This window comes from Pseudorca crassidens, chromosome 19 (genome assembly GCF_039906515.1).
Source record: "Pseudorca crassidens isolate mPseCra1 chromosome 19, mPseCra1.hap1, whole genome shotgun sequence".
Classification (NCBI taxonomy): Eukaryota; Metazoa; Chordata; class Mammalia; order Artiodactyla; family Delphinidae; genus Pseudorca; species Pseudorca crassidens.
Window position 1 is genome coordinate 20,206,578 of NC_090314.1, and position 63,493 is coordinate 20,270,070.

Sequence of the window (63,493 nt, forward strand, 5' to 3'; positions counted from 1 at the left end):
TTTTTTCAGAAATGCATGGAACGTTTAAGAAATTTAATTATATTCAGGTCTTAACAAATTTCAAAAGTTTGATATCCTGTAGACCACTTTTTCTGACAACAGTACAATTAAATTTGAACTCAATTACAAACAGAAAACTAGGGGGAATAAACGTGTTTGGAAATTAAGAGGCGTATTTTTTAAAGTCATGGGTTAAATAATAAATCAGTGGAAATTTTAAAAATACTTAGAATTCTACAATAACAACAGTACTACATGTTAAAACTTACAGAGTTTACCTAAAGCATTACTGTGCTAGTAGGAAATGTATACTTTTATGTTTCTATTACATAATGAGTTTTTAAAAATAGACAGAAAAACTAATAGTAGAACAAACCCAAAGAAAGTTGGAAGAAAGGGAATTATATAAATAAGATCAGAGAATAATGAAATATAAAATAAACATACACAGAAGGATCAACAAAACCAAAAGTATGGGTTGTTTTTTTCCTTTTTTCTTGGTCACACTGTGTGGCATATTGGATCCGGGATCTTAGTTGCGTGGCATGTGGGATCTTAGGTCCCCAGCCAGGGATTGAACCTGCTCCCCTTGCATTGGAAGCACAAAGTCTTAAGCACTGGACCACCAGGGAAGTCCCAAAATTATGTTATTTTAAAAGATTAATAACACTAACAAACCTCTGTCAAAATTGATCAAGAAAAAAATAACAGAAGGCATAATATTAGGAATGAAAAATGGTATATAACTGCAGGTGCCACATAGATTGAAAAGATGGAGAATATTATATACAATTTTATGCCAATAAGTTTGAAAACAGAAACATATGGACAAATTCCTAGAAAAATAAGCTGACACAAGAAGAAATTTAAAATCTGAATAATCCTATAACCATTAAAGAAATTGAATCAGGGACTTCCCTGGTGGCCCAGTGGTAAGATTCCGTGCTCCCAATGCAGGGGGCCTGGGTTCGATCCCTGGTCAGGGAACTAGATCCTGCATGCATGCTGCAACTAAGAAGCATGCATGCCGCAACTAAGAAGTCTGCATGCTGCAACTAAAAGATCCCGCATGCCGCAACTAAGACCCGGCACAGCTAAAATAAATAAATAATAAATATTTTTAAAAAAGAAGAAAGAAATTGAATCAGTAGTTTAAAATCTCACCACAAAGAAAACGCCAGGTCCAGACGGTTTTATTAGTAACTTCTATCATTCAAGGAACAAATAACTCCAAATTTTTTTTTTTTTTTTTTTTTTGGTGGTACGCGGGCCTCTCACTGTTGTGGCCTCTCCCGTTGCGGAGCACAGGCTCCGGACGCACGGGCTCAGCGGCCATGGCTCACAGGCCTAGCCACTCTGCGGCATATGGGATCTTCCTGGACCGGGGCACGAACCCGTGTCCACTGCATCGGCAGGCGGACTCTCAACCACTGCGCCACCAGGGAAGCCCAATAACTCCAATATTTAACTCCAATTTTAACTCTTTAAAATTATAGTAAAGGAAGAAACACTCCCTAATTTATTTTATACTAAAATTAATACCAAAACTGATATGAACAGTGCACGAAAGAAAAATTATGAGACAATTTCACTGACGAACATAGACACAAAACTCTTCTTAAAAAATCAGCAAACAATTCCAGCAACGTATAAAACAATCTTGACCAAGTTCAGCTTATTGCAGGAATCCAAGACTGTTTTAATGTTCGAAGACCAATTCATATAATTCAAAGATTTAAGGAGAAAAATGACATGATCATCTCAGTAAATGGAAAATTTTTGATAAATTTAAATATTCATTCATGAAAAAAATAAATATTAAAAAAATCCTTAGAAATCTAGTAGAATTTCCTCAACCCCTAAAGAGTATCTACAGAAAACTGGCAACAAAAATCCTATTTAATGTGAAACATTGAATGTTTTCCCTTTGAGGCCAAAAAAAGAATGTCTGCTAACATTTTCATTCAGCACTGTATTCGACAAAGAGAACTAAAGGTATAAGGATTGGAAAACAATAAATCAAACATTCAATATTCATATATATTATCGCTACATGAAAAACATAAAAATCTATAGAGAAATTATTAGTTTTAATAAGTCTGCAAGGTGGCTGAATAAGAAATTAATACACAAAAGTCAATGACTTTCTACAATCAGTAACAAATAAAAAAGTAATTATTAAAAAGATAATCATGCAAAAATATAAACTGAAATGAATAAATCTAACAAAAACTATGTAAGTGCTTTATGGAGAAAATTATAAAACTCTTTTGAAAAACATTAAAGATCTAAATAAATGGGGAGGGAGGTTCATGGGTACTTTTTAATTTTAACATACTTTTCTTCTAAAATGCTCAAAATTAACTCTTTGGAAACATATAAAAACTATTTTAATTTTTAAATATTTTATTATATTCATTCAAACATCGCTGGCCCATCTACAGGGTATCCAGAAACAATTATGATTAAATTCGGTCATATTTACTACATTGCCAATTTCAGTAACAGGAATTACATAGCTGTACACATAGTTTTATACACATTTACACATATGTATTTTTTGATCTTGCCATTAAAAAGGTGCGTTTGTCAAGGTAGAAGGATGGAATGCATATAGCACTTTGTTGGCCTGATTCACAACTTTTAAATATTTGGACAGATGGCATGTGAGCCTCCTTTTGCCTTCTTGTCATGGGATCCTCTGACATTAGGAGCAGGCCTGATGAGAGGCACTGCGGTGGTCCTGGCTGTGGGCAAGGAACCCATTTATGGTTTCCGCAGACTGTCTCAGCGGGCGCCAGCCCAGGTGAGTCAGGATATCTGTCCTGTTTGGAAACGTCAATCAAACTCCATGAAGCTTGTTCCTGGGAGGAAGCTAGTGGACATTCAGGTCAAACCTACTCAAGCTGCAAAAGGGAAACAAGCATTCAAAGCCTCTCACTCTGGGGCTATGTTGAGTCAGGGCTGGAAGATGGGCGTTGGTTGCAGGAGGTTCTAGAGACGAGGCTGGGGATCACAGAAAGGAGACGGAAAAGCCATTTCTCCTTTCTGTCTGTTCATAGCAAAGCTGAAATTCATTCAACAAATATTTCCAGAGTGCTAATCGTGGTCATCATCATCAAAATAGCTAAGATTTATGAAGCACTTATGTCCCAGGACCTGGTGAGGTGACTTTTACATATAACCATGTACAATACATGTTATACACAACAGTCAGATGAATGGGGTACTAGTATTTTCCCAATTTTACAGATGAGGAAACGGAGGCTTGATGTTAAGTGACTTATCCAGGGTCATAAAATTTGTACATGACAGAGCTAGGATATGAATCTGGAGAAACTTGGGTGAATCTGGAGAAACTTGGGTCTACACATTGGGCCATAAGCCAGTGCCAAAGTTGTAGAAGTGAGTCATGGTCTACTGGGAAAGTCAAATATGCACATAGATGTGTCTTGATAACTCAAGTTGGATAAAACTAGATGATCAAGAAGGACATCTAAATGAAGCAAAGTTAATGACCTGGGAGTGATGGGGCATGTTGGAAGTATAGTGAGGGGCCTATCAGACTCTAGAAAAGAAACACACAGAAACAGCATGGGTGAGTAGTAACCAAGTTAGCTTAATATTGGAATGTGGAGGACTTCTAAGGCCTAGTTAAAGGAGTTTGCACTTTCTCTTCCAGTTAATGGTAAGGTAGATGAGTGACAGCCTTAAGATTCATTTGTCTCCTCTGTGTTGGGTGAATGCAGTAGACACAACCAATGACAAGATGACCAGTGGACCAGTGAGGAAGCCCATGGCACACAATGACGTGGCCTTATGGTGGGTGTTGGCCATCAGATAGGGAGAAAGGAATGGTTACAATGAGCTTGGCAAAGAAAGGATGGAGAGGGCTTGCAGCCGTTTAGCCGGCCAAGGGAAACTAGTTAGGATTAAGACCAGGAATAATACTAGGGTACTACCAGGAATGCAATGTAGCCTCTAAAAATGATAGTTATGAACAATACATAGCAATTCAAGGAAATGCTTAAAAGGATAAGTGAAAGGACCAGAATTTTTACATTCACACGTATCTATTGATTACAAATCTCTTTTTAAAGCCCCAGAAAAAACACACCCAAACAAATTAAGTGAATCATCCTATCCCAAAATCTTATTTCTACTCAGTTAGTGTTATGGAGTGAACTGTGTTCCCCCGCCTAAAATTTGTATGTTGAAGCCCTAACCCCCAGTGTAACTGTATTGGAGATAGGGCCTTTAAAGAGGTAATTAAGGTTAGATGAGGTCATGAGGGTGGGGCCCTGATCCTATAGGACTGCTGACCTTATAAGAAGGGTTAGAACACCAGAGTTCTCCCTGTGCACACAAACAAAGAAAAGGCCATGAGAGCACAGAGCAGGAAGGCACCATGTACAAGCTGGGGAGAGAGGCCTCACCAGAAACTAATACCACCTACACCTTGATCTTGGACTCCCAGCCTCCAGGGCTATAAGGAGATACATTTCTGTTGTTTAAGCTACCGAGTCTGTGGTATTTTGTTACGACAGCACGAGCAGACTACTGTAATACAGTTAGCCAGCCAGTCACTAAATCCTGTCAATTCTTATCTTTGCAATTCTTGCTTTCTTCCTCACCATGTCCACTGCCAGCGTAGCTCAAGATCATCTTGTGCCCAGATGGATGCAATCGACTCTCTTATCTTTGACTTTGTACTTCCTGACTCGCTTCTTTTTTTTTTTCACATTCATTCTTTGGTCCTAGTTTAATCCACTTTTTCCTCAGAAATTGACAAGCATCCCTATTGTACATCACAGTTACTAAAGAACTTTTCAAACAGTTGTAATTGCTTTCTTGATCTTTCCTAAATAGCTCCAATCATATCAGTTATTTTACATGTAAAGCATTTTGAATCTCTTTAATGATCCAACCTGTTCTCCTTTTATGTGCTTTGGATTGGCAAACACCCTCTTCAATTACAGCACTTATAAATGAATATGATTCTCAGAGTTTTACCAGTATGGAGTTTGCATAAGACTTTGCTCCATCTATATTATGTTAAAAAATATGAGTACATCCTTGTTCCCAGTCCAAAACAGTTAGACTCTAATACTCTTCTGCATCCATTTTTATTTATTTTAATGGCCTTTTCCTCATCTATGGTTCTTTTTTTTTTTTTTTTTTTTTGCGGTACGCGGGCCTCTCACTGTTGCGGCCTCTCTCGTTGCGGAGCACAGGCTCCGGACGTGCAGGCCCAGCGGCCATGGCTCACGGGCCCAGCCTCTCCGCGGCATGTGGGATCCTCCCGGACCGGGGCACGAACCCGCGTCCCCTGCATCGGCAGGCGGACTCTCAACCACTGCACCACCAGGGAAGCCCATCTATGGTTCTTTTTACTTTTTCTTTTTTACAGTAGGTTCTTGTTGGTTATCTACTTTAAATATAGCAGTATGTACATGTCAATCCCAAACATCCAATAAATCCCTCCCCCGCACCCTTCCCTCCTGGTAACCGTAAGTTTGTTCTCTAAGTCTGTGAGTCTGTTTCTGCTTTGTAAATAAGTTCATTTGTATCTTTTTTTTAGATTCTGCATAAAAGCAATATCATATGATATTTGTCTTTCTCTGTCTGACTTATTTCACTTAGTATGACAATCTCCAGGGTTATCCATGTTGCTGCAAATGGCATTATTTCACTCTTTTTAACGGCTGAGTAATATTCATTGTATATATGGACCACATCTATACAATGACTTGCTTCTCATATTCCCAGCCACCAACCCCTACCTTGCCCCCTCCTGACTATCATCTCACACATCTGAAATGTTTGAATCTGATGCCTGGTATTTTCCTCTAGTACCAACCCTTGACTCCCTCTTTCCAGAACTCCCTGCACTCACCTCAAAGGTGCAAGTTCTCTGACCACTCCAGGTGAACTAGACTTTTGCATTGTAAGTGCCCTTCATGCACATGTGTCAGTAATATCGGTAGGATCTATTCCTAGCAGTGAAATTTTGCTAGGGCCGCTGACGTGTTTTAAAATGTACACTTTAAATTTTGATAGACACCATCAGATGGTCTTCTATAGGACTTGTACCAGATTAAACTCTACCCAATAACATATAAAAGAACCTGTTTCCCCATACCACCATCAGCACAGTCTTAACCATGTCTTTGAACTTTGACAGACTGAAAGGTAAAAATAGTATTCCACTTTTGTTTGAATATAAATCTTTCTGATGACAAGGGCTGAGTCATCCATTTCAGACAAGCACTCAAATAGCCGGCATGAAGACAGTCTCTTTCCACGTTTCCTGCCTCATCTCTGTGGGTCTTTCCTTAGCTCCACATTCCCAGACTTCTATTGCAGACAGAATTTTCCACATGGAGGGGAAGAGGACCACCACAGCCTTAAGCCTAAATCATCCCAGCTTACCAAACAAACTTCGTTCTCCCAGCACCCATAGGTCAAATTCCAGGAAGGACTGTGACTGGTCATTCTTGGGTCAAGTGTTTGCCCATGAGTCGGTCACTCTGGCCAAGAGGAAAGGAGATTCCACTAGGCCAGGGCTAGGTCATGATACAGCAGTTTGCAATAGCAAGAGAAGCCCCTATTATCAGAAGAGGAAAGAGGTACTGAGCAGATAAAAACAAATGTCTACTCTTCCAGGTAACATCTGCGCTGATGGAACCCAGCACACAGGGCACCTTCCCCAGTGTCACATTCACTGACTTTGCCACATCCCAGCAGGAATGAATCGGATGACACCGCCCCCCAAGAAAGAGCCCGGCATCCTGTGCTGCCCTACATCTCCGGGGCCATAGGTAACCTATTCTGTTTGGTAATCCAGGAGAGGAGCATTTGAGCTCTTCTTGGAACAATGGGAATGTTTTTCTACTACAGTGATCTGTACAAACTTGGCAGTGGGGTTTTACAGAGAGAGGAAAATAGACACTGAAATCTCTGATGCGAAACTGTGAGTCCTCCCAGAACAAAGCTGAGCCTCAGTTGGACAGGAAGTACTGGGGTTTGTGATGCAAAGAAGGAAAGTCTGCTGGCTTTAAAGGTTAGGCTGACACTGGTTTAGAGTACAAAGTAAGTCTGCAGAAGCTGCGTCCTGGGGGATCTTTAAATACGACAAGCCAATGCTGGCAATGGAAAAGTGAATTGGGCACACGTGTACATTGTTGGTGGGACTGTAAACTAGTATTAGCCTTTCCAAGAGCAATTTGGCAATCCTGTCTCTAAAATGCCAATACCCTTTGACCCACAAATTTCATTTTCAAGAATCCACTCCAAGTAAACAATACAAAGTGCTAAAGACGCTTTATACAAAAAAGATGTTCACTATGCTTATTATTTATAACAGTTAAAGTTTAGAAACAATATAAAGGAACAGTTAGATACATTATGGTAAATCCTCCCCATGGGATATTTCTCAGTCATTAAAAATGAAGTCGGTTCACAGAAAACAAAATATAAGTGGCTTTGAAAGATTATTCAGGGCTTCCCTGGTGGCACAGTGGTTAAGAATCCACCTGCCAATGCAGGGGACACAGGTTCAATCCCTAGTCCAGGAGGATCGCGCATGCCATGGAGCAACTGAGCCCGTGCACCAGAACTACTGAGCCTGCATTCTAGAGCCCGCGAGCCACAACTACTGAGCCCACACGCCACAACTACTGAAGCCCACGAGCCTAGAGACCGTGCTCCGTAACAAGAGAAGCCATGGCAATGAGAAGCCCACGCACCACAACAAAGAGTAGCCCCCGTTGGCCGCAACTAGAGAAAGCCTGCGCGCAGCAACAAAGACCCAACGCAGCCAAAAATAAAAATAAATAAAATAAATAAATTTATAAAAAAAGATTATTCAGCCTTTCTCATGAAAAAAAAATTATGTTAAAAGTGTAATTTTTACCTTTCAGTTTGTCAACACTCTGTGCTGGTGATGGTATGGAGAAACAGGAACTTTTTTTTTTTTAACTTATTTGTTTAATTTATTTTTTTGGCTGCGTTGGGTCTTTGTTGCTGTGCATACAGGCTTTCTCTAGTTGTGGCGAGTGGGGGCTACTCTTCGTTGCGGTGCGAGGGCTTCTCATCGCGGTGGCCTCTCTTGTTGTGGAGCACAGGCTCTGGTGCACGGGCTTCAGTAGTTGTGGCACACGGGCTTCAGTAGTTGTGGCTCGTGGGCTCCAGAGCACAGGCTCAGTAGTTGTGGTTCACGGGCTTAGTTGCTCCGTGGCATGTGGGATCTTCCCAGACCAGGGCTCGAACCCGTGTTCCCTGCATTGACAGGCAGATTCTTAACCACTGCGCCACCAGGGAAGCCCTTTTTTTTTTTTTTCATTTTTTTTTTTGCTGCATTGGGTGTTCATTGTTGCGCACAGGCTTTCTCTAGTTGTGGCCAGCGAGGGCTACTCTTCATTGTGGTGGGTGGGCTTCTCATTACTGTGGCTTCTCTTGTTGCGGAGCATGGGCTCTAGGCACACGGGCTTTAGTAGTTATGGCACATGGGCTCAGTAGTTGTGGCTCACGGGCTCTAGAGCACAGGCTCAGTAGTTGCGGCGCACGGGCTTAGTTGCTCTGCGGCATGTGGGATCTTCCCGGGCAAGGGCTCAAACCCATGTCCCCTGCATTGGCAGGCGGACTCTTAATCACTGCGCCACCAGGGAAGCCCGGAAACAGGAACTTTTTTTTTTTTTAATTTATTTTTGGCTGTGTTGGGTCTTCCTTGCTGCGTGCAGGCTTTCTCTAGTTGTGGAGAGTGGGGGCTACTCCTAGTTGCGGTGCACGGACCTCTCATTGCAGTGGCTTCTCTTGTTGCGGAGCATAGGCTCTAGGCGTGCACACTTCACTAGTTGTGGCACGAAGGCTCAGTAGTTGTGGCTCACAGACTCTAGAGCGCAGGCTCAGTAGTTGTGCTGCACGAGCTTAGCTGCTTCGCAGCATGTGGGATCTTCCCAGACCAGGGCTCAAACCCGTGTCCCCTGCATTGGCAGGAGGATTCTTAATCACTGCGCCACCAGGGAAGCCCCGAAACGGGAACTTTTATATGTTATTGGGTAGAGTTTAATTGGGTACAAGTCCTATAGAAGGCAATCTGATGGTGTCTATCAAAATTTAACGGGTGTACATTTTAAAATGCATCAGCTGCCCTAGGAAAATTTCACTGCTACAAATTTATCCTACAGATGTTACTGACACGTGCATGAAGGGCAGCACTGTTGCCTGAAACATTGTCTATAGGAACTAAAGAAAAGAATAGGCTTCAGTAGGAGACTGGATAATATATTATGGTACTTCCATGAAATATATTTTATCAGCCATTAAAAAGACCATGTCAAGATCATATGTGCTTTTGTGGGATGACTTCCAAGATACATTAAGTGAAACAGAAAGAAAGCAAGGTGCAAACTAGTATGTCTGACACTCTATTATTTGTGTAGAAAGCCCATTTATGTTTGAATATGCATAGAATTTCTCTGGATACACAAGAAAATTATGACAATGGTTCCTCTGGAGAGGATGACTGAGGTCAAGGGTGGGAAAGAGACTTTTTATTGTACACACTGCCCTATTTGAATTTTTTAAAATCATGAGTATGTATTTCCTTTTCAAAAAAAAAAGACAATAAAAATAATACAATACATAGGCTAAAAAAGGATGTCTATATATGTTTACAGTTATATAAATAAATATCTATATTATAACAAGCAAAAAAAGAAATGAAAATTATTCATAGAGTATATTCAGTTATGTGAAAAGAGAAACATGTTTAGAAGAAAATAAGGAAATGTACTAAAATGTTACCCTTGAAACTAAGAGCGATTTATCTTTCAACTTTTTCTGTCGTGTCCAAAATGTGTTTAATAATCACCTTTTACTCTTATAACAGAAAAAAATAAACTTTAAAAAATTGTGTTAAATTAAAATATAGTATCCATCCATCTTTATAGTCTAAATGCAGAAGGTAAAATCAGGTGAGACAAGAGGTATTAACTTTTCCACTCCATGATTCTGCATTAATGAAGTTTGCTGTGGTTTACTGACTCCTTTTCACTTTTTTGGGCTTGGCCACTGCTGCTGATAAAGACAAGACCTAGTTCATAAATCAGTCTCAAGAAAACTGTATTTATAATATCCAGTACCAATGGACATGCGGTTGGATGAGCTTTTTCAGACATTACTGCATTCAAATTGATACCACCTTTTTGGAAAGCAACTTGGCTACATGAATCTGAAGCTATACAGAGTGTTTATGCCCCGTGACCCAGTAATTTGACTTCCAGAATCTTAAGGAAAAAACCTGAAATACCGGAGACGTTTACACATAAAGGTCTTAATTAAGAATGGTATGCAATCATAAAAAATTACAATTACGAATAACGTGTAGCAACATGGGGAAATGTTTATGATACAGCGTTAAGTGAAGGAAAAAGAATACAGAAAAGTGTATATCCTACTATTACAACTGCTTCATAAAATACGTGTGAAAAAATCCCAGAAGAGTTTTACACCAACATGGTCACGGTGCTTATGTTCAGGTGGTGGGACCTTGGAGGAATTCTTGATATTTTTCTCCTTTTCTCTTTTCCAAAATGTTTATAATGTATTTTTAATAATATATTTTCAAATATGTAAAAATTTGAAGTCTGGGCTGTTCCACAGGAAATAATGTCTCTCTATGTTATCATGTCTCTAATTCCCTTAACTGAAAATAAAACTCCTTCCTCTCATGTAATAATAATGGTCACTGATATTTATTAAGCAACTACTTTCTGCCAAGCTCTTTACACATTTTAGTTCAATGACTTCAGTGAAGTAGAAATTTTTATTATATACCATTTTGCAGATGGGGAAAACTGAGGCTCAGACTGGCTAAATGACACAAGCAAGAGGTGACAGCATCAGGATTCAAACCCACATCCTTCTAGCTTTAAACTCAGTTCTTTCCATCATTATATTGTCACAATAACTACCCAAAACAGTTCTCAGGGTCCAGGGTATGCCAGGGACAGTACTAATGCTTTACACACATTCTCTCATTTAATAACACTGTAGATGTAGTTGGTATCCTCATTTGTGGCTGAGGGAGGTTAAGTCACCAGTACAGCTGGTAAGAGGTAGAATCATTTTTTTTAAAATATATTTTTTGGCAGCGCTGCAGGGCATATGGGATCTTAGTACCCCAACCAAGGATCGAACGCCCCCTGCAGTGGAAGCGCAAAGTCTTAACCACTGGACCACCAGGGAGGTCCCAGAACCGGGATTCTAACCCAAGTTGGCCCGTGTTGGGAACCATGACACTGTCGTGCCTTCCCACAACAAGGAAAAACCCAAACCCTCCGAGCCCAGGACGCAGGGCACCAGCCCTGGTGCAGCCACTGTCGAAAAGGAAGCACCTGGCAGGAATGTGAATGCAACAGGAGGAGGTAGGCTCCCGGGGCTCCCCCGCTGGGCAGGGCCGCCTCTGACACACACTGCACACCTGAGGACCCCGGCTGCATGAGTTGGCGCTGTGCACAGACATCCGTGTGGCCTGGGCTGCAGCCAGCACACATGTCACGTCCTCCTGCCAGCGCTGACAAGGCTGGTGCTAATCTGCCCAAGGGCCTCAAGAAAAGCCCTTGAAGCTGTCTTTAAGGTTTCCTGGTTCTGGGAGGTGTGGGGAGACAACACCACCTCCTCCACGGTGGAAAATTCCAGGGCCACCTGGCTTGGCAAGAGAAAGTGATGTCTAGCCTCCTTGACCCCCAGGAGCCAGAGGGCCCTAGGCCTGGACCCAGAGGCTGAGCCAACAATATGAGCCAGGGCTCCAACTCTCTGGGAAACAGGAAGTTCAGGTCAGCCTGGGGGTGGGGGGAGGGGGGACCAAACCAGAGGGACTCAGGCCAGAGGCCAAGTGAGACCAAGGGGCCTCTGAGATGTGGACACAGCTGAGTGGACAGACCAGCACTGAGGAGAGCTCTGAGGATACAGAGTGTTAGGAACACTGATAGACTGCTGGGAGGAGTAGTGGACCCAAGTATTTGGAAGATAGGTTGGCATTACCCAGTACACACACACTCTACGACCAGGTAGTTCTACTTGTCATAATGCATCTGGAGAATCTCTTCCACCACATGGGCCCCCAGGATGTTCATAGCAGCACTGCTCATAAGAAACAAAAGCTGCAAACAGCCCAAACACCCGTGGACATGAGAATGGGTTAATATACATACATTCTCTATTCAAGAACAGACTTGTGGTTGCTAAGGGGGAGGTGGGTGGGGGAGGGATGAACTGGGAGTTGCGGTTAGTAGATGCAAACTATTACATATAAGATGGATACACAACAAGGTCCTACTGTATAGCACAGGGAACTATATTCAATATCCTGGGATAAACCATAACGGAAAAGAACATAAAAAAGAATGTATATATGTGCATAACTGAGTCACTTTGCTGTACAGCAGAAAGTAACACTTTGTAAATCAACTAAACTTTAATTAAAAAATAAAAATAGGGCTTCCCTGGTGGCGCGGTGGTTGAGAGTCCGCCTGCCGATGCAGGGGACACGGGTTCATGCCCTGGTCCGGGAGGATCCCACATGCCGCGGAGCAGCTGGGCCTGTGAGCCATGGCTGCTGAGCCTGCGTGCCCGGAGCCTGTGCTCTGCAACGGGAGAGGCCACAGCAGTGGGGGGCCCACGTACCGCAAAAATAAATAAATAAATAAAATAAAAATTAAAAAATATATATTATTCTCTATTCATACAAGGGAATACTACATGGCCATAAAAATAAATATGCTATAACTTCATGAGTGAATCCCATAAACACAATGTTAAACAAATAAGGGAAATCACAATATAATATATACGGTGTGGTTTCATTTAATAGAAGTCCAAAAAACTCTCCAGACTAAACAATGTATTGATTGGGAAGGAGGAAAGGGGAAGGGGGGGTGTTGGCCAAGCCCTAAGCCTCTGTCTTCAGGACCTTCTTTTGGGGACCCAAGTTACCAGCACAAGGGCAGATCCTCACCCACAGACTCACCATGTCCATACTCTTGTCTCCACTACCCACCCAGCATCCGTGGCCCTTTTCCCGTGTGCGATGTCAGTCTCTTCCCTCCTCCATGCCCCTCCCCCAGTCTCTGGGGAATTGATAAATTGCCCTTCATTTCATATTTCTTACCACTGGCATTCCACATTTGTCATCTCCTCTCCCAAACCAGACCCAGGGCCTGGCAGATCATTGAGAGCACACAGAAAGGCCACCTGAACGGGGAGCTTTCTCCCCTCTCAGTCATGAGCTCCATCAAAACAGAGATGGTCTGTCAGTTAATGTGGAAGCACAGAATCTTTGAGGCCACCCGTCCCTAAGCCCTTATTTTATCAGGTGAGAAGCTGAGGCCCAGGGGTCCGTGTGATGTGACTGGTCTAAAATCACAGCTAGTTTGAAGGCAGGGCTAGGACTGGGACCAAGGATTCCTGAACCCCAGTCTTTTCTCCTACAATGTGCTGTCTCCCTAAAGCTGACGTTGAACGGACTTCTGATTCTGGCCACAGAGCCGACTAGACACCCCAAACTACTTCCTGCTGAAACAGTCAAAAGGCTGGACAAAACATTTTCAGTCCTTTAAAGGCACCAACTGAGCTGGCATAAAGGGTTAAGAATAGTCAGAGGCCAAAGAGGAAGGGAAAGCAGGAAACCGGAGAGAATGTAGAAGCTGGCTTTCTCCCTGAGGACCTGTGGCAAACCCACGTGATCTTGAGCACTGGTTTTCAAGGCCTCATAGAGTGCGTGCAACAAGGAGACAAACCCCGGCCCGGTCAAGGTGAAGAATTAAATGGAGAGCTTCCCATAAGGCTGGGCCCCATCTTCAGTACAAGAGTGGGCGAGAAATAAACTCCTTTTCCCCCCAGAGGAGCAAGGAAAATTGCCCATGTTAAACATTGGAAGCAGGTGGGAAGGAAAACAAACAAACAAAAAACCTTTACCGTGAGAATTCTTTAACCACAAGCCAGCTCTTATATATATATATATATATATATATATATATATATATATATATATATATATATTTTTTTTTTTTTTTTTTTTTTTTTTTTTTTTTTAAATAACTCCTTTTTTTTTTCGGCTGCACCGCACAGCACGTGGGATCTTAGTTCCCCGACCAGGGATTGAACCCGTGCCCCCTGCACTGGAAGCGCAGAGTCTTAACCACTGGACCGCCAGGGAAGTCCCAGCTCTTATATGTAAATTCAGAGATAGTGGGCAAAAATCCTCAAGCTGATTGAGCAAGATCCTGGGGGGTGGCGGGGGTGGGGCGGTGAGGGAGGCAAGAGAGTCAGCCGTAGACTCTCTGGGACAGAGCATTCCGGGCAGGCAGAGGTGATCGCCAACTCAAAGGCCCTAAGGCAGAGTCATGCCAGGCTTGTTCCAGGAACACGAGAAGGCCCAAGGGGCTGGGGTAGAGAGAGCCAAGGAGAAGTAGAAGGAGATGAAATCACAGGAATAACAGGAGACCAGGTTGGCCAAGGCCTGGCTGGCATGCTGTTGTAAGACCTTGGACTCTTCCTCCAGAGTATGGGTCCATTGAAGGAGTTTCAGCAGAGGATTAAAATGGTCTACCTCATGCACTACAGGGATCACCCTGTGGTGATGGCAGCACCACAACGTGAACGTACTTAACGCCACTGAACCATACACGTTAAAATGGTAACTTTTATGGTATGTATATTTTACCACAATTTTTTTTAAAGAGATCACCCTGGCAGTTGCTGTGCTCATACGTGGAATGGAAGCTGGAACACCACACAGGAAGACATTCCAGGAATCTAGGTGAGAAATGATGGCTCCAGCAAGGATGGCAGCAGGATAAAGGATGAGGTCATATTTTGGATGTGTTGGATGTAAGGTATCAAAAAAGGGAAGATCGTGGTGACTCCAAGGTTTCTGGCCTGAGCAACTGGAAGGACAAAGTTGCCATCGACTAAAGAGGGAAACAGGTTTATAGGAGAACGTAAGAGTTAAGTTTGGGACTTACTGGGTTTGAGATACCTATTAAACATTGGGTGGAAATGTCACGTGTTAGTGAAGCTGTGGAGCAAGTAAAACTTTCACACACTTGTGGGGGAGTGAAAATTGCAACAACCTTGGAAAACCCTTTGGCAGCATCTATGACCCAGTGATTCCATTCCCAGGTATATGTCCAATAGCAAATCTCTACATGTGTTCACCAAAAGACATGAACGAGAACGTTCCTAACAGCATTCTTTGCAACAACCCAGAACTGGACATGACCCATCAACAATAGATTAGATAAAAGTGATATATTCACATAATGACATTTTATCGAGCAATGCGAATGAGCGAGCTACTGCTATGCAGTAATTGAAGCCGGAAGTAAAGAACAGAAGGGAAGGGAAAGCAGGAAACCGGAGAGAATGTGGATGAATCTCTCATTAGAGAATATAATCTCCACAAAGTACAAAGTCAGACAGAAAAAGAAGATGAATCTGACCCAGCAAACCCACTCCTGGGCATATATCTGGAAAAAACGAAAACTCTAATTTGAAAAGATACATGCGTCCCAATATTCATAGCAGCACTATTTACAATAGCCAAGACGTGGAAGCAACCTAAATGCCCATCAACAGACGAATGGATAAAGAAAATGTGGGGGCTTCCTTGGTGGCACAGTGGTTGAGAGTCTGCCTGCCGATGCAGGGGACACGGGTTCGTGCCCCGGTCTGGGAAGATCCCACATGCCACGGAGTGGCTGGGCCCATGAGCCATGGCTGCTGAGCCTGCGCGTCCGGAGCCTGTGCTCTGCAACGGGAGAGGCCACAGCAGTGAGAGGCCCGCGTACAGCAAAAAAAAAAAAAAAAAAAGAAAATGTGGTATACATGTACAATGGAATACTACTCAGCCATAAAAAGAGAATGAAATAATGCCATTTGCAGCTAAGTGAAGTAAGGTAGATAGAGAAAGACAAATATCATATGATATCACTTATATGTGGAATCTAAAAAAAATGATACAAATGAACTTATTTATAAAACAGAAATAGATTCACAGGCATAGAAAACAAACAAATGGTTACCAAAGAGGAAAAGGGGGGGAAGGGACAAAGTAGGAGTTTGGGATTAACAGATACACACTACAATATAAAATAGATGAACAACAAGGACCTACTGTATAGCACAGGGAACTATATTCAGTATCCTGTAATAACCTATAATGGAAAAGAATCTGAAAAAGAATACATCCATATAGCTGGGTCACTTTGCTATACACCTGAAACATTGTAAATAAACTATACTTCAATTTAAAATAATTAATTCATTAATTTAAAAAAAAAGAATATGAATCATGTGGCCAATTTTAAAGTTTGAAAACAGAAAATTGGTGTTCAAACAAAAATCTGTACACGAATGTTCATAGCAGCACTATTCATGATCGCCAAAAGGTGGAAACAACCCAAATGTCCATCAGCTGATGAATGGATACAGAAATGTGTTGTAGAAATACAATGGAATGTTATTCAGCCGTAAAGAAGGAATGAAGTACTGACACATGCTACAACATGGATGAACCTTGAAAACATTTTGCTAAGTGAGAGACACCAGACACAGAAGGCCATATATCGTGTGATTCCATTTATATGAAATGTCCAGAATTGGCAGGTCCATAGAGACATAAAGCAGATTCGTGGTTGCCAGGGGCTGAGGAGAAGGGGGGATGGGGAGTGACTGCTAATAGGTGTGGGGTTTCCTTTTGAAGTGAGTGAAAATGTTCTGAAACTAGGTCCTGGTGATGGTTGCACAACACTGTGAGTGTACTAAATGCCACTGAATTGTATGCTTTGAAATGTTTAAGATGATAAATTTAAGTATTTTACTGCAATAAGATAAGAAAGATAAAACTCGGGCTTCCCTGGTGGCGCAGTGGTTGAGAGTCCGCCTGCCGATGCAGGGGACGCGGGTTCGTGCCCCGGTCCGGAGGATCCCACGTGCTGCAGAGTGGCTGGGCCCGTGAGCCATGGCCGCTGAGCCTGCACGTCCAGAGCCTGTGCTCTGCAACGGGAGAGGCCACAACAGTGAGAGGCCCGCGTACCGCAAAAAAAAAAAAAAAGATAAAACTCATCTCTGGTGTTATAAATCGGGATAGTTGTTATTTTGGGGTGCACAGAGGGGTAAGTGATTGGGAGGAGGACAGGGCTTCTGAGGTACTGACAATATTCCTTTTTTTTCGAAAACCTAGATGGTAGTTACATGAGTGTGTTCATTTCGTAAAGATTCATTGAGCAAAAGAGACAAGTACAGACAATTCTTGCAAGGTGTTTTGCTGCAAAGTAGGGCTAAGAAAGTGGGCAGGAGCTAGAGAAAGAAGTGGGATTGCGGGAGGGTTGTTTTCAGATGGGAGAAATGAGAGTGGTAAGGAGGGCGAAATAGATGATGTAGGAAAGGTAGAAGAGAATTGCTTACGTGGTTCGGAGTTAGGGAGAGGAGAGAAGATCTCATGCATGCACGGGGGTTCTGCAGTGAGCCCATGATAGAAACTGGTAACAAGCAGGAAGCTGATCTCAGGGGTGTCGACGCTGGGGGTTGGGGAGAGCAGTGGTGAGTCTGTAGAAGTTCACTCCTGGCTTATTGCCAGGTTTATTGCCCCTCAATTTACCAGCGAGCACTCTGAGACTCAGGGAGAAAGGAGGATTGCTCCCCATCACACCACTGGGGCCAGGAGTGGAACCCAGGTCTCCCTGATACCGCGTGCAGGACACCGCGCTGCCCACATGCCTCCAGTTCACCTTCCCACCGTTGAAAAGAGCGCTTCCTATCATTTGCCCTGAAACAACTCCTCAGAGTTTCAGGAGTACCCCCCCAGACTTCTAAGGACTCTGGGATTTGAGGAACAAGTGTGTTCTGCCTTGTGGACATGCCTTGTCATACAAAGGACTTTAGTTCTGTCCCCTCCTCAGCCTCCATCTTTCCCGGCTGGAGAATTCTCACTGTGGAGCTTGCCCTGATGGTAAAAAGCCCTTCATCACTCCATTGTTTGGCCCCTTTCCAGTTCTATTACGTCTTTCTTGGAATGCAGAGGCCATAACAACAGAAACCACAGTGGCTTCCATTTTGAAGAGCCTTTCGCAGGGACAAGGGCCCCATTTATGCATTCAAACCGATGGTCAGGGAGCCTGCGGTCTGCCCAAGGTCACACAGAGTGTCAACAATAGAGCCCAGCAGAGGAGAATTCCAATTGCTGTGATCCCTCCCCACACCCAACTGCCTGCATGCAGGACTCCAATGGGCACATATATCCGTCAGGAGGCATTCAGCAGCAGGAGACGGGGGAAAGTCACGTCAAAGCAATAAGGAGGATTTATTGAATGACATAACTGCAAGTCCTGGAGCAGGCAGGCTTCCGGGGTTGGCCCATAGGGGCTCAATGATGTCATCATGGTCCCAATTTCATTGTCTTGCCAACCACAGAGGCTGTAGTGGGTTGAATGGCAGCCCCCCAAAAGATATGTCTCTCTCCTGATCCCTGGACCTGTGAAGGTGACCTTATTTGGAAAAATGGTGTTTGTAGATGCAATTAAGTTAAGGATCTTGTGATGAGATCATCCTGGATAACCCAGGTAGGCCCTACATCCGATGACAAGTATCCTTACAAGAGACAGAGGAGAATAGGAGAGGCTTGTGAAGGCGAGGCAGCGCCTGGGCTGAGCAGCTACAAGTCAAGGATTCCGGCAGCCACCGGAAGCTGAAGGGCTTAAGGAACAGAATCTCCCCTCGAGCCTCTGGAGGGGGCACAGCCCTGCCGATAACCTGATTTTGAACTTCTGGACTCCAGAACTGCGAGAAGATAAGTTTCTGTGGTCTTAAGCCACCGAGTCCTGGTTATTTGTTAAGCAGGCCTAGGAGACTCATACAGAAGATGAGATATACAGGTCAACTTTGACCTGACCCCCACGCCCCACCCCCACATCTGGGGGTGGGGTTAGCTTTCCCCAAGGTCCATGAGAGACACGAGAAAGGGGTGATCATCAAGAGGAGGGCAACGGGTGTCAGGGAGGCAATCGGAGTGTCCACCCCACACACCATGTGCGAGAAGGTTTCATCTCCTGAGCATCTGCTCTCCGAGCATAGGAAAGACAGAGGGTGCCCTGGACGTGTGAGCTTCACAGGTGAAGTGCAAGGTGGAGGGCTACACAGCCCTGGGGAGTCCTCCAAACCCTGAGAGCAAAGCTGAACGTCCGGAACAGGGAGCACCTTCCTCTTACAGTACTGGCTGTGAAAGGTCTTATGAATCTAAAGATCATTCTCTCGTAAGAGACTGTTTCATCCACCTGGTTGCCCAAGCCAGGACAGACCTCAAGCTCCTCCCAGACTCTTTCCTGTCTCTTGCTCTACCCTTACAGCCAATCTGTCCCCACTTCTATAAAGAGTCCCAATCTGTTCGTTCCCCTCCATCTCCATAGCTGTCACCCTAGTTTAGGTCCCCATCCTCTCTTACTAGATTACAGCCCCCAGACTGACCTCCCTGGCTTGAGTCTCGGCCTCCTCCCACCGGTCTCCGCCAGGAACTGGAAAGTTCTTCCGAAAGTGAAAATCTGCCCAGGACACGTTCCTGCTAAGAACCCTGAAATCCCCTTGGCATAGCTTCCAAGGACTCTTGCTTACCTGACCATCCCTCACCATGTCCCCAAACACACAAGACCTCTCACACCCGGGGGCCTTTGCACACACAGCTCCCTCTGCCTGGGCGATCCCCCATCCCACTTCCTGGCCAATTCCTCCAGGACTCAGCTTCTAGGCTGTCTGCTTTGAGGGGTCCCTTCTTCTGGGTTCCCACCATACCCTGGGCTTTTGTAGCTCTCCTGTGCTAATGTAAGGGTCCATTTATGTGTCATCAACTTCCCCCTAGACTCTGAGCTCCCTGAAAGCAGGAACCAGGTCCATCCTGAGTACATAGTATATAGCAGGTGTTCAGAAATAAACTGATGACTAAAGATCAAATCTACACAGCAAGTGTATATTAAGCACTTACTATATGCCAGACTCTGGGGTAGGTGCTGGGGGAGGGGAGAGGGGGATAATGAGGACTCTTACCCTAAATTTCACAGTAACTTTCTGAGAAAACCCATCTATAAAATCAGGAGTAAATCCTGCCATGAATTCACAGGTGAGCTTGCCAACCAGTAGGAAGCCCACTGACAGGAAGGTAACCCTGAGCAAGCTCAGCATCTCCTCCAGGGCCCCTCACTCTTCCCTCCCCGTGGGTCATGCAGGAGACAGAGCGGCGATGGGTCTTTACTGCCACCTGCTGGACGAATGGAATAACGCTACAGGCGGCAGCCAGGAGAAATTCAGGCGCCTGCCCTTGAGTTGCCAAACACGTGGCTCTGACTTATATCTGCCACATTTGTTCAACAGCTAATGAGAAGCTGTCAGAGGAAATGGCTTTTGAAATCAAAATCACCTCACCAGAAAACGGGGTGGGGGGAAAGAAAAAGAAAAAAAGGAAAGCCAAACTGTACCTTGCAATGGTCAGAAAATGGGAGCATGCCTCCTGGGGAAATTTCTCTCTCTGACTCAAATGGGAGGACCAGAGAATCCTGTAAGATGGAGAGAAATATCTCCTTCTGAAACTGTGGCTGTTTGTTTTTTTTGTTTTGGTGTGTTTTTTTTTTTGCGGTACGTGGGCCTCTCACTGCTGTGGCCTCTCCCACTGCAGAGCACAGGCTCCGGATGCACAGGCTCAGCGGCCATGGCTCACGGGCCCAGCCACTCCGCAGCATGTGGGATCCTCCCGGACCGGGGCACGAACCCGCGTCCCCTGCATCGGCAGGCGGACCCTCATCCACTGTGCCACCAGGGAAGCCCTGTGGCTGTGTTTTATTCCCCAGGCCCGCAGCAAGCACAAATCCTGGTGGAACTCTCCAAACCTTGGTGCCCTGGAACCCAACTGAACTCTCCTCCTGCCCATCAGCACCTGCAGGATCTAGCTCAGTCCTGGAACCAGCACAACAGAAACTGCCGGAAGCTGGGAGGCCGTTCTTTCCAAAGGCCTTGGCTTTGCAGCCAGACTCGCTAAGTCAACAAAGTGGAAGCCAGCCGTGCTGCTTGCCCTCCTGTTACACCCTCCAACTTCTCCTGGGCCTGCCACACTCACACACACACGTCTGCACGCTCACACAGAATGCTCCAGATCCAGTGTTCTGCTATTTGGGTGGGGAATCTGCTCTGGGAGAACTGGGAGGCAGAATCCAGATGGGCTGCAGCCAGAGTATTGAGTTGTTTTTTGTGTTTTTTCCTCTTTCTCCATATTCCAACCATCCTGTGAAAAGCTGGGCCCAAGAATGCAAACTCCGGAAAACCAAGGGCAGTGCAGCGCCAAGATATTTACTTAGCCAGTGAGTGTGCTTCCGTCTCCCTGGTAGACAGTCTCAGATTTCCTCAGGGCACTGGAGCCTTGCAGAGTCCAGCCAGCTGCTTCTTTATATAAAGAGAATGGTCCCTGCAGCCTTCACAGTCAACCCACCCAGCCACCCAGGCATCTGAGAGAAAGCTAGGGGAAGCACCATCTACCATCCCCGCCCTGGGGTCTCAGGATGACCAAACCGTCCCCACTATAAACAGCACGAAACTAATTTAGGGGTGGGGTGAAAGGGTACATTCCCCCAGACCTTCCCAAAGGGAAGAAAGCTATAACAGACAGAAACACGCCAGAGCCATCAAAAATACACAAAACTGGGACTTCCCTGGTGGCGCAGTTGTTAAGAATCCGCCTGCCAATGCTGGGGACACGGGTTTGAGCCCTGGTCCGGGAAGGTCCCACATGCCGGGGAGCAAGTAAGCCCATGCGCCACAGCTACTGAGCCCACGTGCCACAACTACTGAAGTCCATGCGCCTAGAGCCCGTGCTCCACAACGAGAAGCCACCGCAATGAGAAGCCTGCACACCGCAACGAAGAGTAGCCCCCACTCACCGCAGCTAAAGCCCGTGCGCAGCAACAAAGACCCAACGCAGCCAAAAATAAAAATAAATAAAATTTTTAAAAAAAGAGTACCCAGGGGGCTTCCCTGGTGGCGCAGTGGTTGAGAGTCTGCCTGCCGATGCAGGGGACACGGGTTCGTGCCCCGGTCTGGGAAGATCCCGCGTGCCGCGGAGCGGCTGGGCCCGTGAGTCATGGTCGCTGAGTCTGCGCGTCCAGAGCCTGTGCTCCGCAACGGGAGATGCCACAACAGTGAGAGGCCCGCCAAAAAAAAAAAAAAAAAAAGAGTACCCAGGAAATTTCCAATGCATTTGTAACTTAAAAAAAATAATAATACACAAAACCACTTATACAAATTGTGAATGGCACAATTCTGTTTGTTCTGCCACAGTACAAAAATTGCAAGTTTTTCATCCAGATAGAAAATAAAAACGAAGAAAAAATTATCAGCACTCTGATATGAATCAACCCATGATGATACTTTCAATACGCCATTCTCTACCTACCTGATGGCCTGGTCCCCTGCCCCCAGCAGTAAGTCGTTCTCATCTAGGCTTCTGTTAACTCTGCATCTCCTGCATCTTGGGGGTTCAAGAAGCAAAACTGTTGTCTCTCTGACCATCCCAATTTCCGACCCCGAGCTTCCATCTGGGCCTTCTGGGGTTCTCACTTCCTCAAGCAGTGCATGACGTCATCCAATATCCATCTTCACGGGTCCTCCTTGTCCCACGGCCCCTCTGGGTCCATCAGGTTCTCTGCATGATCAAGGCCTGGGCACCTTTTGCCAGATGGTCCTGACCGCCTAGAAGAACCAACATCTATCAGTCTCTGGGGACCTAACTCCCCAGTGACACACCAAGAAGCAGAGCTCATCATTCCATCTGCTCTTAGCGTCTCCAGATCTCTCTCTCTCTTCTCTCCATCTTCCTTCTCATAGCCCAGGGATTTTTTTTTTTTTTGGCCTGGGGAAAATTCTTTCTTCCCAAATGTCTACAAGATTCATAGTCTGTTGGCCCCAAACTCCCTTGCCTCCTTACCAAAAAAAATTTTTTTTTTTAATTTAAAAATCCCTTTTTGTAAAACCAAAACTAAAAACATTTCTTGGCTGTTTTCGACTCTGTCACATGCCTCCACTAAGGCAATGAGCCTGCTTGCATGGAGAGAGGGCAGGAGAGAAATGAGGGTATACCTGAAATGTCATCCAGCCACACGGTAAACACGTTTTTCCTCTCTTTTCCATCACCCAAGATTTTTAAAGTGGTCGGCTGTGGTTTCTTTCCTGGTAAATGATATTGTCTGAAAGAAACACCAGAATAAGAGTTTCTCTTCTGTCCCTCCGAACAGTCCCTTTGTGCCTCTATTTCTCCAGCAGCCTCTGCCCACTTCTGTCCCTTTCCCTGGTCCCTCCTTTTCTGTCCCATGGCTGCCTCTTCCAGCCTGGCTTGTGCATTCTGAGAGAAGCTGGCCGGAAGTCACCATTGCCCCCGAGCCAAGAGAAACACTAGCACCAAAGGCTCAGGTGCATCCCCCAAAATGTGTTAGCCTGCAATGCCCTGTCCGCATCCCTGCACCTGCCCCAGGTCAATACATTCTCTGAGCACTTTCTGATTCCCACATCCCAAAATACCTTTTCAGCCTGCATCTTACTTTGCGTCTCTCTAGAAGAGATGGCCACTCCCTCTTCCTTAAAACTCTCTTCTCCTTAGATTTGGCTTGAGTGGTGCCTACACTCACCTGGTTTTCCTCCTCCTCTGCCACAGCCTGCCCTTGGGATCCGATTCTTCTGTTTACCCTGTAAATCGCTAACTCTCCCCAGGGCGCTGTCCTTGGCCCTCTTCTATTCCACAAGCCCTCGCTGAACAAGTTCAACCTCTCTCAACGCTGCAACGCCTGCCAAAACCTCAAAAATCCCCCAAACAGTCCCCTCTCCCTTCCCCTTCCCCCTCCTTCCCCCTCCCCCCGCCCCCTGATTCCAGACACATGTTTACAACGGCCTAGAAAAGGAAAAGCCAGAGAGAGGATAAGAGTGCTCATTTCCTACACTGGAAAGAGTGTCAGGACCACAGAGCAGACCACGACCACCAAATGGGTAGACTCCAACTCCATACAAGAGAGACTCTTCCAACAAGTAGCACTAGCCAGCAATGAATGGGCTCCTTCTGAGGTAATTATTTTATTTTTTGGCCATGCCGTGCGGCACGCGGGATCTTAGTTCCCCAACCAGGGATCAAAACTGTGCCCCCTGCAATGGAAGCACGGAGTCATAACCACTGGACCTCCAGGGAAGTCCCTACCTTGTTCTTTCATCACCAGCTTGGGATGTTGTCAGTCAACCCTAAACACAGCCTGGGCAAATACTGCATCATGGCTGAAGAAGACTGACTTTGTGCCAGTATTTACTGAATGTTTTCATGCTGGGCTCCAATGAAACAGGGGTGCTGAGGAGTAAGATGTGGTCCCGCCTTCAAGGAGCACTCACCCTAAGGAGGGAGGTGGACCCGTAAGCCGGTGATTGCAGCAAAGGGAGGCAAGTGTTGGGTATTTGTCAGAGAGAATGGGGAAGACTAGGCAGAGGAGGCAACTCTGTTTTAGGATAACAGCTTGTCTTTAAATACCTCATTGCAAAATCTATATTAAAATAACAAAAATATACAAGCAAACTGCCAACACCTCCACCGTCTCATCAAATTCTTTCCATTTGTCCATATTAATCCGTATCACTTACATATGCCATTTTTTCATGTTTCCAATATTATCAGAGTGGTTTTATAGTCTATATTTTCACTTATTATATCATTAGTATTTTTCCACATCTCTACTTTCTTTTTCTTACTTGCACTTCACCCCACTTAACTCCCCAGGCTGTGAACCAGTGTTCACAGCCTGGGGAGTTACCCATCTCCATCCTTCTCTGTTTGATCCATCCTAGGAGGGGCACCAGAACGATACCTAAATCAGAACAATTGACTAGCCCCTCCCCACTTTTCTTGTTCTCCTGACACACACAACTTTTGGCTGTGAAAGCCATTCTGATGTCTTTAACTCTAACAGAATATTGCTGGAAAGAACCGGGAGGAACTGCACAGAGTAACTTTTGAAAAGCAGGAGAGTCTAAATTCACCACCATTCCATGGATCCCAGCAGCGGCAGCTTGTAAATTTTCTTTGCTCAGATACTCATGCACGTGTACTTTCCTTACTCTTTCTTCCGTCCCTCCCTCTGACCTAGGTGTAATCTCCCCACCTCGTGACTTCTTTTACTCGGTTTCAGCTGCCTCATAATTGCACATGGGCCCACGTAGCCTGTCCATAACACCACCTTTCTATTTGGCAGCCCTGCCACGCTCCTCAAGCCCTCAGTGTTTCTTAGCTCAATTTCTCAAGTTCCCCTTTTCGCGTCCGACACACTCGTGGTCTAATCAGCCATGGCACCGGGAGGAGTAAAGCAAGAGTGGTGTGGGGATGTGGTCTACGACTGTCTCTCCAGCAAGGACAGCGGAAGGGACCATGTTTTTCTCCCTAGGACAACCTTGGCCATGAGGGCTCCTCACGGCCAAAGCTACTGCCCTCCCTCATAAGGTGCTGCCTTATTCACACATTGTATGGGGTCTCTGAAAAATAGCTTAAATTGTTAGTTGTTCATCCAACTGCCGTGGATTTCAGGTCTGAAACTTTTTCCTGATTCAGCTTCAATACGGAGGCAGGGAGGTAAGAAGCAATGCCCAACCTGCCCAAGAGGCAACGGTGACATGGTCTGGTGTGTCACACACCTGCCGAGGTGTGGCCCCCAGGTCCCACGTCCAGGCTCACACACACACACACACACACACACACACACACACACGGGCAACCATGGGAACAGACTTCAGAGTCATGTGAGGGTTCAGGTCACATTTCTGCTGTTTCCTGGCTGTGTGATCTGGGTGAGGTCAAAACATTTTGAGCCTTATTTTCCTCATCTCCCAAATGAGGTTAAAAAAAAATTTAAGTGACACGTAAGTAATTGTAAGGATTAAAAGGAAAGTAGAGTGTAAAATCCTGTCATGCCAATTGAGGGCTGTACAACTGCTGGTTTAATTAATTTGCCATTTCATTTTCCAGCCTACAGAAAGTCCTTGTTAACTAAGTAAATGGTCAATTTTCCATCACCAGGAATAGCAGTCAGCCGCAAAGTCACCAGTGTCTCTTGGGTTCCAATCTCTGGTCAATAGGGCCAGATCTACAGAGGCAAAAACTAAAGTATCGTTTTCTTTCACAGAGTAGTTTCATCTCAGACAACATCAATCCTGAAAATGTAAGTGAGGGGCTTTAAATGAAGGAGTGAGGCTTTGCTCAGAAGTTTCTAATGAAAAAGGGGGGAAAAAAAGTAGGCAAAAGCAGGCTGGTTTTTTTTTCTACTTTTATTTATAAAGAACACCATTCCTTCCCGACACAGACATAAACACTCACACATTCCAAGGAGGAGCTCATTAAAAACAACAACAACAACAGAACTGGGGGACAGAGGGCCTTATTTAACACCAGTCTGTGTGCCCGACTCGGGATTCACTGGGAATGTTTCCTCAGATATGACATCTCACCTCAAAGAAAGGAGACGTTGACCTGGAGGGCCCACCCACTCACCAGGCAAAAGCTATGCCCTCAGTCTTCGGCATCATCAAACTGTCCCGTTTCAAAGACCATCTTGGAATAATGGGGTATCAGTGGAGGTGGATGGTGCCAACTGGGGTCATAGATCATGTCTCCTTGCGGGGCACAGCACACCCAGGGTCTGACCTCTTGAGAAAGGCAGCCCTGGATGTCGTCAGCATCTGCAGGCAGTTTTAAAAGACAGATTAAAGGAAGGAGGGAGAGTGAAAAGAGAGAGCCAAAAATGTCTACGGGACAGACACTTGCACTGTCTTTGCTTAAACACATGCACGTACACGCACACAGACACAGACAGACAGACAGACAGAGACAGAGACACACACACACACACACACACACAGTCCTCCTTTCGTGGAGAATCCCAAGCACCTTCATTCTGATGCCACCCACAGTCCTGCTTCTCAGACACCGGTTCCTAGCAGCGCAGAGGAAGCAACTGGTGAACAGAGCACTTCTGTCTACAGCCGCTCGATTCACACAAAGATATTTGGAGATAGTAACACTGTTTCAATGTTACAACTGACCAATACATTATATAATAAAATGCAAAACTGGCACTTTTTCCCCCCCATATGAAAGAGGAGCTGTCACAGAAATTTCAGACCTATGAGAGCTATCAGGCTAAGCTCATGGATGTGGGTCCCTCTTCCAAACTGTTTCGGGGTTCATGTGTAGGAGGGTCTCAGAAGCCTGGCCTAGGACCCCCAAAACCCCACACCTACCATATGGATTCCCTAGATCTTCTTTCAACTCCAAGTCCCAGTCCTCGTTAAAAAGATCAGCAGCCTGTTCCCTGGGTGGACAGCCGGACACCCCTTCTGACAGCTCCCAGGGGTTCGGTTCCCCATCGGAATCCTCGTCATCCACAGCAAAGCCTTCCTCTTCACAATGGCTGCCCTCACCGTGGGCAGGACTATCATGAGGGATGCTCTGTGCTCCGCTGGCTAAGAAATCGACAAAAGGAAGGAGGTCTTAAAATAACTGGCAGACCAGAGAGGGCCAGTCGTGCACCCGGGAGATTTTTGGCAGACTTACTAAGAGGGCAGCAGTAACAAGTGTGCAGAGTTCCTCAGCCGCCGGAGCACTTATTAAAAACTGTTGTTCTGTTTCCAGTTTTAGAAGTAGGGTTGATCATTTACTTTCAATAAGATGTTTTGCCTTAAATAAGGCCATTAATTACCAGCTCTTTTCATTCACATGAGAAGGCAGGCACAGTTTATGTTTGCAGGTAGTTTAAATGCCACTGAGGCAAAGGGCCTCTGGGAGATGACAAGCTTTCACAATACAGACCTCCTTGGTCTCTCCCAACACCCACCCCAGGCTCTGCTGCCTACTCGCCTAGTCGATCCGCAGCCTTCTCGGTCTCTCTCTCCTGACCGGAGCGGCCAGCTGGGGCAAAGGCAGCCTGCGGGAAGAAGAAACAATTACCCAGGACTTGGACATCTCCGGTACGGCCAGTATTTCAGCCCCACACCCACCCTTCCATACCCTCCTTTGTGAGGCTGGGGCAGGGACTCTGCCACCCACATTTCTGCTGTGCCCTGTTCGACTGGGCCTTGCTGCTTCCTCTTCCTGTCAGCATCACCCCTGCCAGCAGGATCGCCTGTCTTCCTAGAGTGGCCACTGAATCCAGTGCACAGTTTGCCAGCACGTGCAGAGCCAGCCTCCTCTCGAGCCCTGTCTTGAGCAGTCTCAGTCTCGGGCCTCAGGACCCCTCCTCCAAGCTCGGAGACTCTAGCACTAGCCGGGACAGTGCCCCCTCCTCAGAGGTTGGAATTTCAGCTCCCTGCAAAGCCTCTCCTCTGAGCTTGTACATTTCAGTCATTCCAAACTCACCCCTTTGTTCCGCTGTTTCCCCGCAGTGGCTACCTCCCTGTTTTTAGCTTTTCAGTTACTTAACTTTTTGTCTAGTTAACAGCTGCTTTATCAAATTCTCTGTCTCCTGACTGACACATGGGGACAACAGAGCTTTAGTTGTTGAAGGGAAATCGTCTTCTCCCATAGCCACCCATATGCTTCTCTGCTCCCATCACTCAAAAGTTCCTGAAATCCTATCACCTGTTAAGACCTCTTTCTAAGTGGGATGAGAAATGTTCACAGCCTGCATGAGAAGACCTGATTTCAATCCCATTCATTCAGTGTGTACCCTGGACACATCACTTCAGCCACCACACCTGGGTTTCCTTCTCTGGAAATTGGGGATGACTGTTCTGACCTTGCAGGAGGTTTATAATGAGATAATATTTATGAAAACACAGCAGGAATATAACATCTGTTGAATTGAAATCCACCTTCTTTGCCCCTACATCTAAACTGCGTTTGGCATCTGCCCCAATTAGTTCATGATCTAGTCCTACCTGGATTTAATGAGTCAATTCCATCTCCTGTAGTCAGTGACAACTCCTGGTCACTCCTGCTGACCAGTAGTGGGACCTCTCATCTCTTCCACCGCAAGAGCTCCCTAACTGACTTCCCACTCACCCATCTTGCACAGCCTTACACGCTTAATGACTCCTCTGATGAAAAACTCAACAGGCCTCCACTGCTGGAGCACAAAATTCGCCGTGGCATCCACACCTCCACCTCACGCTCCATCAACCTGTGCAGCATAGTTCTCTCTCCCAGCTCAGGGACCCAAGCTCTCAGCCATTTGCCCCGCATTTCCTCATCTCCACACCTTTGCCAGGACCACCATCGTCTCATCTTGGAGAGAAAGTGCACAAACCTTCCTGCTGTGCTCTGACAAAATTAGTTTTATCCTACCCGCACCCCAAAGTAATTTTCCTTATAAGCTTATCACTACATTTTTCATATTATGGTTAAGATATGATATCTTTGATGCTTAGACAAGCATTCCATTCCTCCATCAAATTAATATGTGCGTCTACGGTGCCAGGCACTATGCTAGGCGCCGGGTTTACAGCAGTAAACAGAGGGTTCCTATCCTCACGTAGCTCACCCTCTAACACGGATTGCTGACTGTAAACAAGGGCAGATGACTGTAATAACGGTCTCTGAAAAGCCAGGAGCTGTCTGGCGCGCAAATGAAAACACGTTTCTGGAACCCTGCGTCAAACGCGGCCTTTTGGTTTCAGTGAAGAGAAAAGGCGAGAGCGCATGAGACATCATCTGGTGCGCAGGCTTAGCTGAGCATCCCCACCAAGGGACACGGACCCTTCAGGGAAAGTCGCTCTCCTCGCTGCCCTCACCTGGCCCCAGCCCAGGCCCCCCAGTAGCGTCTCCAGCTCTGGGTCAGCAGCATCACCTCCCATTTAGCAAGGACGCACAGGCGCCCTGCGGCCGACAGCCAGCCCTCCCGGCCCGGCGCGCCCACCCACGTCCTCGGGGTGCCGCGCCCCACAGCCCGGCCGTTTCCAGCTCGGGCGCGCTCCCAAACGTCGGGGCTGCAGAAGGCGGGTCCGAGGCGCTTCCCCGGCTCCCCGCGGCCCCCGCCCAGCCCGCCCCGCGAGCCCCGCAACTTCCCGCCCCGGGCCGCAGGTGGTAGCCGCGCCCAGGACCCGCGCCGCGCTCACCCCCAAGCGGGGAGGCGCCTCCCGCGTGCTCAGCACCGGCAGACCCGGCGGCGGCTCCGCCGCCCCCAGCGCCGGGGCCCCGGCGATCTGAGAGTCCATGCCCAACGGCCCGCAGCTCCGCGCCCCGGACGCCGCTCGGCCACGTGACACGCCGGCCTGGCTGCCAGCCGGAGGATACGCCGCGGAGGGCCAATCAGCCGGGTGTGCTCCCGACCGGGGGGCGGGGCGCGGGGGTCACGAGGAAGCCGGGGCCGGGGCAAGGGGCGGGACGGAGCGCGGGGCGGAGCGCGCCCGACTGCGAAAGCCCCGCTCCCTACCTACCGGTCCCGGAATCTGATTTTTGTAGCTTCTGACGATGCAGATCCCAGGGCTAGACGACTAGCTGGGTCTGGAATGCCAAGTGTTATCCCTACGCCACCACACTGCGCATGCTTCCGCTTCATAAACTGTTAGAATAGTTGATTACCCGCGTCTACCTGATAGTGTATAAAACTCAGCTCTCAAAACTTTTCATGCAACTGTAGCTCTAACCCCATTTCACTCTTTAAACAGGTTTCTCTAGAACTCGGTCTGGAATTAAGACTATAACTCACCCGCAAATGGATGAGACAACTCAGGAGCCCAGGATTCCCCACCTTGAGTTAATGTCAGTTCTTAAAGTTAACCCATTAGTAACCAGGTTGGATGATCAAAACAAACTCTTCCAACGTTCCAGACACCCTATAGGCTACGACAATGGGTCATAGTAACCCTAAACATTCTGTGCTGGGCCGGTACAGTCTCACCTGGGCGCCAATACCAGCAGAGGTTAGGCAGTGCCCGGGCTGGGGATAAACCAAACTCTAAAGACAGCTTTCCCTGCCCTTCCCTGCACTGTCTGAACTCCAATAACAAATCTGCTCAAGGTGTGATAATGGTAACCTTTAAATAGCAGAAAAGCTGGAAGCTGGGAGTCCTTGCTCACCAGGCCACCTTATGACAATCTGAGACATTAGCCTATCCGTTCATCTCCCTCAAAGAGTGTGTTTATACGTACACATTTGAAAAAATTTAGCCTAACAGTTCATACATTTTTTTCTCTATGTAGACTTTCCTACAAGGAAGAGAATGTGACCAATCAATGTGTGTTCTGTTCGGACCCATGAGTTAGTTTCCCCAAATCTAACTGGACCTAGGTCGTGTCCAACAGAACCTTATTTGATGGTGGAAATAAAAGTTCTGTTATCTGTGATGTTCAGTATGGTAACCATGCAGCTGGTTGTAAACAAGAAACTGAATTATCTAATTTCAATACATTTAAGTTCCCACACGTGGCTGGAAGCCACCCCAACAGTGCAGCTCTGGGTCAACTGGCTACATGCATTTTCATTACCTGCAGTGGTTAGAACCGGGTACAGGGCGTGATGACCCAAGGGTGACCCACCTTCATAGCCTTGCTTTAAGGCAGAGGTCCCCAACCCCCGGGCCACGGACCAGTTATCAGTCCGTGGCCTGTTAGGAACCGGGCCACACAGCAGGAGGTGAGCAGCGGGCCAGTGAGTGGAGCTTCACCTGTGTTTACAGCCGCTCCCCATCGCTCGCATTACCACCTGAGCTCCACCTCCTGTCAGAGCAGCAGCGGCATTAGATCCTCATAGGAACCTACTGTGCACTGCGCATGCGAGGGATATAGGTTGTGCGCTCCTTATGAGAATCCAATGCCTGATGATCTGAGGTGGAGCGGAGGTGGTGATGCTAGCGCTGGGCAGCGGCTGCAAATACGATTATCATTAGCAGAGAGGTTTGACGGCACAGAGACCATAATAAATCAGTTGCTTGCAGGCTCATATCAAAACCCCATCAGTGAGTGGCAAATGACAAGCTGCATCTTACGGAGTAGACTGCACATAAGCCACACACTTCGCGTGTCACTGTCTCCCATCACCCCGATGGGACCATCTAGTTGTAGGAAAACAAGCTCAGGGATCCCACTGATTCGGCATTATGGTGAGTTGCATAATTATTTCATTATATATTACAATGTAATAATAATAAAGTGCACCATAAATGTAATGCACTTGAATCATCCCCAAACCACCCTCCCGCCCCCGTCCATGGAAGAACTGTCTTCCACAAAACCGGTCCCTGGTGCCAAAGAGGCTGGGGACTGCTGCTTTAAGGAATCACCCACCACCCTCTTTACTCTCATCTCTTATGTGCAACATGTATCTCTTTCCTAAAATAAAAAAGCCCTTTAAGGATTTAAATGTTGAACTTCCGGGACTTAACGGAGAGGAGAAAGAGGAGATTTTTCTTATTTTAAAACAAATGACACACACACACCATTTTGGGTAAAAAAGCTCCTAATAAAGATGCCCTAAAATAGACTCTAATAGTCATAGGAATTTAATATATAATAAAGGTAGTATTACAAATCAGCAGAGACCAAAATGGCTACAAACGGTGTTGTGGAAAATTTAATTAACTGCATGGGGGAAAAAATACTGAGTTGTCCTCAGCAAGAGGTAGGGTTTTCAACAATAGAAATCATACATACAAAACCTCTGGACCTCAAAAAACACCACAAAAAAAAAAGCTGGGGGCAAATTATTTGCAAAAAAGAAGAGAAGAACTAAAGATTACTATTGTTAGTACATAAAAAACTCTTATAAATTAGTTAAAAAAAAAAAAAAAGGTCAAAAAATAGTCAAACATGAAAAGACATGAGAGCCAGGAAAAATGCACTAACTGCACTGATATCAAAGAAATGCACATTAAAACAAGGATATATCAGTTTTCACCTATTAAAATGGTAAAAATAAGAAATATAATACCCACAGTGCTTGAAAGTATTTTCATACGTTGCAAATTGGCAACACTTATCAATATTCTTTAAAACAGTTATATCCCTTAATACAGTAATTCTCCTGTCAGATGTCAGTCTCCTAAAGAAATAACCAGGGATGTTAACGAAGATTTACAAGAATCTTCACCAACAGTACTTACAAGAAAAAATTAGAAATGACAAGGTCCAACCATAGGGGATTAGTAAAATAAGTCATGCCTCATCTATACAATGGAATGTTCTGAATTCATTAAATCTTTTTAAGGCTATTTAATGACATGGGAAAAAAACCATAATATTAAGTGAAACATAATAGTAAGTAAAACTGAACTGAATGCTTCTCCCAGTGACAGCATCATAATGTTAAGTTACAGAATGTACAATTCAAACAACTGCCTCCCCTGCTCCCAGAACGCCCTTCTCTACTCCAAGCCATCCTCCATCCTCGCCTCTGAAGCCCTTCTCTTTCTAACTTACTCCCTACCCCTGCCCTTCTTTTGTTGCTGGGCCTCCCCAATGTAAACATTTCTCTGCAGATCGGTCCCAGAGATAGAACACACTTTTATAATCACTTAAATCTTCTTAAAGGACAACTTTTCCCCCAATACCCAGCATCCTTCTCTGCTGCTTCTACCAACTCAGGACATCCAGCTCTGTTCCTCCAACCCTTACCTCCATCCCAGAAAGCTTCTCCTCTTTCCTGCCTATGACGGGCACTCAATGAATGAATGAATGAGTAAATGATCTAACAGCATAAATCAATTCTAATAAAGGAAATCAAATTAGTGATTTTTAGTCCAGATGATAAAATTACAGAATGCTTTTATTTTCTTTTCCACATTATTCTATTCCGCCCATATTTTCGACAACAAATGCATACCACATATACTTTTTTTTTTTTTTTTTTTTGCGGTACGCGGGCCTCCCACTGTCGTGGCCTCTCCCGTTGCAGAGCACAGGCTCCGGACGCGCAGGCTCAGCGGCCATGGCTCACGGGCCCAGCCGCTCCGCGGCATGTGGGCTCTTCCCGGACCGGGGCACGAACCCGTGTCCCCTGCATCGGCAGGTGGACTCTCAACCACTGCGCCACCAGGGAAGCCCCCACATATACTTTTATAATAAAGAGAAAATAAACAGAACTGTACTTTCCTCTCTATCTTAACTGACCCCTGGGTCTAGATTAGAGATACTCAAGTTTGACCAGTGGTGATAAAAGAAGATCAGTGATGCGATTTCCATGTATTTTGGAAAACATTTAGGACCTATGGTAGGTCTGGCCTCAACAATTGGCCTCTGGCCACTAAACAGCAGTTCTCTTTTCTGGAATTAAAGATTAGTGCATTAACAAAATTAAAGCATGTCTCAAAATCAGACACCATCTCGCCTGCCATCTAAGCAAACTGCAGATGAATGCATAATACAAAACTATGCAGAGGGCTTACAACACTATTTCACAAAGTTGGCTGTGTTCTTCCTCTTTTCACAGCTGGCCGGCCTGGTGCACAGCATGTTTAGCTACAAACAGCTCTGCTGACTCTCCCTGCAACATTTTCATGGCTCGCCAGTAGATCTGTCCGCAGTGCTCAGGTCTACCAAGGGGGTGGTTCAATTCTTCTTTGATGTAATCCATCCAAAGATCTTTAAAGGGAATCCCAAAAATTACTGTAAACATACAATTAGGTAACTGACAAGGCTTTATTACATAAACTTAATTATTTAGTATCAATTCAATGCAAGATTTCTAAGAAACTTAATAATTTCTTGCTGTTATTTTCCTAGAACCCTATGGAAAACAATACCTCTCTCAGCTTCTTTACACTATGGTATTTCAAACCTTTTTTTTTTTTTTTTAAAGTAGAAATCTTCACTTGGATCATGACAGTCTAGTGCTCTCACCTTCTGACACAGCCCACATTCTACTTTAGAATGTGTATCTCTCAAGAAAACTGCTTTCACTTTAAAAAGAAAGAATCATGACAGTCTATATATTTCATAAACTCAAAAATACTAAATATTGTAGAGGGAGGATTTTGCTGAGTCTCTTTCAAGGTGAAACAGACCTCAATGAGTTCATTAGGACCTTGTCAGTTTGCTTAATAAAACTTGCTTGGGTTAGTAAAAATGCCATATTCATTCATTTCACCAGAAGGTCTGCTGAAACCTTGAAAAAGCTAATGTATTGTTTTAAATCTGAGTTTAACAACTCTACATGTCAGTTTTTGAGTTCACAAGTAAACAGACTTTACATGACTTAACCTATACCAAGAAGTATGTTTTACAAGTCCTATAAATTAGATACAGACAATGTGGCAACAGCCCATGACAATCTTTGTCAATTAGTATCCCACTACCCTTCTGCTGTAATTCCCACCCCATTTTGTTCTGACCTACATTATTAACCTTTTCCTTACAAATATCACATTTTTCAAGGAAACCAAACCAAACGAACCTCCTTCTAGTCCAGAGTTCTTAACAGAAGACCCATGGATACCTGGGCTTGTGAACTTGAAATTATAAGCAAAATTATGTCTGCCAGCATTTATGCACTGAGTGAGGGAGGAGGCAGGGGAAGGATGCCAAGTTTTATCCTCAAAGAGGCCCATGACCCCAAAGCAGTTAAGAACCACTATTCTAACCATCATAGGTTACAGACCACACATGCTAACAGACCCATGTGTCTATAACTGAAGTTTACTTACCAGAATCTACGGATCCAAATTCTCTCAAAGCTCTCTCATAATATTCTCTTAAGTTCGCCATCTTGCAGGATTCCTAACAAAAATAATCAGACAATCTTGCCTCAAAAGCCTAATTTATATCGTCACAAATTCATTTCACACGTATTGTTAAGCAGCTATCAACTATTAGGCATTTGAAGGGGAGGAGAGATAGGTTTAAATGAACACAGCCTGACTCTGAACTTATCCAGAGAAAAGTCAAAGACACTACATGGCAGAGTGAAGTAAACGCCAAACAGTGATAAAAGCACTTTGTTTTGGTGGCAAGGAAAAAGCCTAATTAATTCTCACCTGGGGGAACATGGGCACCTCCACGGGAAAATATACGTGAAAGCCCTGAGGGAGGAGCAGGATTTAAATAAATAAATGGGGAAGGTTCTATTCCCTATGGTAAGGGATTTCTTCCTTTGAATATCTGGGCTCTGGCACATGTTAGCCACACCCACCTTAAAACTTTTTATATCAAGGCAAAATATATATAAATACTACTTATATGAACTTCAGGAAGTTTTCTGAACCCATCAGACAGACCTTAAAGTTTCCTCACCCATAAAATGAGGACAATAATATCCCTTAGGACAACTACAAGGATTCAATTAAAATGCTGATGAATTATGCACCAAGCAGAGTAGACAGTGCTAACTTTACAATCAATACCTGTTAATTCTTCACCTCTACTTCCATTTAAACGTATTCTCTTTGTTTCATTTTCAAAGCAGATTAATTAACATCTTCAGTTTAAAAATCTTTTTGTGTAGTCAAATAACTATTTCCTCATTCCAATTTCTCTTCAACGAGACTGTACTATTTTATAAAAAGCCAGTTTAACCTCACATCTTACACATGCATGAAAAACAGAATCACACTTTGTGAAGGGCTCATAGTGTGCATGGAACTGTGCAAAGTCCTTTCCATCCAGTCTCCCATTTGGCCTTGTAACCCTCACACCCCTGGAACAGGTATTCCGACCTCCTTTACAGATAAGGATGTCGAAGCTTAGAATTAAGTGACCTGCCCAAGGCACATAACCATTGTGTTATTAATCCAAAGCCTGGCTATGAATTATTATGCTAGACTAAGTCCTATACTGTAAGACAAGAACAGATCACTGACCCACACAATGGTCAAACCTATGAAAATAAGAGTTCAACCTCATTGTTAATTTTTCAAAATTCAAATAAAAATAATAAACACCAATCCCTGGACTTCCCTGGTGGTCCAGTGGTTAAAACTCCACGCTCCCACTGCAGGGGGCATGGCTTCAATCCCCGGTCGAGGAAGTTCTGCATGCCGCGCAGTGTGGCAAATAAAAAAAGTAAAAAAGTAAACACCAATCAAAATACCAAAATAAAAGAGAGAAGGCGAAACTGAACACTTGGAGAAGGTATGGAGGAAACAGGTATACTGATATATATACATGGTGATTATCACTATAAATAAGTATAACTTTTATAGAACTATCTGGCAATATGTAAAGAACCATTTAAAAAGCCAGTATAGGGACTTCCCTGGTGGTCTAGTGTTTAAGAATCTGCCTGCCAGTGCAAGGGACACAGGTTGGAGCCCTGGTCCCGGAAGATCGCACATGCCGCGGAGCAACTAAGCCCGTGCGCCACAACTACTGAGCCTGCGCTCTAGAGCCCATGAGCCACAACTACTGAGCTCGCGTGCCACAATTACAGAAGCCCATGTGCCTAGAGGCCATGCTCCACAACAAGAGAAGCCACCGCAATGAAAAGCCCATGCACCGCAACGAAGAGTAGCCCCCGCTTGCTGCAACTAGAGAAAGCCCACGCACAGCAATGAAGACCCAACGAAGCCAAAATAAATAATAAATAAATAAACATTTTTTAAAAAAACAAAAAAGCCAGTATCTCCAGTCCTCAAAAGAGAAGAAAAAAAAAAAAACTATATAAGCAAAATGCTTGCAGTGCTGTTTTCAATATCAAAAATCTAGAAACAACCTAAACGTAATGGAATGGTTAAGAAAACTACAGGTTTAAGAATAATACAACCACCATTAAAAATGATGCCAGGTAAAAACACAAGAATGTGTTTACAAAATGATGTTAAGGAAAAAAAAGTGAGAACCTCCACATGTCACGTAAGTCAGAAATAAAACATCATAAAACTGTGCATATGTATGTAAATAAGGATTAAAGAAAACAACAAAAATAAAAATAAATATGATCGGTTGTGTTATTGCGAGGGGATTACAGATATATTTGGAATTTCATGTATAATTTTTTTTAACTGACACTTTCCTGTATTTTTTCTCATTCACAAGTTCAGTTAAAGAACACCAGAAACAGTTACGAGTGCCTACTCTCTACCTCACAACCCAAAACAAGAGACAGACAGGGCACTGGAGGCAGAAAAGCAGCACCTCACACAGCCTGGCAGGGAGGACTTCCTGTAAGAGGTGACATCTGAGTTGTCTAGTTTCCAGACATGTACCTTTTCTTCTTTGCTTGATTACCATTCCTAAAGCCACATCTATGAAAAAGGGGTTGGAGGAAGGGACCAGAAATTATACTGTATTATAAGGAGTGCTTTTTAAATAACAAAGTGCTGCCATAGATTAGTTAGCACTAATCCATATTCCCAGACAAAAAATGCATAGACAGGACACTTACTTGCTCCTTTTCAAATTGGATCATCTTCCTGAAAAAATCAACTGAAAATGGACGGCTTTCCTGTAAACTAAAAAGGAACAGGGGGAACCGTTATCTTCCACAGTGAAGAAAGCCTCTTACATCGCATAAATATAAACACCTGCGCCAGTGCCTCCGCCACACGTAGCTGGATAAAGTCCTGGCTGCAGTTCAGCATGGCGACTGGACCTGGCTACCAGTCACTCACCATTTTCAATCTCCAGTGCCTTTACTCTTCACCACCACCAAACACCTACCCAGTTCTCTTCCTGTTCTCTTCTTTCTCACTCTCAGGGTTTTAAGTTCCCTCTCCTTCATCTCAAGGTCTTTTTGAAGGAGACCAAGAACTCCATTTCTAAGAACATATTCTAAGAAAATAATTTCCAATACGGACAAATAATATTTGTGCACGAATGTTCATCAAAGCAGTTACTGTGGCCAAATAAATCATGGCACGTCCACAGGGTGGTATATCATATAGCTGTTTTTAATAAATGTTATTTATGAAGAATTGTAACTGGTAGGAGAAAGGCCAGTCTAATGTTCATCAATAAAAGTGGTACACCACGTGCAATTATAGCATAATCTCAGACATGTGAAAAACAAATTTTAAAATGATACATTAGGACGGTTTTTCTCTTGATGATAGGATTACAATGAATTATTAGTTACCTCTCTCTCTCTTTTTTTAAAAAATTTCCACAAGGGCTTCCCTGGTGGCGCAGTGGTTAAGAGTCCGCCTGCCAACGCAGGGGACACAGGTTCGTGCCCCGGTCCGGGAAGATCCCACATGCCGCGGAGCAAATGGACCCATGAGCCATGGCCACTGAGCCTGCGCATCCGGAGCCTGTGCTCCGCAACGGGAGAGGCCACAACAGTGAGAGGCCCGCATACAGCAAAAAAAAAAGAAAAAAAAAAAAATTTCCACAATGGGTATGAACTTAACAGCTCTTGGATTTATTCCTCCATCTATTTGTGATTCATATAATCTGGGTACGAGGGGCTGAGAAGGGGGTTGAGAGACTCATAATAGCTATGCGTGTCTGTGAGTACCTTTTAAACACAGCTCTGGCCTTTTTGTAGCCACCACTTCGATAAGCCCAATCCAGGTACTTATCCTTCAGAGTGACTGAGTCGCCACCCGTGATAGCTAAGACAGCTTTCTAAAATTTAAAAGAAAAGAGAAACAAGCTACATGAGGAAATGTCTACATATCAAAACAAATTTTCCCAAAACCATCCCAGGCCATGCAATGAATAGTGCTTTAAAGGGAGCACCTGCTTTAGAGATAACCCTTTGAAAGCTAGCCAACTGGCAGGGCTATCTGCTCATTCCCCACACACAAGACTTACAACAGGGGGCCTGTACCTTAAAGATTGCTTCAGTGTCTTCTTGGCTTTTGGCACCTTCACTCCACTCTGCCCAAGAAATCCACAATGGCAGACAAATCTGCTCACAATTTAAAAAAAAAAAAAAAAGGTTAGAAAATGACATCTTAGCACTATGCTCTGAAAACTCATCACTATGAAGACAGGTTCCTCCTGAGATAATCAATATGTGCAATACAGAGTCATTCCCAGTCTGCCCCACTGTACAGAACTCTCAGTGCTTGGCAGGAATGGTACACCGGAACACAGACAGCCTTCGGACCCAGTTGCCCAAAGCAATACTCTCCTGTTAATGCTACTTCCCCCTGTTGGAGAATACTGCCTAAAGTTATTAGCATCAATTACCAGTAAGTTAAGCACTTAACAACCCAAAACTAGTCACACCCAAGCTAGCCAGGTCACGTCTGTGCTGTGTAAGACCACAACACAAGTGCTAACTAATCTAGGCTGAACTATCTAGCCTTTGTTCATGTCCCAGCAGCACATACAAATGAGCGGTAAAATAACTATGATTTTTTTCCCCCTATTTTAACTCCTGGAATATCTTTCTCCTACTAGTATAAAAGATTCACTACAAAGCTTTAAGGTTTAGTCTTTTAAACTTTAAAGTTTAGAAATAATATTCTATTAGTATTTCTCACTTATAAGATACATAAACAGGAATAGAAAAGTTTACATAATTTAGTCGACTTTCAAATAATGAATTAGAAATAGGCTGGTAAATGGAAGTAATTCTTCCACCCATGATCCCTGAACCATCATCACAAATGCACTCTGGGGCCAGCTTTCCTTAGACAAGTCTACTCCAGATGAGCTTTGGCTGCAGTCTTAAAAGGTTTCCCAAACAGAATGAAATACAAAAGACACAACTCACAGACCTGGGGTTTCAGGTGCACAAAGGCTTCTTCAAAAAGCATGGCTACGTCAGGGCTCTTTGAGGCAATCAGGACCTGCAGCTTCACCTGCCACATCATCACGGAGCCTCTGAACAATTCCATCCCGGCTCCTGCCACCTCCAGAGCTTCTGTAAGGAAGTCATGGTGCAGCAACAACTCGCTCTGGATAAGACAAAGGGTCATTGGAAAAGTATCTACTGAGAGCTACATTATCTATGGAAATGGGGACAAATAAAGACCTCATGCGAGGCAACAGATTCAACAGCCTTTCTTCTAAACCTTTCACCATGGTGGCCAAACACGCACAAAGTAAAAAATTTGGAATTTCTCCTCCATTCCCTGCTCCTATCCCCAAGGGCTATCAAAAAAACATTAAGTGAAAAAAAAAAAAAAAAACATAAGTGAAAAGCAGATGGCCTAAATAATTTAGGTTGAAAGTTATATGTTTTTAATAAAATAGTTCACTATAATAAAACCCACATCCACCACCAGTATTTGTGGGATGGTAAAGAAACAAGTTTATTCATTCAAACAGAGTTGGGCACACTATAAACTGGTACCCATTTTTCTGAAAAGAGTCATGAGACTGTTCATGCCACAAACTTGGGAATTTTACTTTAACAAATATGACCCAACAAATAAATGAACAGGAGGAAATATCTGTTTAAAAATGCTTCTGTCCACACTACTGTAACAGGGAAAGAAAAACCTAAAACCAATCCAATTCTACAAAATTGTAAAAAAGCAAGTAAATGGCAGTATATAATGCATTCATTCAGCAAGCATGTTAATTGCACGCTATACAGTCTAGACTCAATAATGAGGAGGTCAGGTGCATTCCCTACTGCCCACAGCGCCTCCAATTTAGTAGCAGTGAGTCTGATACGTACCATCACAGAAAAAGAATCATATGCTACAGGAGTACAAAGCAGAAGCACCCAACAGAATCTTTGGCAGTGATGAGAAAGGACTCCCAGAAAGGAAGCCCCATCTATGCTGAGACTTAAGGAAGAACAGGCATTAGGTGAAAGCAGAGATCCCCAGGAAAAAGAGAAGACTCTCCCACCAGCATGTGCAAGAAGCTGAAGATGATAGAAAGCTTGGATCCGAAAGGAAATCCAAGTTCAGAATGCCAAAAGAAACTAATAATGGAAAGAGAATAGGACTGCCAAGGCACTCTAAGCCACGCCCAGCTGAATTCACAGGGTGGGACGGACTGTCCTGCCAGCAGCATTCAGTAGCTCCAACAGAGCAGCTGAACTCATCAGGCCTGGGATTTTTCACAGATAGATTCCATAATGGAAGAAGGGTACCCAGTCGTGGTACAATACAATACGCTACTAATATATATCAATAGTTTATGTCGATCTACATATAAAGTATAGAAAAAATGTTAATGTAAAAACAGTACAACACAGTACAAAACAGCAAGACATTAATTGCAATTACATAAAAATTGTGTAAAATATATAAATCAAAAGAGGTTAACAGTTATACAAATAAAAGGCATTCAATAAATATAAAGATTTTTGTCCTTTTTTTTCCACTAAGAAAGTATTTAAATACATTAACACGTTCACCATCTCATGGAATGCTATCAACAACTTTGTGAGGTGGCAAAAACAAGCATCACTATCATTATTCTAAAATCAAGTAAAGCAACTCAGAAGGGTTAAGTGGTTTGCCCATTACCTACCTATTAAGTCACAAAACCCAGTCTAGACCTGTGTATTCCCACACTACATTATTCTGGTCTCTATATATAATAATCCTTACCCACTTCAGAGTATAAGGATGGGTTAATATGCCTCTTACTAGAATGTCAGCTTCTAAAACACTGAACACATCTAATTTGTCTTTATTGTACCAGCAGTTAATCTGAGCCAAGCGTAGGTTCAGGAAAACATGAATGGATGGACAAACAAAATACACCCAGTTGTGACTCTGTTCTGCGTGTTTTCCACTATATATTACAATATTCCTCCCTCTACTGGTACAGATTTCATTTCTGGCACACACTAAATACTGACAGCCAAATAATAAACACTCTCTACATCTACCATGCCAATCTTCCAAATGTGCTTAGTCATAAAACTATATATATTAAAACACATGACACCAGCCTGAACCAACCAGAATTAAGTACATGTAATTGACACTGAATGTGTCCAGGTCCTTACCCACTGCTTGTACTGGAATTCTGATAGAAGTTTGAGATCATGTGCCTTCCTGAATGCAACCATGGTTCTTTCCAGCCTCTGAAATCAGAAAAAAATCTCTCAGTTCATCACAAAGCTCCCAGCAGGGGTCTTTGGCCTCTGACAGGAACGAAAGCAGTTTTACACCTTTCTGAGAATTGAAAGAAGGGACAGAGGTGGTTTCACTTATAATTAAATGATCTGGGCAGTGGCATCAAGCACAGCCCAGGAAGAGAGGACCTCCTTACCTGGTGGCCAGAACTAGGGCAAAGCAGACTCAGACCTTCAGAATGACAGGTCATTCACAGGACAAAGAGTGGTTATGCAACAAGTTCTTGGAAGCTGTCTCAGACCCCAAAAACCTGTGCCTATGTTCTTTCAGAAGACACTTTCTAGTCAGCCACTGTAACCACATAACAAAGTCAATACCTTCTCTCTGAGGTGCCGACTGCTTGTCTTCTTAGCAAACCTTTCCATGCAAAAGTTGATGTAACACTTGCACATGGCCTCTGGAAAAATCAGAGGGATTATGTTGATCAGACCAGCAATTCTTTTAGTTTAACAGTCATCGTACATCTTTTCTTTGAAGGGAAAACTCCTCTGAGGAAGAGTTTAAACTGGTTTAGTCTGGTGAAAAATATAAGTTATTCTGATTACAGCCTATCAAACATCTCAAATACTGAGGGCAAACAACTGAGTAGTGACATAAATACAAAAATTAAAAGTCTTATCCATGTCATGCACCCTTTACCTTTATTTTCCAATATTACAAAATTATCAAGTATATCTATAATGGAAGATAATTAAGTAATGATAATGAAACATCCTTCTGAATGATCACATCCTAAGTATCATTTATTTCCCCAAATAAATGAACAAATGCCACAGCTATCGAGGAAGGTCATAAAAGAGAAAGAACAAGTTGGAAAAGCCAGGCACACTGTAAACTACCACAGAGAGGTTCCAGAAATGGATTCTGGTCATGGGAATGGAGCTTCAGATTCATATTCAAGAACACCGTTACTCCTCAGCACACAGGGCCTGGTGAAGCTCACCTGTAGGCAGAGTCTTCACCGCCTCTTCATACACAGCACAGCACCTCTCCTCCCGGCGGCCCACCTCTGCCACTTTGGTTTGTTTTGTTGTGGGCGGCTCTTCTCCTGGCTGTGACTCGATCTCTAATTCTTGGCGGGCCACATAATCCCAAGTGAGGGGGTCGTCTGTATGCAGAGCCTGAAGGCTGAAAAATACTGACATCAACCTAGGACATAAGATTAACTCAGAACATCAAACAGAGAGACAGTCCCAATGCTCTGAAAATGTACCCAGGACACCCCTTTAACAATTCCAGCACCAAAAGGGTCATTTCCCAACAGGCTCCCCAGATGTCTTCACCCTCACTATGTAAATGTTGTCAATGGATCAGAGCTGTCACACACTTGTTAGTTTCAGATTGTTTCAGACATCATTCACAAATGTTAACTTGTAGGTTAGCTCTCAAAGTCAAACCAGCAGGTATGTGTGACAAGATACCTGGTTCTCGAGCCCAAGAAAACCTTATCATATCTAGACTCTTGATTTTCTCTAATAGAAGGAGCCTAATCATGTACCAAAACCCTAAAGGTATCCACAGAGCAAACTGATCCAAGTTCTCTCTTATCTCCTACGAAAGTAAGAGTCCTATTAAGGGTGAAGTACCCACAAGGTAGGCTGCAAATAATTCTTCAACCATATAACCAGACATTAAAAGAATAATGTCTGGGGCTTCCCTGGTGGCGCAGTGGTTAAGAATCCGCCTGCCAATGTAGGGGACACGTGTTCAAGCCCTGGTCCGGGAAGATCCCACATGCTGCGGAGCAACTAAGCCCACGCACCACAACTACTGAGCCTGTGCTCTAGAGCCCACAAGCCCCAACTACTGAGCCCACGTGCCACAATTACTGAAGCCCGCACGCCTAGAGCCCGTGCTCTGCAACAAGAAGCCACTGCAATGAGAAGCCCGTGCACCGCAACGAAGAGTAGCCCCTGCTCGCCACAACTAGAGAAAGCCCGCACGCAGCAACGAAGACTCAATGCAGTCAAAAATAAATAAATTTTAAAAAAGAATAATGTCTGATTACCTGCAGCACTCAACTATAAACATTCATGAGTACAACTCTCATCTTAAGGACAAAAGACATGCCAGGAAAGCAGGAATATAGATTTTTATATAAGCTATAGGACATATTTTTTATTGAACAAAGGCAAACTATTTCCCAAGGGAAGCCAGTAAGTGAGTCAAACAACTTCTCCAAAAATACACTTTTTATGTATACATAAAATACTATACAATAGTCCTAAAACAGCTTTCTTCCAAGGATTTTGTATGGTATCTTCTTTCCCCCTTTCTAAATATCCAACTTCAAACCCTTACCACAAGATCAAAACAGACATATTCACTTTTCCACTATTTTACTTACTCATCATAAATTTCTCTTTGCAGATCTTTGGCAAAGTCGAATAGCTGTGCAATTGAAAGCAGTGACACATGAAATTCTGCACCTAAAATTTAAAAAGCGGGGGAGGGGAGTAAGACTCTAAAGGAGCACTTTCTTAAAGTACTGGAGTTAGTTTTGGTTTTTTTATAAAGTGGGAAGTAAAACAAAAAAATCACACATGGTCCCACTATACAAGCAAAGTCATTATTAATATTTGAGTATTCATTAAGGACTTTATTCTAAGCATCTTTAGGACACAAAAGAATGTACTAAATCATTTATTCTTTTCAACTCCCCACATGATTTAAGTACTCAAAAACTTATTGAAATGTTCAGTTATAATCTAAGGGGAAATAGGCCTTTTCTGAAAGAATCGGGGCACTATTCCCTACAATCAGAGTTTTATACACATTCTAACAGAAATTTTCAAAATAGGCTAAAGGTTCCTCATTATAAATTGAATGTTTCACTTTCCCACCATAAATAAATTTTCAAAGGATACCTACTTTTAATTATGTTTACAGAATTTTTGTAGATGATCCTTGCCAACTCGCCCATAAGGATTTCTTCAGCATACTCGAGATTCCCCTAAAGAGTACGATATTAAACAACTGAACGGGTAATGCCAGTAAGTAGAAATAGCGCTAGAATGAAAATTAACAATCCTAGACTACCTATGCCACATGACCTCTGGCAAATTACGTCTCTCTCTGGGCCAGTTCCCTCACTTGTAAAATGTACAGCTTGAATAAGATCACTGATCTTCCACTGTATTCTCAGGCTCCCAGAGTTGTAGCAAGATTACACGGCTTAAGGCCTCACTCTCTACCTAGACCAGAATAGGTCAAGTTTTACATGCCACGTTCACCCTTCTGTGTAAGATTTTATTTGGATAAAAAAGTTCAAAGCTGGTAACCACAATAACAGGTGATAGTGAAGTTCCTTTTTCAGCTCTAATATTCTCAAACTTGTTTCTTTAAACTTACCCTGTCACGTAAAAAATTACATAAAAAGGAAAAGAAAGAAGGCTAGGAATCACACGTTTCACAACCATTCTTGAGCTCCTTCGACTCATTAACATATCATTTAATGAGATCATAAAGAACAGTATGTAGCCATTCCATCAGTAATAATTTCAAGGACCACTCCAATTAGTCCAAATGTCTATTTTTAAAGCACAAAATTCCATTTTTATTACTAAGCCCATTTTAATTAAATCAATGCAAGACATTTAAAAGTTTCAAAATATTAAGTTGGAAAGAAAAGTACATTCTAAAGATTTTCTTTTTTATTCCCACTTTGTCTCCAAGACCTGAAACCAAGAGCCACCAGGCAGTCAGTCGTGTGGTGCTGGAACTGCTGTGGCACTGGAATGGAACCCGCCAGCCACGGGCAGACCGGCAAGTCACGAACAGTGCTCCTAAAGATTTTCTGTTACTCCTAAGCAGGTTCAAAACACTGTATCTTGTTAACAGGTGACAATACATTAGGATCTTACCACATCCATCTTGGCTTTTTCAAACTCTTGCTTTTCCTTCCTCAGTTTCTCAGCATGCATCAGCTCCATCCTAAAATACTAACACAGAAGGGAAATAATGAACTGAAAACCTTTGGAGATAATTTTCTAATTAGAAATATATAACATGCCTCTTTTTACTCATAAATATCAGATCTGGGGAAGTGTGGTGGGAGTGTTATAACCTATCTTGTTATGAAACTAGCTGACATTGACAAGGCTTTTTTTTTTTTTTGGTCACGCCACGTGTCTTGCAGGATCTTAGTTCCCCAACCAAGGATCGAACCCGGGTCCCCGTTGTCACCACCAGGGAATTCCCTCTCCCGAATGTTTCTATACAAACATATGGTTAACACATAATACAAAGTTGGATTTGTCCAGAATTTTTAATACTTTGAATTCTATGTTACAAGACATATTAAAATGACAAGTTTAAAAACAATGTTTGGGCTTCCCTGGTGGTGCGGTGATTGAGAGTCCACCTGCCGATGCAGGGGACACGGGTTCGTGCCCCGGTCCAGGAAGATCCCACATGCCGCGGAGCGGCTGGGCCCGTGAGCCATGGCCGCTGAGCCTGCGCTTCCAGAGCCTGTGCTCCGCAACGGGAGAGGCCACAACAGTGAGAGGCCCGTGTAGCGCAAAAACAAAAGCAAACAAAAAACAATGTTTATATTCATTAACCCAAAAATTCTGCTTCCAGAAATCGATCATAAGGAAATAATCCTAAATATCTAGAAGTTTCATACACAAGGGTATAAGAGCAAATAACGCAGACAATCTAAGTGTCTAAAAGTAGGGAAAGTAAAATATATTATAAAAGAAGCAGACTGGTGATGCGGCCATAAAACAGTTACAATAGTTTAGTAATGGTGCACCACATTTCTAGTGATATTCTACTTTGTTTTTAAAGCTGGCTATAAAATTTTGCATATAACACAATTAACATTATGTAAAAAATGTGCACAGGAAAAAAGCCTATGAAGAAATGTTAATAGTATTTGTCCTCAATCAGTCACACTTTTTCCTTTTCTGTGCTTTTCTGGCTTTTTTCCCAAGATTTTCTACAAAGTACATATTACTTTTAGAGTGGAAAATTTTTTTAAAATCTTTATTTTTTTTAACAAATGCAACTATCAGAACAGATAATGTATATCTCAAAATGTGACTTGGAGATACCTGGAGGTTCCCAAAACCCTTTCAGGGGGTCTACAAGGTTAAAACTATATAAAGTAAGGCCATTCTTCTCTTTAAACTTTGTTTCAGAAGAGTTTTTTTCATTTAAAAATAAGTAACCTATATTGACATGTAACGGGTTTATTATTTTTAAGTGAATATTTTTAGATTTCTTGGTTTTAATTTTCAATTCAATTAAATTTCAATTAAATATTTAATTTTCAAATAAAATTTAACAGATAACCCATATAACAAAAGATCCTTGGGGATTTCGGGAATTTAAGATTGTAAAGGGGTCCTAAGACCAAAAAGTTTGAATATCACTAATATAAATTAATACATACTAACATGGGACTATATTCGTGATGTATTAGGTAAAAATATAGAACACAAAAATGTGTAGTAGAATCCCACTTTTCAGAATAAAGCCTGTTTTAAATACCTGTAATATGCATAAAAGTATGGGAGGTAAAATTATGAGTACTTTTTCTGTTACTTTTTTCATAAAACTGCTTTCTCTGAACCATTTATAATAAATAAATTCTATTTACTTTTGATAAGAATAAGCAAAAATTCTATTTCCATTTTAGAAAATACAAGTCTAGGCAATTGTGAAAGCCTCCAAAAAACATAAACAATAACACCATACAATAAGCACTCTAATAGCAGGGATGACTGATTCTTATAACAGTTTCTCAATAAAAATAATAAAGGCCACAAAGAACTGTCTAACAGAATATGAAGAGAAAGGACGCAAGACTCTAATATAAAACATTAAATTACTACAAAACCAAAATACAGTTGAGACAGCTACAAAACCTATTAGCTTTAAGACCCATCACACATAGGGGTCTTAATGAGGGTCTCCCTCATCACATAGGGCTTAATTTTCCTTTGAAGGTTCAACAGTAGTTTCTCCCTTATTCTGACAAATACCTCAGAAAAGGGTGCAGTTTCAATAATATGTCATTTCTAGCATTTGTCGGGGTTTTTTAAAATTAAATCTGGCTATCATTCATTGTTCTAGTGCACCCCTCAAGGGGGAATAAGTCCACCAGGAGGGGAAGGAAATATCTATCTCAAGAAAACTAGATGAAGAGAATGAGAACAAAGTGGGGAAAACAGCAAGGGAAGCCAAAAGAAGCAGGAAGGGGATGGGAGGGGAGAGCAGGAGAAGGGGAGGGGAATAAATGAATGAATGAATGAATACATACATACAAAGATATAAAGATGGCTGAACCCTGACCCTCAAGTAAAGAAAGGTAGGGTCCAGTTCCCTATCCCTCCCCACGGTAATGGACAGGTAGGAGTTCCAATCTCTCACTGAAAACCTGGAAGATGAGCAAAGTCAACACCTACTACTGGCCAAGAAATACCCTTCTGACCCCCTTTCCCCAGCAGCTCCCCTACTTATTCCTAGTCTCCATAAATCGAAGCCTTTTTAACTTAATAAAGTATATACGTCTCCAGAGGACCAAACTAAGACATGACTCTCACCTTATGTTCACACACACTCACCTCTTGATAAAGTTTTGGGCACTCTGGATGAAAGCGCAGAGCCCGAAGAAATAGTTGTCTTGCACTTTCTGAAGACAAGCGATCTTCCATTTCCCATTTGGCCGCCATAATCCACAAGGCTGTAAGTGAAAAACATCAGACTTCATTTCAATAAAGTAATCAAGTCAGGTATGAAAAGACCAATGCACCAATTTTGATACCCAAAGATCTTTTCTTTAAAATCTAATCAAAAGAGGAAGAGGATGAAGATAGGGAATTTCTAATGGTTATCTGTAAAGTATTGTTGCTTTATCTAAAATTTAGAGTGTTCTAAACCAAATCTGTAAATGTTAACATCTGTGGGTACTTATGTGCCCGTTACTCTATTCCATCAGATCTAAGGTCAACATCATCATTAACTCACATACAAATTTTTAATGTCTTAAAATGGTGGAAAAAATTGTGCATCTTGGAGTCAGTGAAATAAATTATTTTGCTCTTTTCTCTGTATTTAAAGTAGTTCATAGTTTTTTTCAAATGACTCAATTTTTAAAGTAAATTTTTTATCGTACCTACAGGGAATAAAGTCTTCAAACAAACAAAAAACCTTTGTCCTTCTACATAAGAAATTAACCTTGAGGTAACATTCTAGCTATCTCCCTAAAACTTCATAAAGATCAGCAATTACCAGACACAGAGAATGGACCTGAGGACACGGGGAGGGAGAAGGGTAAGCTGGGACAAAGTGAGAGAGTGGCATGGACACATATACACTACTAAATGTAAAATAAATAGCTAGTGGGAAGCAGTCGCATAGCACAGGGAGATCAGCTCGGTGCTTTGTGTCCACCTAGAGGGGTGGGATAGGGAGGGTGGGAGGGAGACGCAAGAGGGAGGGGATATGGGGATATAGGTATATGTATAGCTGATTCACTTTGTTATACAGCAGAAACTAACACACCATTATAAAGCAATTATACTCCAATAAAGATATTTAAAAAAAAAAGATCAGCTATTACCAGGCAAGATTGCTTTTGGTAAAAATGACCCACGGTTTGTAACTGTGTCTGGACGAGGAGGGCTATGAATGGTAGACAGCCACTGCTCTGGGCTTTCTTGAGCATGTGACTCCTGAAACTGAGCACAGTTCACAGATATAATACCTGGAAGCTGCACCCATCCAGGGGTCCTTTACGCCAGTGTGGATCCTCTGCCCACTCCCGTGCTCTCATGCCCTCCCACCAAAGACAAGCCTCTGAACGGCTGACAGTACTAACGCTGTCTTGTTGTATCCTTCGGAATCAACCGGTGCCAAATGTAGCCGATTTTGAGTCTCGTGCGCTGTAAACCTAATACTCCAGAACAGACACTGAAGCACCTTCACTATAAAATATCGTACTGCTTACACAGTGTTCACAAGAGAAGTCCTTCTCTTACAAAACTTGAGTACCTACTCTGTGCTAATCGCTCTTGTAAAATCTGTATTAATATTTTCCCCTTTACGTTTCTGAAATCCTCAGACTTGACTGCCTCCAAACAGAATTCCCCTCAAAGGACTGAAGAGTTTCTTTCACCATCAGCTAAAAAGAAACTCAGTCCTTCTTGCTCACAGATACAATACCTGGCACAGTAACTAGTTCACAGTAGCAGGGATGAACTAAGAGGCAGCTATTCAGGAATAAAAACTGCTGAGGCCAAGTTCATATGCTCAAGTTCTCAAAATAATTCTCTTAGGTTTATCAAGCAAAATAAATTCCAAAATGGCTTGAGTCTACAAATAAGGTAGAAAAAGAACTGACAAGGATTTCACCATACCTGGCTTGTTCGAATGAATGGCCAACATGGCAGAGAATACCTTGCTAAGTTGAACTTTGGTAGCCTGTAAAAGAAGAAAAATTCTACTTCCTGCACAGCAAAGTCATTGCTATTAAACTCTAAGTGATCTGCACTGTACCCTCACCAACTATGAGCTCCAATGAGGCGGCGACATCTGCTATTGCTAAGGACATATAAACAAATACAGATTCACTCAGGGTTCTCTTCTACCTAAACCACTTAACATAAACATTTTAAATATCTAAAAAATGTTTTCAACTTTACTGAACATATATGCATAAAGACCCTTTTCTTTTCAGCTGATATGGAAGCCATTTAGATAGTCATTCAAATATGCAACAGGCTTCTTGGGTTCTTTTCCCATTTGTTAACCTTACACACCTTTGGAGAAAACATGGAGTTCAGTAGTCAAGGATGAGGTTTAAAATGCAGAATGACCAAAAGCAGGAAAGAGGGACCAAGACAGGGTTGCCCAATACTCACCCACTTCTTACAAAAGACTACATAAGACAGCCAAAGTTGAACATCATCCTGCAAGAAAAGCAATGGAGTAAGTTGCCTGAGTTTGAATTTTATATACAATACACCTTTGCATTAATTTTGTTTGCAACAGAGGCAGATTTCAGAAAATGTGCCACATCCCTCAGCCTATTAGGCTGCTCCTTACCCACCTTAGATCTCTTAACCATGACAACTTGTTCCATCCCCCCACTCCCACCTACTATGATGTAAGACAAAATTTGTCATCTATCCAATTTGTTCAATGCACTTCTGAAGTGGTCTCAATCAGAGGCAGCAAACTAAAATTTGTCATTCCCAAGAATCCAAAGTACTTCCCATATAATATATCCCGGTCCCAGAACCAAACTTGAAAAAAACCAAGTTACTGAGGTGCTGCGCCTACTCTAACCTTATCTTCCACCTCCAAGTTCCCCAGCTCGGGGTACTTTATTTAGAGACATATCCAAATCCCAGACAATTTTCTGGTCCTTAAATATGAATCAAATCCACTGTTTTCAGCATCATCCTCACAGACTAACTCTAAGGTAATGCGATCAATTTTCTTAATGGTTTCATAAGTGGTTTCAAGTCATGATATTATCATTAGAATAAGTATTGAGATACCCAAGGTAAGAATCCACAACCATACATTTGAATATCCATATTCATAATACATATAATACACATCTTCACATCCCTTACAGCTAAGGGCACTCTGAACACATACTTTCCACTTGGCTGACGCACGTCGGAAGACACCTTGTACCCGGTGTACGATAGAATTTTCAATCTCATCCTTCTTAAATGAATACCCAATACGCTAAAAAGGGACATTAAAAAAAAAAAAAAGCCTCAGTTTAATCCCATTTATCCAAAGCAGCATTCCCAGTTGATCTTTAAACAGTACTGGTAGAGAAAGCAAATAATTACAAGTATCATTATGAGCACACCACCACACAATTATCAATGCCAACTACTTCCCAAACCCAAGTTCTAGCTTTGCAGTCACACTATTTAATTCTATATTTTTTTCCAACTTCCAGAAAATCATCTACTTACAACTCGTCTTCGCTGGATCAGTTCCAAAAGATTGATTTCATACTATGAAAGAAAAACATACAAAAAAAGAGAAAACAAGAAAAAGTATAACCTTTTATATAGAGGAGATGCATTTAGTCAAAATCATAAAGTAAATAAAAATCAAGAACACAAAACAGAAAATAATTTGCTATCAAGAAACCTAATTTACAGTAAATGTCTAGCATTCACTAAAAATTCACCTTACATCTGCAAAACTCAAAAATACATGCATGCATCTAAACATCTTAGATACAAAGAAAGCATGTTACTAAAACTCTAAGACTTCTAAGATTTACAATATCAATCTAACTTCCTCGTCTACAACGGTGTGTTCAGACTTTTAGGAAACTAACCATTCAAAAATTTTAGCTGACGCACAAGCAAATAAAGCAGATAAACAGGGTTGTACTAGCTGAAACAGGGCACCTAATTGGCTCTCCCTACCCTTGCCTCCAAAGGACCACTGAGAACCTCTAAGACTCTCCAAAAACCACTACTATATAATTCCTCTCTAAGCTTGAAAACTACTAGAGACAGAAGGCACAGAACCTTACAAGATCGCATGCTTCATTTTAAAACTGTCTTATGAAATATTTGAAGCATACAGAACACCCATGCAGCTACCACACAGCTATGTCAAAGCCTCCATTTTACTATATTTGATTCAAAACGTTTTTAGAAATAAAACATTTCAAATAAAGGCAAAGCCCCCCATGTCTGATTCCACTCTTCTCCCTCTCCAGAGGAAATGATGATCTTGACTCAGGTGTTTATCGTTCACAAGCATGACTTCAAACTTCATTATAATGTTGTCTTGAATGCTTTTAAACTTTATACAACTGGTATCATACTGAATGAACCCATCACTCCATATTTTTACTGAACATTTTGACTTTAGATATATCCCTGCTGTCATGTAGAATTCAAGTCCATTCATTTTAACTGCTGTATAGCATTTCATTATATGAACGTGCAATTTACCTATCCTTCCTCCTGTGATGCGTATTTGTTTCCAATTTTTCTATTACAAAAAGCTGCAATTAATATTCTTGTACACATCTTCTTGTGGATATATCCAGGAACTTTACCACTAACATGTAAGCTCCTCAAGAACATGATTTCTGTCTGCTTAATTTATTGTTGTACCCCATCAGTGTCATGTATATAACAGGTACTCAATATATACTGTATGACTGAATGAATGAAATTGCTGGGTCACACAGTACATGCATCTTCAACTTCATGGGATATTGCCAAATTGCTCTTGAAAGTGGTGGGACAAATTACATGCTGATACTGTCAGTCTTTAAAACGTTTACTAATATGATGGGTATAAAGTAGTACTGCACCCTGGTTTTAATCAATACTTACCTGATTACTAACGAGGCTAACATCTTTTCAAAAGTTTACCAATGACTGATGTTTCCCCTTTGTGAACTGCATGTACCTATTTCTCCAGTTGTTTTCATTTTCTTTCCACTTGTTTGTCATTTCTTCTTGATTTGTAGTTTTTTACATATTCTAGATTCTGACTATATATGTTGCAAATACTTTCTCTCATTCTGTGCCTTATCTTTTTACATTATTTATGATGTCTTTTTTGCACAGAAATTTTTACCTTCAACATAGTCAAATCAATCTTCTCTTTCATGGTTTGTGCTTTCACAGTCTTCTTCATTTTAAGAAACTTTTCCCTACCAGAATGTAAACTGGTACAGCCACTATGGAAAACAGTATAGAGTTTCCTTAAAAAACTAAAAACATAGAGTTGCCATATGATCCAGCAATCCCACTCCTGGGCATACATCCAGAGAAAACTATAATTCGAAAAGATACATGCACCCCAGTGTTCCTAGCAGCACTATTTACTATTTAGCAAGACATGGAAGCAACCTAAATGTCCATCAACAGATGAATGGATAAAGAAGATATGCTATATATACGTAATGGAATACCACTCAGCCATAAAAAAGAATAAAATAATGCCATTTGCCGCAACATGGATGGACCTAGAGATTATCACAGTAAGGGAAGTAAGTCAGAAAGAGAAAGACAAATACCATATGATATCACTTATATATGGAATCTAAAATATGACACAAATGAACTTACTAATGAATCAGAAACAGACCCACAGACATAGAAAACAAACTCAGGTTACCAAACGGGAAACAGGATGGGGGAGGGATAAGTTAGGAGTTTGGGATTAGCAGATACAAACTACTATATATAAAATAGATAAACAACAAGATCCTACTGTATAGCACAGGGAACTACATTCAGTATCCTGAAATAACCCATAATAGAAAAGAACATGAAAAATATGTACACATATGGATAGCTGAATCACTTTGCTGTCCACCAGAAACTAACACAACATTGTAATTCAACTATACTTCAATTTAGAAAAAAAAAACTTTCCCTACCTGAAGTCATTCATGTTTTTTTGTAGAAGATTTAGTTTTCCCACCACATTTAGCTATTCAATTCCATAGGAATTTATTTTTGCATGAGGAAGGGATCTAATTTTATGTTTTCAATGTGGATAATCAGAATCTCAATATAAAATGCCACTTATGTCTCATAGCAAGTATATATGGTTGTGTGCAGGCAGAGGGGGTATACATGTAAGAGAGGTGTGTATGTGAGTTTTTATATCAACTTATCTCAATTTGTGCTCTAAAACTAAACAAATCAACCTAATCCACACATAGCTCTTCAAATATATGAAGAGTGAAATTATTTGCCACTTCTTAAGTCTCCCTAAGGTTAAACATCTCCATTTCCTTCAATGATTCCTCCCAGAACAAGGTTTACGTCCTGGCTGCCTTCTAACCAAAGTCTTCTTAAAATGTCAAAGTCCTTCTTAACATGTCATCCTGAGCTGACAATGCTCCAGACATAGTCTCACAAATGCAAAATATTTTTTCAAACCAACGTCTTCTGAGTGCCTACTGTTTGCAACCTCCTCTGCTCAGCTAACTTACCCAACACTCTACTTCTGTTCATGTAATCACTTAGATTATATGTTTTGACATGACATACTTCTTCATCTATTTGGATATAGCAATCTACTGAGCTTTAGGACCTCCTTCAGATACAAGATTCTTAGCCAGGTCTCATATATTGTTCATTCAGTAGGTTTTTTTAAAAGCTAAACTTAGAACCTTTTATAATGTTTATTAGTGTTAAAGTATAAGATTTATTTGTTTTGGTTTTTAATTTTATTTATTTATTGGCTGCGTTGGGTCTTCGTTGCTGCACGCGGGCTTTCTCTAGTTGTGGAGAGCGGAGGCTACTCTTTGTTGCGGTGTGTGGGCTTCTAATTGCAGTGGCTTCTCTTCTTGCGGAGCACAGGCTCTAGGCGCGCGGGCTTTGGTAGTTGTGGCACACGGGCTCTAGAGAGCAGGCTCAGTAGTTGTGGAGCACGGGCTTAGTTGCTCCGCGGCATGTGGGATCTCCCCGGAGCAGGGCTCGAACCCGTGTCCCCTGCATTGGCAAGCAGACTCTTAACCACTGTGCCACCAGGGAAGTCCCAAAGTAGAAGGTTTATAACATCTTATTATTGGATTCTTTCTGAATCCTGATTTTATCATCCAACACATTATTCTCTCCCTGAAAACTGATCTAGCATGTGTGTGTGTATATATATTTTTTTTGGGGGGGGGTGCTGCGTTGGGTCTTCGTTGCTTGTGCATGGGCTTTCTCTAGTTGCGGCATGCAAGCTCTAGAGTGCAGGCTCAGTAGTTGTGGCGCACGGGCTTAGCTGCCCCACGGCATGTGGGATCTTCCCAGACCAGGGATCGAACCTGTGTCCCCTGCACTGGTAGGCGGATTCTTAACCACTGGACCACCAGGGAAGTCCCAAGCATGTATATTTTATCTTCAATCAAATTTTCCATTCATTTACAGGACTGAACAATCTTGCAGTATACCTCACCTCTCTCTAAATCAACAGACCTCAGGCACATAAGCATTAACTTCCTAACCATGTGCTATCATCAAACTCACTTTCCTTTATTTTTCCCCACAAGACATAATTGATCAAACCTCTTGCTGAAATCCTGATACACTGGGTCTTTGGCAGACTCTGATCTACTAACCCTATAGAAGAAAAAAATGTTCAGTTTGCCAAGGACCAAAGCCTTAGTGGAGCAACACTATTACCAAATTACCTCTATTCCTGTTCAAAAATTACCTGTCTAATCATCAGTTCCAGAATTTTGTAGAAAACTGACAGCAAGCTCACTATTCTATAACTGATTTTAAATTTGTGAGGGGATTAAAAATAAAATTATTCACTTACTTGAACATAATTGATAAAGTCTTCCTTAAAAAGAGTTCTTCGCTGTATTCTGTATTCTAGATCTGAAGCCTTTTTAATGATAGCCCTAAGGAGAAAGCCATTTAAAATGTAACACTTGAAACAAGAAGTTAAATAAATAACTTTGGAATTTTTAAAGTTTATTTTTAATATATTTGAAACATCTATTTGCCAAAATATATAATTCCCAAATAATTATCCTTCATAAGCAAGTACATATTCTTTTCTTTTAATATAAATTTATTTATTTTTATTTTTGGCTGCATTGGGTCTTCGCTGCTGCCTGTGAGCTTTCTCTAGTTGTGGTGAGTGGGGTCTACTCTTCCCTGCTGTGCAGAGGCTTCTCATTGCGGTGGCTTCTCTTGTTGTGGAGCACGGGCTCTAGGCACACGGGCTTCAGTAGTTGTGGCTCACAGACTCTAGAGCGCAGGCTCAGTAGTTGTGGAGCACAGGCTTATTTGCTCCGTGGCATGTGGGAACTTCCGGGACCAGGGCTCGAACCCATATCCCCTGCATTGGCAGGCAGATTCTTAACCACTGCACCACCAGGGAAGTCCCCATTTTCTCTTACATAATTACCTCTGTGTTCTTTTTTATTATTATTATAAAGTATAGTTGATTTACAATATACTAGTTTCAGGACTTCTGTGGTCTTAAGGACATGAAGATGTACCTTAAAACTTTCATGAAAATCACATCAATCGATTGCCAGGACCACTGACATTCCCACCAGCAAAGTAAATAATGTTAAGTAGTACTTTACATTATTTATATGTGGTATTAGTAGAGATTTCTTTTCCTCCAAATTCAAGTCACTTGGGTTTTAATAATAATCAAATTTCTTTCCTAAATTCCTCTTATTTCTGAATTTTCAACAGGTAGATTTAAAAAAAAAAAAACCTAGATTGTCTCTACCTATACCACTACTGCAAAGGGCTTATGGGAGAAATCTCACTGTATTTAGCTAAGGAATGAACTAAATACAGAGTCCACTCTTATTAAAGAGTCCACAATATGTTGCGTTTCATAAACAAATGTTTACTTTAAGGTTCCCATAGCCACAGTACTACATTCGCAGTCATTGTAAAATGAAGAAATAGTCACAGTAAACTATTAAAAACTATTATACAAATTAATGAGTAACAACTATATACTAGTTGTTGGCTAAGCCCTGGGGTAAAATATAAAATCGAATTAAATGATCCCCATCTTCAAGTTTTGTTAGAATTATCTACTCCTCCTGGGCTCCCACGGCTCTCTGTTCACATCTCTAGGGCAGTACTCTACTACAATCAACTTACAGTACGCTGCACTGTGATCAAAATGTTTCACTTGTCTGTCTCCCCCACCATACTGTGTCAGGGCACCTAGCTCTTGACGGGCGGGTATCCTGGTTTTATCCCCTTTATAGCCTCAAAACCTCCTCCATGAAGAGCTGTCTGTATGTTTGAGGGGTAAATGGACGGATCACCTTGCAATGAGTGAGAAATTAATTCTGGGCATCATCAGAATCTGGAAATGGGCTTCTACCACATTAGAAAATATAAACACAACCCAAGTGTCCCCTATCCCTGCCCCCCGCCACACACACGCCCCAGCCTCCCCTCTCTACCCGCCCCAGCCCTTCCTCTTCCTCCGCTCTCTCACTTAATCTCCGCACGACTGAACAGTCCAATGCGCTCCAGCTGTTGCAATTCGGGGAGTCGATCCTCTATGCGTTCCTGAATTATCTCCGCCATGAGGTCGAACTCTACAACCCGGCAGAGACCGTCTCACAGCCAACATGCACAGGAAGCGCCCCCTCTCTATTCCAGGGACCCGGCCTTGTCGCTCGCACGTGCTGACGTAACGTGCGCCCCAGGTCCCGCCTTTCCGCTTCCGCCGCCTGGCCCTTGGACAGGGACCCCTGGCTCTTGCAGCCGCTGTCTCCCCCTGGCGACTGACTGTGGGTTTGCAACGAGCACCGCCCCCCTTCTCTGGAGGACTCAAGAGGACGGGAGTCGAGGGGTGGGGCCAGGATGGGGGTGGGGCTCCGTGCGCGGGATCTGGGATCGCGAAAATCACCTCGGGTCTAGAGGGGTTACCTGAAAGGGGCGTGAAATGCATTTTCTGCAAGATATTGTCTCCTTTTATTCTGATTTCCAACACCAAGAACCAAAATACAACCAAACCGGGACTTCCCTGGTGGCACAGTGATTAAGAAGCTGCGCTCCCAATGCAGGGGACCTAGGTTCCATCCCTGGTCAGGGAACTAGATCCCACGTGCGTGCGGCAACTAAGAGTTTGCATGCCACAACTAAGGAGCCCGCAAGCCACAACAAAGACCCAGCGCAATTAAATAAATAAATAAATACTTTTTTTAAAATACAAACAAACCGAGGGGAAAGCATAGAGGATATCGTAAAATTACAGTAAACATTTCAATGAGGCGTAATGAAAATTGTAGGGGGTGCTAAAATGGATCAGGCTGTCCCAAACACTATGTCTTTGGTTTCAACTAGATTTAGTAAACCAGTGTGATACTCGTTTTCCATGTGCCAATTAGACGGCTGGTTAATTTTTAAATGGGGAGACATTTTTATTACTTAAAACATTATACTGGCTTTGTAGACTCAGTCTTTCAAAATATGGCCCTGGGTGGGTATCAGAAACCGTATTTTTTTTAGAAGAGGGAATCTTGGTATTGAAAAGTTTGGGAGTTACCCAAAGAAGAATCAATAAGATATAGACCCTCCTTAAACCTTTGCCCAAGCAACTTAGCATTTCTAAGAGAACCGTCAGACAACCGAGCTTGAAAGCGACATTGCTGGTGTAATTACTAAACCTAAAATATTAACTACATGGCTCAGTTTTTTTTTAAGTTCTGGAAGATGATTTAAAAAACCAAAGCTGGAGTTCTTGCTAGACCTGTTTACTTCAACATTGGCATTAGCACCTTGATCCTCCGTGTGATTTATTAAAGAGGAATATATGCTTAGCAAGAGTTCCACCCTTGACCCTTGTGCCTTTTCTTTCCACTGGTCTCAGAATTTAGGCTAAGGTTGGCTTGATTCTTGATCCCCTCAGCTCTAAAACATGAGGGAAGTGGATGTAAAACAAAGATGGAATTTCTTTGTAATAGGAAAGTCTTTAGGGGCCTGTGTTAACAGTAAGAGCAGGAATGCCACTAGAAAGTAAGGTCCATATGGGCAGGGGATTTTTGTTTGTTTTGTCTACTTCGATACCTGGGCACTTAGAACAACGCCTAAAATATAATAAGCACTCAATTAGTAAAATCATGACAGAATAAGAAAATGTACTAAATGTTCTTTAGGTCCAAAGGAGTCAGCAAGCTCTGAGAGATTGTAATCTTTCCTTTCAAGGCAAATTTGATGGATAACTACATCAAATCAACCCAACTATAAACACTTTCCTCCCTTATTTTCAAATTTAGCTTCTATGCTTATCTTGCTCTAGGAATTATCATAACGGTAATGGCAAAGCCTTCTTGTGTCTCTTCTGTATCTCATAATAATAGCTATCACATATTTAGGACTTACTATGTGCCCAGCTCCTATGTGCACTGTTCTAAGTTTCTCATATATTAACTCTTCTACTCCTATCACAAACATTTTAAAATATCAACACAAGAAGGAGCTCTTGAAGAGGTAAAAAGCACCTAATAGAGAAAGACCAATACAGCAGAAGAAACTGTGTTTGCATAATGGCCACGGGGTCTCAGAATCCTTAGCTGAGCACACCTTCTAAGTAAGGAACCCAAGGGCCTGAGAAAAAGTGCTCTTGAGTCTGGAGTTCTAAGGTGTACCTCAGAAAGCTTGACATATCTTTAGTCTTTTATTTGACCTTTAAAATTCACCATAGATGTCAGATTAGTAAGCAGGTACAGACTGGTAGGGGGCACAAGGGAGCCTTCTGGGTTCTGGAAATTTCTATATCTGATCTAGGTGGCCATTATATGAATGTATACGTATATAAAAGTCCATCCATTGAGGTATACACTTAAGATTCATGCACTTGGGGCTTCCCTGGTGGCGCAGCAGTTAAGAATCCGCCTGCCAATGCAGGGGATACATGTTTGAGCCCTGGTCCGGGAAGATCCCACATGCTGCGGAGCAACTAAGCCTGTGCGTCACAACTACTGAGCCTGAGCTCTAGAGCCTGCGAGACACAACTACTGACGCCCACGTGCCACAGCTACTGAAGCCCGCGCACCTAGAGCCCGTGCTCCACATCAAGAGAAGCCACCGCAATGAGAAGCCCGCGCACCGCAACGAAGAGTAGCCCCCGCTTGCCGCAACTAAAAGAAAGCCCATGCGCAGCAACAAGGACCCAACGCAGCCAAAAATAAAATTAATTAATTATATTTTTTAAGTTATAAAAATTATTTTTAAAAGATTCGTGCATTTTATGAAAATTATACTTTAAAAGAAAAAATTAATGACCAGCTCTCTCTTTGAGGATATTGTTCTCTTCAAGAGCTTCAACTATTATTTTTAGGAGTGTGGCAGGGTCAAAATACTGAAACACGAAAGACCAAAGCCTTCTCCCTCTCTGAAAGAGTTCATCTGAATTTTGCATTCTAGCCCACAATAGATTAGTATTTGTTCGAATACAAATTATTGTGGGTTTTCCCCCAGCTTGTCAAGTAAGATTAATCCCAGAAAGATGTACCCTGCTCACCCCACGTTAGAGAAACACTTGGCCCCATTGCAATGCTCACGAGACAGTTTGGAAAATAGTTAAGAGGGGTCTCAGTTAGGGTCCCAAGACAATCTTTTAAGGAGTCTGGCAGATGAACAGTAACCAGATGTTTGCAAATCAAGTTAAAATTTCTATTATGGCCTTCAAATTATTTAAATGTTAATTTCAAAGTAAACGTGAACTCTTCCCTAGAGTATTCATTGTCACGTCTGAAGATTAAGTTCACCACCAGCTCAGTGGTTAAAAACAGCAGAAAAGGGAATTCCTTGGCAGTCCAGTGGTTAGGACTCGGCACTTTCACTGCTGGGGCCTGGGTTCAACCCCGGTTGGGAAACTAAGATCCTAGAAGCCGCATGATGCAGCCAAAAAAAAAGCAACAACAGCAGAAAACGAAACGTTCCTCTCTTTTTTTCATTATTATTATTGTTATTATTATTAGGTAAAGAGAAGTACGTAATTTCAGTGATAATGAGAGGAGAGACACCTGGAATCCCATCCCCCTACCTTGTTCAAAGTCCCCTGTCTGCTTCTCCCACACAGAGAACCCTGGTAGACTTCAAAGTCAGAGCAGAAGTGATAGACAAGAGTCTGGTCTTTGATGCCTAAGAACATCGTATCCCTCAGTTTGACGTGAATGCAAAGCATCTGTACCTTTCAAACCTTTCATGTTACCTCACGTTGCTAACAACAAAGCTGAAAAGTTTGAGGTGACACACATTACACACATTAAAATATTTGCAACCAGGAACTTTTCATTTCTTTTTCTATCATATATAGCTTCTTTTACTTTGTGAACCACACTGGATAGTAAATTACTTCTGGCACGCAGCCTTGTCAGCTTGCCAAATTTCAACTGGAGCAAGTTTTTACAGCCGGGCTAATAAGCCCTGAAAATTAGGAGGTAAGTATAATGGAAATAATGACATGATCTTTAACTGCAGGAGCCTAGAATGACAACGTGAGAGTCTAATAGATTCTACTTTTCCAAGTTTTTTTTTATTCTAGTGAAGTCCTTTTTAAAAATTTTAGGTTCTTCAAGTTCAAAACACATGTAAATGGAGAGAGTTTCTTTTAATTGGTGAAAAGCATTTTTGTGGGTTTTTTCCCCTGTGGCTTAAGTTATTGCTTTTTGCAAACTCGAAGAAAACAAAAACAAAAAGAAAACCAAGAGTATGGTAGTTTGAGGATAACAACCTACTATTAAAACGAACTAACATCTTGAAAAAACATGTTCGGAAATGATTGGCTTCCAGGATGGGGCCTGGCGATTGTTTGTGTATGAATACATTTCATCAAAACCATAGCTGATTAGTTAACATCAACTTTTTTTCAGTTTGCCCCCAATCCAGATAGAAACCCCAGTCCCTGCTAAGTAACTTTCAGGTCTTTATGGAACAAATCTTCAAAAGATAGAAAATTAATATCACGTTTAATTTTTATCGCTGAAAGAAACAGGTAGTATCTATTGCAAGGTAGTATCCATTTCTCTAAATTTAATTCTTACATCCATTCCCCTTTACAG

At 42.8% G+C, this 63,493-nt stretch overlaps 2 protein-coding genes and 1 non-coding gene across 4 annotated transcripts; all 3 read right to left on the minus strand.

Annotated features, from left to right (window-relative positions):
• Positions 1 to 26,367: 26,367 nt before the first annotated feature.
• On the minus strand, positions 26,368 to 30,325 carry COPRS (coordinator of PRMT5 and differentiation stimulator). Its single transcript, XM_067714349.1, has 4 exons — positions 30,169 to 30,325; positions 27,974 to 28,040; positions 27,358 to 27,579; positions 26,368 to 26,796 (listed from the first exon to the last, which is right to left on the minus strand). Exons 1-4 carry the CDS (start codon positions 30,265 to 30,267, stop codon positions 26,627 to 26,629), a joined length of 558 nt encoding a protein of 185 aa, XP_067570450.1. The 5' UTR covers positions 30,268 to 30,325; the 3' UTR covers positions 26,368 to 26,626.
• A 2,212-nt stretch (positions 30,326 to 32,537) lies between these two features.
• On the minus strand, positions 32,538 to 59,143 carry UTP6 (UTP6 small subunit processome component). 2 transcript variants are annotated; one of them, XM_067714341.1, is made up of 19 exons: positions 58,918 to 59,143; positions 57,253 to 57,337; positions 52,926 to 52,967; positions 52,594 to 52,686; positions 51,849 to 51,896; positions 51,345 to 51,408; positions 49,551 to 49,669; positions 46,842 to 46,919; positions 45,850 to 45,931; positions 45,326 to 45,407; positions 43,922 to 44,106; positions 43,296 to 43,375; positions 42,849 to 42,926; positions 40,651 to 40,830; positions 39,753 to 39,833; positions 39,438 to 39,547; positions 38,367 to 38,433; positions 35,692 to 35,764; positions 32,538 to 34,630 (listed from the first exon to the last, which is right to left on the minus strand). In XM_067714341.1, the coding sequence occupies exons 1-19, from the start codon at positions 59,007 to 59,009 to the stop codon at positions 34,473 to 34,475; spliced, it is 1,797 nt and encodes a 598-aa protein (XP_067570442.1). In that variant the 5' UTR covers positions 59,010 to 59,143; the 3' UTR covers positions 32,538 to 34,472. The 2 variants fall into 2 exon arrangements, with proteins under 2 accessions (XP_067570442.1, XP_067570443.1); XM_067714342.1 differs by lacking the exon at positions 52,594 to 52,686.
• LOC137213738 (small nucleolar RNA SNORA54) lies at positions 46,641 to 46,763 on the minus strand. The gene has a single exon (XR_010938359.1). It is a non-coding gene; the product is annotated as a small nucleolar RNA SNORA54 (small nucleolar RNA).
• Positions 59,144 to 63,493: the final 4,350 nt, after the last annotated feature.

Coding starts and splice junctions, on each gene's coding strand:
- COPRS (XM_067714349.1), bottom strand. CDS start 30,267: ATGGACTCTCAGATCGCCGGGGCCCCGGCGCTGGGGGCGGCGGAGCCG. Junction 27,580..27,973: donor GAAGGCTGCGGATCGACTAG/GCGAGTAGGCAG, acceptor TCGATTTCTTAG/CCAGCGGAGCACAGAGCATC. Junction 26,797..27,357: donor AGATCTAGGGAATCCATATG/GTAGGTGTGGGG, acceptor AACTGCCTGCAG/ATGCTGACGACATCCAGGGC.
- UTP6 (XM_067714341.1), bottom strand. CDS start 59,009: ATGGCGGAGATAATTCAGGAACGCATAGAGGATCGACTCCCCGAATTG. Junction 51,897..52,593: donor GTGCGTCAGCCAAGTGGAAA/GTATGTGTTCAG, acceptor CTTTTCTTGCAG/GATGATGTTCAACTTTGGCT. Junction 42,927..43,295: donor GTCGGCACCTCAGAGAGAAG/GTATTGACTTTG, acceptor TTCTGATTTCAG/AGGCTGGAAAGAACCATGGT.